The sequence below is a fragment of the Vipera berus genome, assembly GCF_964194415.1.
Source record: "Vipera berus genome assembly, chromosome: 3".
In the NCBI taxonomy this organism is placed as follows: domain Eukaryota; kingdom Metazoa; phylum Chordata; class Lepidosauria; order Squamata; family Viperidae; genus Vipera; species Vipera berus.
In genome coordinates, this window is record NC_138204.1 from 24,322,836 (window position 1) to 24,394,924 (window position 72,089).

At 41.5% G+C, this 72,089-nt stretch overlaps 3 protein-coding genes and 1 long non-coding RNA gene across 4 annotated transcripts in view; 3 read left to right on the forward strand and 1 right to left on the reverse strand.

Moving 5' to 3' along the window:
- The first annotated feature begins 2,904 nt into the window (after positions 1-2,904).
- Positions 2,905-28,314, forward strand: CCN5 (cellular communication network factor 5). The gene is made up of 5 exons (XM_081326048.1): positions 2,905-3,034; positions 16,493-16,709; positions 19,176-19,430; positions 21,379-21,569; positions 24,002-28,314. Exons 1-5 carry the CDS (start codon positions 2,987-2,989, stop codon positions 24,023-24,025), a joined length of 735 nt encoding a protein of 244 aa, XP_081182174.1. The 5' UTR covers positions 2,905-2,986; the 3' UTR covers positions 24,026-28,314.
- A 5,756-nt stretch (positions 28,315-34,070) lies between these two features.
- On the reverse strand, positions 34,071-43,339 carry LOC308664888. Its single transcript, XR_014025776.1, has 3 exons — positions 42,872-43,339; positions 40,856-40,943; positions 34,071-36,570 (listed from the first exon to the last, which is right to left on the reverse strand). It is a non-coding gene; the product is annotated as an uncharacterized lncRNA (long non-coding RNA).
- A 134-nt stretch (positions 43,340-43,473) lies between these two features.
- LOC308665596 (P2Y purinoceptor 1-like) lies at positions 43,474-45,587 on the forward strand. The gene has a single exon (XM_081323660.1). It carries the CDS (start codon positions 44,041-44,043, stop codon positions 45,103-45,105), a length of 1,065 nt encoding a protein of 354 aa, XP_081179786.1. The 5' UTR covers positions 43,474-44,040; the 3' UTR covers positions 45,106-45,587.
- A 26,426-nt stretch (positions 45,588-72,013) lies between these two features.
- KCNK15 (potassium two pore domain channel subfamily K member 15) overlaps positions 72,014-72,089 on the forward strand; it is a 6,279-nt gene continuing 6,203 nt past the window's right edge. The window contains exon 1 of the mRNA XM_081322442.1: positions 72,014-72,089. This exon is cut by the window's right edge and continues 534 nt beyond it. The gene's annotated coding sequence lies outside the window, so the exon portion shown is untranslated.

Here is a 72,089-nt window from a genome sequence, read left to right on the forward strand (position 1 = left end):
CTGACTTTCTTTTGCTTTGTTTATCTTCAAGCCTGATGTAAAATTCTAGAGAGTCTGGAAGCTTGCAAACTGTTGACCGATTTGGGGGATTTATTTTTTTATTAATTGGTTATCATCATAACTAACCCTGTACATTTATCACAGTCTTTCCCAATCAGATGCTCTTCAAATGTGTTAGCATCTGGAAGGCACAAGACTAAAGAAGTCTGATTTAGTCTATTCACATCAGCAGGGATCACTGACTTGTAATGTATTTTCCAACGTGCATTGTGAAACAAGATAAATTAAGCAAGGAAGACTGCAAACCAGTAGGAAGAGCAGGTACCTATGTACAGTATGTTGACCATGTGATGAGTGTAGGAAGACCTAACTTTTACTGAGTTGTTGCAGCTGAGACACCATGACAGAGTATTCTGTCATGACTTAGAGGGTATTTTTTTGTCTGTGTTTTAATACTACCTTACAAAAGTGTTGTTCATGTGTTATTTGTATGTGGAGAAAAAGCAATGAATGAACCATGTGCTTTTCTCTTTGTATCTTGCAAGCACAGACATTTCTGTTTCTCTCAAATAAGTATCCAACAATACATTTCTCTAATGTAACCTCCAAAAGGTTTTTTTTCTCCCCAGCAGGCAGAATTGGAAATCATTTGGAGACAAGCAGATTTTCTCTATGTATTGGGTAAGCAGGAGAATGATTTCCCATCATTGCCTGATACATCAAAAAGATATGGCTTTTTTTCAGCATAGCCTGTTATAACAGACTTTCCTAAACAGAAATTAATGTCCTTCAGAAATTTGGATTTTCATTTGAATGATTTCCCGAACACCATGACCTTGGCTAAGAATTCTTGGAGTGGATGTTTGGGTATCTGGAGAGCACCCAGACTGCAGAGGGAAGTGCAAGATGTACTGTGTTAAGCAGGAAGAAGGTGACACTTTTGGTCCCATTCTCATGTTATTGATGGCATCTATGTACCGGGCACAGTTGTTGGCAAGCAACTGTTCACCTGTAGGGATTTTGCAAGATTGGAATTTCACTCCAGCTAGAAATGCAGGCCATATAAAACCTGTCTTTACAAATAGCAGCTCAAACATTATTTGCAAACAACCACATTGAATGCATAGATGTCAAAGGAGTGCTGTTGGGACTAAGGGTACAAATATGGCCTTCCTTCTCCTATTTTAACATGGCAAGGCCTTTTTGGTATGTGTGTATGCCTTCAAGTAAGTGTTAATTCCTGTTGACTGCCTGGAAAAGTATCTGCAATTTTCTTAGCAAGATTTCAGTGTGGTTTGTCTCTTTCTTAAGCGCTGAGAGAGAGTGATTGGCCCATAGTCACCTAGCTGGCTTTGTAGCTAAGACAGGACTAAAAGTTCTGGTTTTCTGGTTTCTTGCCTGGTGCCATAATCACTACATGAAATTGGCTCTCTGAGAAGACCTTACAGGTAAGTAATATTACAATGCTGAGCCTTTACTCGTAGAGTGAATGTAAGGAATGGGAAGAGGGGAATCCATACTGCTTCTCCTACCCCTGCACTCCCATTTTCTGTTCATTTTAGAAAAGGCCTGCAAAGGTATAGGTGGAACTACATTTAAATAGCTAGCATTTACAGGTATAGCCAGAACTACATTTAAATAGCTAGGATTAAGAATCTTGGTTTCTTTCAGCTTTAGACATATGATATCCATGGGATATTGAAAAGATGGGGCTTCCTGCATTTAGATGATGTGTAAAGGGTAGGAGCTTGTAAAGTTGGGTTGAGGGTAGTAAGCGGTCACAGTTTACAAATGTGAAGGAAGAGGAAGGCTTGACCAAGAAACACAAGCAATGTTTCCAGTAGCACACATGGTGATGATCCAGAAATTGTTATCTCTTTCTGTCTGTTTTTCTGTCTGTCCGTCCATCTTTTATCCTTTTCATCTCCAGTCATGGAGACCACCCATGAATATCCACCCTTTCTACAGCATGACACTGATACAACTGATACATTCTACAGTTTTAGTACATAGAACAGTAGTGGCGAACCTATGGCGCGCTTGCCAGAGGTGGCACTCAGAGCCCTCTCTGTTGGCACATGCACCACCGCCGCCAGCAGCAGGTCCATCAGGCCACCACCATTCCCCGGAGCAGGAGGTCCACCCAGCACAAAGAAGGCGAAGTGGTCAACTAGCAAGCTTGAGCAGAAGTAGTAGAGCAGAGGTCACCAATCATTGTTGATTGATGAACTGGAAGAAAAGGGAGGGGGAAGCATTTTACATGCATGCATGTGCGCACAGGGCTGCGAGCACACACGCACTGCAAATGGGGTGGGGTTAGTGCCTGCGTGATACTAGCCCTGCCCCATTCTTGCATGGTGCAGCGTCTTGTATCTGCACCCTGCAGTGCTGTGGTGGCCGTTTTTACGCCTTGCAGCACGGTGGCCCATTTTTGCGCCCCCAGGTTTTTCATGCCAGGGGTGGCACTCAGAGACATCTCCCTGCCCCCCCCCTTCGGGCACCACAATGCTGATGCAGCCCTGGCACTTTGCGATAAATAAGTAAGTTTTGGATTGCGGTTTGGGCACTTGGTCTCTAAAAGGTTCACCATCACTGACATAGAACATCCTGTGAGTAGAAAAATTTTCTTCTTAGATTACATATTTTATTTATTTGGTATTATTATTTATTGCTTTTACTCAATAAAGGCCTACAGTCATCATACAATAAACTCTCTTCATTGTTTGCTTTCCTGATGAGCTGTATGTTCTCACCTTGAAGTGTGTGGAAGTATTAACTGGAATTTTGGTGGAAGGAAGAGATTGAGAGGGAGAGAGAAACTCCTTGATTCTTGCCCAAACCAACTTGTGTTTATACTGGAGCTTAGGAATGACATCAGAGGAGGGAAGAGTATAAACACTTGCAGGAATTTACTCTCAGGCTCTAAAGACTGCAGACATACTGCTGCCTCCAAACAACTTGAGGAGGGATGTGCTGAAGTGTTAGAATGAAACTCCAGTCTCTCTTGATATTCTTCCTCTGTCTCCTTTCCAAGGTAAGGAAACTGAAAAATGCTAACTTAGGCAATAAGGAATTTTTAAAATAATGTTCATTGTGCATGCTCAGCCTAAATATCATATATAAGCAAAACTTTGGAGAACATGTTGCCTTGAATGAACATGTTGCTTTGAAGTCCAGTTTTGAAAAATTAATAGGACAAAGCAATTCCTTTACAATGACTGTATCCATATTTTGCAATCAGATCTGTGAATTGTTAATTGTGCCTGTATAACATGGGCTCATGTTGGCTGAGAGTCTTGTGTAGAAATCAGTTAAATAGTTTTATCCTTCATAAACAGTTTTTAGTATTGCAACATAGGCAGAAAGCCAACCAGCTGGCACTCCTTTTCTGATTTCTCAATTGTTCAACTTTGGCTCTATAAAATATCTAAAGGTCATGTTCAACCAATGCTTCCTGCAGGAATGTGCAGGAGGAACAACATGGTACAATTAAAACACAATCTCTTTTTCACACACACACCCATATGAGCAAAACATATATGGAAAAACAAACATTTGGTAAATGTCCCAGTAGTTTTGGACTGCTCCTTGAATTTTGGACTTAGTAAAAGAGTTCAGATTACTGTGATTGTCTCTAAGCTTTGCTTTGCAACACACAGACTTCAGGTCTGTGACCATAAGATAACCTAACTACACAATGTTACCTACCTATACAAAAAGCTGCAATAGACCAGACAGAGAAATAAAATTAATTAATTGTTCCAACCTTTCAGCATCTAAGAACAGCAAGTATTGGACAAGAGTAAAACAATTGAAAATACTAGCATGTTGAATATTCTTACCAGCTGTTCATTGAAGGCCATTCTTTCTTAGTGATTGAAATCTTTTATTCATTTTCTGATAAAATGATGGCTCCTAATCTTACTTATGTTATCATAGACAAAATAACTTTCCTTTACTACAAGCTAAGCTTTGATATAAGAAATAATTCACCATTACTCAGTTATTCAAACTTCTTAGTTGAGTGAAACTGGGTTAGTTTTATTCTCAGTTGTAAGACTTTTTGTTAATTAGTTGGATAGATGCAGGAATCAGGAAATAAGGGATTTGGAAGTGGCTGAATTACAAGAGGAAGAGGAACATTGTTGCACAGATGCTCTTGAGCAGGTTATTAAGCTAGTAAAGACTAATTGTTGCCCTTTATCAAATATCAAGTATATGTTTCCTTGCAAGCTTCTTAAACAACATCCAGAAAGGAAGGAACATGTCAAGTGGCACTCAGAGATATTACTTTTTTGCAGAACAGATGTCTTCATTCTCTATTTCCCTTGGAACTTTAATGAATGCATTCCTTCTTCTTTGTACAGGGTGACAGGATTGGTTTTACTGCAAAGTAGCCCTAGCTGTTGTTGAATTATTAGTAGTCACAGGACTATGCTTTCCTCATACTGGATTACACTTCTGCCATTACTGTGATGTTGCTTTCATCTCCTTCCCAGCTGATGAAAGGGAAAGGTTTAAGTCATTCTTAGTTGTAAAGAATATGTTGTCCCCTTATTCTGATATTATTCAAGGGCAGCCTCAAGATATGCAAAGTCTTTTAGGCTTTGCAACTTATTTCCTTGAAGAGGAGAAGGTGTCAGTGGCCTTGAGCAAGCAGCAAGAGCAATGGGGATGGCCTTCCTCTTGCATAAATTTCTGCTCACTTAGACAAGTGGATTGCATTTCAAACTCAGCAGATTGTCAAACTGGTAGGAGCGTCAAATCTCCAGTAATGGAACCTAAATTAAAGCATCCATGTCAGATACTTATCCAGCCTTTGTTTGAACACATCCAGTGAAGGAAAGACCTGCTCCTCTGGGTCATAGTTCTAGTGTTGGACAGCTCTTTCTTACTGCTAGGGCTTTTTCTAACATTCAAAGTTATTTGCCTTCCTGTAATTTGTATCTATTATTCTACATGCTGAATCTCAAATATTAGGGAATAAATATTTCCTTTGTATGATATTCTTTAAAGAGATCATACGACTTTGATATTTGTATCCTATCTTTCCTGTAAAGGATTGAAGATAGCATAAGTTCAGAGAAAGATGAGCTGAGAAGTTGCATGATCAGGTGGAAATATGAAACGTAGGTGTATTTGACACTAGCTGATTCTAACACAGAGAACTACTCCTGTTTACAAAAATAAAACAATTTGTCAAAGTTGAATTGCTAAGATGATTGCTAACCTCTGTAGTTGCTCAACTTGCCATAGAAACAGGGGAGGGGGAGTCTGGGAAAGAAATTGGAGTTTCAGGAAGCCCTCCATGGACTGTGAGAACCAAGGTCTATTAAAGCAGGTGACTGGCAGAGAAGTGGACTGTTCCCATAACAAACAGAAAGAATGTGATTGGCCAACGTGAACGTATGGTGGGTGGGGGTTAGGAAAAGCTATTGGTAACTAACCAGAACTTTGCGCAGTAAACAGAGTTGATTTTATTTCTTCAGTGCCAGGATGTGTATTCAATAAATAATTATCTCTTGTGGCACCTCAAGGCTGTAGAGCAGACATGTCAAACTTGTGATGTCACGTGACATCACACAACATATCAGGACAGTTTTGCCATTGCCGGCAATGGGGTGGGTGCAGCTTCCGTGTGACACGTCCGGGCTGTGGGCCGGCAGTTTAACACCCCTGCTGTAGAGTTTCTTGAGTGTTGAATTCACCAGCTGGAAGGTTGACACAATTGTTCATCCTTTGTTCATCCACATGCAGATCATATATCTGATAATCCAAGTTGGATCCACCTATGACATCAGTGGTATACGAGGTTATGGCATGGCCCAGGATTTCATGATCTCACACAGCCATGGATATTTCCCAAATGATGTCTGACTGTATAATTCAGCAGAATATTTCCTTGATCTAATGTTTTATGTTGGGTGGGATAACAGTGATGTGATATGAAGAAAGTCTTCCTTTTCAGATAATCATGAATAGACTTCTACCAGATATTGGAAGTGTAAAATGACAGAGTGGATGCTAACATATATAACGTGGGCTAGTCCAACTATTGTCCCATTATGATGTATTATCCATATGTTAATATGGTCTGGGAAGGATGATACAATTTGAAGATGTGATTTCAAATTAAATATCAAAAAATTGGACTCTACTATTATATGAGCAACTATGTTTTTTTAAACACAGAGAATAGCAGTAAATATTACTCTTGCAAAGAAAGGCACTGCCCTTATGGAATTACACTCTTTCTGATTATGAATTCATGTTCTGTTGGAAGCCTGATCAAAATTTCTCAGTGTGATCAAGATTTAATTTTATGTTTAAAATCAAAGTGTGTCCTATATATATTATGTAGTTTGTCCCTACTTTTTTCTGTTTTTATTTCCTTTTTGTATCTTTTTTTCTTTCTGTCTGTTTATGAAAACAAATACATGAATGATTTTTTTTTACAAATTGGACAACTTAAAATGAAGGTGTTGTTTTGTTTTTACAAGGAATTCACATTCTTTCACAAAAGAAGGTTTTCTTATCTAGGGGCTGTGTTAGCTCAAGGGTGGGAATAGCATGGCCAAACATTAGTTGACTTGAAAGGGTGGAAGGAAAAAGCTTAAGATTTACTTTCTGGATCTGTCTTATGGAGAAGTAGGGATTGGTTATTTGTCTGTCTGTCATACATACATATGTATTTGTATACCACTGTAATAAAAAAATGATTCCCAGTGGTTCACATAGAAAAATACAATATAAATCCCACACAAAATTAAAATTACTACAATAGAAGAACAGAAAGAAAAAACAATGTGGCAACAACTCAAATCAGGGGAAGTTTCTCTAACAGGTTTCAGTTGTTAGAAGCATGTGGAAAACCAGCAAACAAGTCAGCCTGATCTCCACAGGGAGACTATTCAAAGGTAGTCCTCAACTTATGACCACAATTGGGAGTGGAATATTTGTCATAGGTCACTGCAATCGTAAGTCAATTTGGAAACAATTTTACAACAATTTAATGGCATTAAGTAGATCACTATGATCATTAAGCAACTCCAGCTTCCCCAAAGGCTGTTTTTTGTTGAATATCAGCAGAAAAGCTAGAAGTGGAAGTATAGGTTGTCAGTCACTTTTTTTCCGAGACTGTCATAACTTTGAACCATTATTAAATGAACAGTTGTAAGCTAAGGACTACCTGGACCAAAATGTCCATGCTGCAACGGAAAAGCAGCATCTTCTTACCACAGCCCTCCAAGCCTCCCAAATGTGAGCAGTTTCTCCTTGCTAGATCTAATAGGTTAGGCTGAAGCTGATTGGAGAATGGTTTCTTTTCTGCACAGGCAGATCTTCAGCATATATCTGACTCCATTCTTGAATTTCTAAGCTAGCAGTTCTCAGTGTATTATAATAATAAAAATAGCCAGTTCACTTGAAGTGCTAACTATGAATACTTTGCAGTATTGGCCTCTCTCCTGAATATTAATGCCAATTAACCCTGGAGAAGACCAAGTCAATAGTAAAACAATCAGGGATGCTGATTACCAAAATTATATCACTGATGCCCCTGATTTCTATAACCAAATGTATGACAGATACAAGCTCTCCACTGTATCTATACAATCTAACCTAAACAAATATATATGGTGCTCCCCCTTCCTGGGTGCGACCCGCCTTTCTAGCCGCTTATAATCTCGAGGAAGGGCCCATTTATTGGGACCCTGAGAGATGGCTGGGCACGGGTAGGGGCCTTCGACGTAAACCTAACAAGAGGCCCCTGATTACTTTTTTGTCTAAATTTTTTAGGGGGTTAGGGAGGGGGGAGGGTCCTTTTGGTTGTTTGGACAAGGGGGGCAGTCCAACAACCTCTGTTCAGGCCAGTGCCGAGGTAGATCGCAGGGGGGAGGAGCGGGGGTCGGTTGCCTCTGGGGCCCCAGGGCTGGTCGTGGGATTACCTATTCCCACGACATCAGGGAATGGCAGCAGGTGTAGGAGCAGAGGGCTGTATCGATCTCAGGGAAGGCCTCCCCGCTGCTTACAAGCGGTGAGGCACTCCGACCCTCTGGCTCCGCCCCAAGGTCCCAGGAGTGAGGATGTGCAGCCTCCCGAGCTCCGGCTGGTGTACCTGAATGCCAGGTCTGTCGCTAATAAGGCTCCTCTCGTCCGCGACTTGGTCGAGGGTGAGCAGGCGGACCTGGCTTGCATCACGGAGACTTGGTTGGGCCCAGAGGGCGGGATTCCTCTGACTGACCTTTGCCCACCAGGTTTCCAGGTGCTACACCGGCCTCGGGCTCAGGGTAGGGGTGGGGGTGTGGCTGTTGTTATGAGGGAAACCTTGTGTCCGCGGGAGGCCACCGTCCCCCAGATAGTCGGGTGTGAGTCTCTCTTTTTGAGATGCGGCCCTGGTGCGCAGTTGGGCTTGCTGCTGGTGTATCTTTCGCCTAGTCACGCAGCAGCAGCCCTGCCTGAGCTTCTCGATGTCCTCTCTGGGTTGGTGATTGAGTTTCCGAAACTTATAGTTTTGGGGGACTTCAATCTACCATCGCTGGGAGGATCATCTGAGTTGGCTCGGGAGTTCATGGCTTCCATGATGGCCATGGACCTGACACAAGTAATTTCGGGACCGACTCATGAGGGAGGCCACACCCTTGACCTAGTTTTCTTATCTGGACGGTGGTTAGATGATCTTGGTGGGGGCTCTCCAATTACTATGCCCCTGTCATGGACCGATCATCATCTCCTGCGGCTGGTCTTCCGTTTTGCCACCCCCCGCCGTGGGTGCATGGAACCAACTAAATGGTACCGCCCCAGATGCTTAATGGATCCCGAGAGGTTCCAGACGGCGCTGGGGTCCCCACCTGCCTCCTTTGCTCACAGCTCGGCAGATGCCTTAGTGGAGGCCTGGGAAAGGACAGCCACTGAGGCTCTTGACCGAGTTGTACCCTTGCGGCCCCTGACCCGGTGCAGATCCCATCGAGCTCCATGGTTCTCCACGGAGCTCCGGGAGATGAAGCGTCGGAGACGGGGCCTAGAGAGCAGTTGGAGATCCAGCCAATCCGAATCCGACCGATTGCGACTAAGAGCCTATACTAGGTCTTATCTCGCTGTGATAAGGGAGGCGAGGTCTAACCCCTTCGCCACCCTTATTGCGTCCGCAGATAATCGCCCGGCCGCCCTGTTTAGGGTGACTCGCTCCCTCCTGAATCAGGAGGTGAGGGAGGAACCCTTGCAGGGTCGTGCCGAGGAGTTTAACCAACATCTGTCGGACAAAATCGCTCGGATTCGGACCTGTTTGGACTCTGACTGGGCAGAGTCTGACGATCAGGACATGGGCGGTCTTGTCGATATTACCTGGGAGGAGTTTGATTCTGTGACTCCGGAGGAAGTGGACAGGATTATGGGGAGGCTGAGCTCCACCACATGTTTATTGGACCTGTGCCCTTCCTGGCTGGTTTATGCAGCCCGGGAGAGGACGCGCAGCTGGTTCCAGGCAGTTATATCGGCTTCTTTGAGTGAGGGTAGCTTCCCTGCCATCTTGAAAGAGGCAGTGGTGAGGCCTCTCCTCAAGAAGCCTGCCTTGGACCCAACTGTATTGAACAACTTTCGTCCGGTCTCCAACCTTCGCTTCCTTGCGAAGGTTGTTGAGAGTGTGGTGGCGCATCAGCTCCCTCTGGTCCTGGATGAAGCGGATTATCTAGACCCGTACCAATCGGGTTTCAGGCCTGGGTACAGCACGGAGACGGCATTGGTCGCGCTGGTGAATGATCTCTGGAGGGCTCGGGACAGGGGACATTCCTCTGTTCTAGTCCTATTAGACCTCTCAGCGGCTTTTGATACCATCGACCATGGTATCTTGCTGCGGCGTCTCAGGGGATTGGGAGTGGGAGGCACGGTTTTACAGTGGTTCTCCTCCTATCTCCAGGGACGCTCGCAGTCGGTGTTGACAGGAGGGCAGAGGTCGACCGCGAGGTCTCTCGTTTGTGGAGTTCCTCAGGGGTCGGTCCTCTCGCCTCTCCTGTTCAACATCTATATGAAACCGCTGGGTGAGATCATTCGTGGCTTTGGAGTTGGGTATCATCAGTATGCTGATGATACCCAGCTTTTTCTTTCGACCCCAAACCACCCCAGCGATGCCCTCAACGTGATGTCCCGTTGCCTGGAGGCGGTCCGGGTCTGGATGGGGAGGAACAGACTTCAACTCAACCCCGACAAGACTGAGTGGCTTTGCATACCTTAATCCCGGGTTTATTCAGATATTCCATCTCTTTCTATGGGGGGTGAATTATTACCCCCTGTAGATAGGGCTCGCAACTTGGGAGTCCTCCTAGATTCACGGCTTACCTTGGAAGACCACATAGTGGCTGTGACTAGGGGGGCTTTCGCCCAGGTTCGCCTGGTGCGCCAGTTGCGGCCCGATCTAAGCCGGGATGATTTATGCACGGTCACTCATGCGCTCGTAACCTCTCGTCTGGACTACTGCAACGCTCTCTACATGGGGCTGCCCTTGAAGACCACCCGGAGGCTCCAACTGGTACAGAATGCAGCCGCGAGAGTTGTGTTGGGAGTCTCCCGATACTCCCATGTTACACCTCTGCTCCGTGATCTGCATTGGTTGCCAGTTGTCTTCCGGGTGAGATTCAAGGTACTAGTAATGGTGTTTAAAGCCCTACATGGCAGGGGTCCGGAGTACCTCAGGGAACACCTGCTGCCGGCATCAATCTCCCTGCGCCCTGTGCGTTCCCACAGAGAGGGTCTCCTCAGGGTGCCACCGATCAGAGAATGTCGATTGGTGGCCCCCAGGGGGAGATCCTTCTCTGTGGGCGCTCCGGAACTATGGAATCAGTTACCGGTAGAGCTCCGGATGGCGCCCGATCTTCGCTCCTTTCGCCGCGATCTGAAGACGTTTTTGTTTGTACAAGCCGGCCTAGCCTGATGGGGGATTGGTGGGGTTTTTATTCTTGTATTTTTATTGTTGTATCTTTGGGGTTTTATAATTGTAGCATATTAATTGTTTTAAAATCGGGCACTTATTTAATCTCCTTTTAATATTTGTAACTTTGTATTTTATTCTTGCCCTGTGAACCGCCCTGAGTCCTTCGGGAGAAGGGCGGTATAGAAATATTATTAAATTAAATTAAATTAAATTAAATTAAATTTTTCAGAGCCCACTTTGACACCCTCCCATCAGTTCTACTGGCAGGAAGATTTAATGGGACTTCTTATTTATAGAGACTTTGCCCTTGTGGATCCAGAGCGATAGAAACCCTCACTCATGTTCTCATGTAGTGTCCTTTTTATGATGCCCCAAGACATGCTCTGTTCATCCCAACCATTTTCATATATGAGGGCCAGACTGATCAATTTTATGGTTATTATTTTTAAGGGATGTTAACCCCACACTCACATAACAGGTGGCCAAAAATCTTCACCAAGTTATACAATTGCACAAAACTTTTAATTAGATATGTTGTTTTATTGTCCTATTTGTTTTTCCCCCTTTCCCAATAAGAAATTATTATGAAAAATTATCTCTCTATTTTATTGTAAAGGCTAGACACAGATCATAATAAAGACATTTGATTTGATTTACTGATAGATAATTATGCTTGGCTATTATCCATTGTCTCATAAAGAGTTGGAAGCAACTAAACGATAACAATCCAAGTAGTTCAAATTTCTGAATCTAGGGTTGAGTTTCTGCATGAGTAGAAATATATAGCTGTGCTGGTCCTGGCCTGAAATGTGACAGCAAGATTTTTTTACCCCCATTCCAGGCCTGGGCTCTGGGAACCTGATTTCCTTTAAACCTGTTGACTGTGGATCAAATTGCTACTGCCTTGGTTCAGTATCAGAAATGTGGCCTAGATGATTAACATAAATAATGAACCAACTGGTTCAGCAGGTGTGACAAAATTTGTCCCATCCAATGGCTATAGCACCACTCCAAGCCTTAGACTACCACCATCAGCAGTAGCTACTATAACAGAGCTCTGATGTTAAGTACCTGCCTCCTTGCCTGGCAAGGATAATTGGAACCATGGCAGGTTTCCCTCTTGGTGAAAAATAGATAGATGATAGATTGATATTTCCTTAAGACTGAGTGATTTCTTGCAGGATTTATAATCAGCCTAGTGACAGACGGAGCCATGTTTGAATACTGAAATAATAATAGCCTATGCAGTTGCCCAATGCCAGGGGGTAGTAGAATAGAGGACAAAGAATTGGAAAAGATCACACAATATCAAGAACTGAAAATCAAAACTGAAACATGGCATTAACTAGCTGTGGTGGTCCCAATGGTTATTGGCACACTGGGTGTCATACCAAAAAATCTTGGATAGCATTTAGAAAAACCAAAGATTTACAAAATTTCCATCTGTCAATTGCAGAAAGCCTCACTACTTGGATCTGCATATACACTATACCACGGGTCGGCAACCCGCGGCTCCGGAGCCGCATGCGGCTCTTTGAGCCGCCTCCTGCGGCTCCCAGTCGCCTGGTGCGCGCGCACCTCTCCGAACGGTTGGAGGTGCGCGCGCAGCTTTCCAAACCTTCAAGGCGGCGCTCTGCCCAGAGAAGCGGGAACTGCCCAGAGAAGCCACGATTTCCCCTCCAGAGGAAGAAGGCGCCGGATGCGGTTGGCCCCGCGGGGAAGGGGGAGCGGCGGCGGGGGCGACGGAAAAGCCGCAGAAATGGCAGGAGAGATGCTGACTTGCGGCGGCCTCTGAGGAGGCAGAGGGGGGGAGGGAGGGAAGGGTGACCGGGGGAGGGGGGGTGAGCCAGAAGGAAAAGGGAAACTCATCCCACAGAGCGGTTGCGAAAAGAGGGAGGAGATAAGCCAGCCCGGTACCTGGATCCGCTTCCTGTGTCTCCTCCGCTCCGCCATGATGTCCCCGTTTGGTCTCCTGGTGACGTGGGGCTGAGCCAGAAAAGGGACGGGGAGACCGAGGGAGGGATGGAGGGAGGGAAGGAGGAAGGAAGAGAGAGAGAGAGAGACGGAGCTAGCGCCAGCCAGCCAGCGGGCTCTCGAGGGGCAGCAACCTCGTGAGAGGCCGCGCGCAAGCCATTAGGTAACGCGCGCGAGCCCTTGGGGAGGCGGGGCGGGAGCGCGGTCCGGCCGCCGGGCTTCCTTTCCCACTTGTCCGCATCGCTCCAAGGAACTGCGTTGTTTGGGAATGGCGACGCTGGTCGTTTGCTGCAGTGCTCCCGCTTGGAAGGGAAGATTTGTGAGGGGAAGATGTTGATGACAAGCTTACATTTCTTTTAAAATGCTGTTTCCCGAGGCGCTCGGCTAAGGAGGAACTTTTTTTGTGAGCATGGCTGGGACGGAGGACTTGTCCTGCGCGTCCACAGGCAACGAGGGCAAAACCCCTTGCGACCTGGTTGTGAGAAATGGGGAAAATGAACACACACACACACACACACACACTCGGCCTCCCCGTCGCCTGGATTCTCACTTCCCCTTCAGGCGTGCTCTGAGACTCAGGCGCGCGGCGCTTTTCGTTTGCGGAGCCGGGGGAAAAAAGTTGCCTTTCCCCAAAGTGCCGTGACTCCCTTGAAGCGACTCGTAGCGGGCCCCGTTTTTTCCCCCCCTCCGTGCAACTTCTGGCTATCCCCCATTTGCCAGGTCTGCAACTAGAGGCGAGTGCCTCGCCTTCAGCCGAAGGGCAAAAGCCCGATCTCGTCCCGCTCCCCTGTTCCCTCAGAACGCTGCTTGATGGGCTCTCCACGCGGGTTGAATGGTCGTCTCAGTCCGTTCCCACCCCCCGCCCACCCCCGCCATCGATTCTGTAAGCACACGACACACACACCCCGGGGCAATTGAAGAAAATAGGATGATGAAGGACTGCAAACTAACACGTTACACGTCTCCATCGATTAACCATTATTTCCCTGAATGACAAGCCGGTGGTCAAGTAAGTGAGGGTGACGATTTATTTACACGTGAGACAGGGAGAGACGATTTCTTTATTCCGCCGGCGAGCTCAGCGCCCGGCAAGCTTTGGCGAGTCAAGAGCGCAGCTCTGGGAAGCGCGCTGGCCTTTTCTGCCTGGGTTTTATGAGGGACGAAGTGAGTTGGGCTGGAAAGCTGCGAAACGACCACGCTTCTCCGTTCCGCCTGGCCCTGGGAGGATAAGGACGAATTAGCAGCAGCGCCCGTTAGCAGCAGCGCCAGGAGCGTCCGCCGGGGCAAACGAGGGGAAGGGCGGCTCCCCCAGCCTCGCAGATCCTCGGGAGCGGCAAGGATCGGGTTTCTGCTCGGAGGGAGGGGGGAGCGCAGCTCGCACGGTCCGGCTTCGTCCTCTGGCCTGGCCCAAATGCCGCCTCTCTCGCCCCCTGCGCCGGGGCCAGGGGCCAGGCTGGGCACGCGAGGCGTTGTTCCCCTCCCGCAGGGCAGCCGCGGAGCAGACAAAGAAGGGAGGGACGTGCTCCCTCCTTCTGCCCCCCTCCGGAAAAGCGGGCGGGGGGCGGGCTTGCTGGCCGGGCTTCCTTGGGATGCTGGCGCCTGAACAAAGGGCGGGAGCCGCCCAACGTGGGCTGCAGCAACTCGCTTCTCTGCCCCCCCTTCAGGCAAGCGGGGCTTCGTCCCCCGCCTCTCCGGACCTGCCCGCGGTGCTCCGACCCTCCCACTTTTAAAAGCCGCTGTTCTTAGGAGAAAAGCCCCCGTCGCCCCCTCCCCCCTGCGCGCGCCGGCCTGGCCCCGTTTGACGAACGCGGCAGGTCTCCAAACGGGACGGCGCGCACCTCTACAAAGGGGAGACCCGTTGCCGCGCAGGTGCCTCCCATTTTGCGCATGCGCAAAATGTTTTTTGCGCATGCACGTGAGTGGACGCACGCGCGCGCACTTTTTGCGGCTCCCACTTTTTTGTTTGTGCGACGGAACCGGTTCTGAGTGGCTCCTTTCCTTTTTTCGGTTGCCGACCCCTGCACTATACCAATACATCATAACATCCTAGTTCACAGGTGTCAAATTTGATCATGTCATGTGATGTATTGTGACATATCATGATGTTTTTGCCTTTGCAGAGCTGGGGTGGGTGTGGCCTGAACATGAGGCATCCTGCCCACGGGCCGCCAGTTTGACACCCATGTCCTAGATTTTTGAGAAGAACTTGAAGCATATGAAGGCCACTACCAGCTAATGAATTGACAGCTATGATTTCACATTTGTTGTGTATATAATATGAATAATAGCCTTTGCTGCACTAGGAGTTTGGTTGCTGTTAGGATTAGCTCTAAAGAAACAGTTTTTGCAAATGTATTGGACTTCCTCAGATGTTCAGTTTTTTTAACATGTGAGGACAAGGGTCCATCAATCTGGATCTCCCTCTGTTGATGGGAAACTGAATGTGATTAGTGTTTTGATCAATCAGAATCTTAGATCACTGGCTAGAGTAACCTCAGCCTGTTGCTCTTCAGATAGATTAGACCAAGTTTCTTGAGTCAATTTCACATTTTGAAACCCAGCACATCTGGAAAACAAAAGTTTAGAGACTTCCCTTTTGCTATAACATTCAAATCTGTTTTTCTTCATTAATTGAAAATTTAACCTGAGAATGGCTATTTGAAGAACTGTCTGGAGATTACTGGGCATCCGAGCAGTGGTGGGATTTAGATATGTGAACAACCGGTTCTCTGTGTGGATGCTGCTTCTGGAAGTCCATTCTGGGTCTGGGCAACCAAACATTAGGTACTGATTCTGCCAAACTGGTGTGAACTAGCTGAATACCACCACTGTATCCGGGCCCTGAGCAATCAACTACCCTCACTCTTTCTCAGGACTGTTATGATCCACCATCTTCCATTTATAACTCTCACCATTTTTTATTATTAAACTTCTATGATGCCCATGTTGCTGAGGCGATTCATTATTTATTCTTCCATATTCTCATAACACTTAGAAATTATGGAAAGTTGGAATATTTACACATCTTTAAAAAAATTAGTATTACATATAGTCCTTGACTTAAGGACCATTCAAAGTTACAATGGACCTCCCCAACACTACCCACAATCCATTTTCAGAATTATGACAGCTGCACATACCTTACAGTCACATGATTGGATTTTAGGTACTTGGCAGTTGACTAACCTTTATAGCCATATGCAGCATCTCATGGTCATATGACTGCGATTTGTGATTTATTTATTTTTTTGCCAGTTCCAGGTGTTTACTTCTGTTTTCTGGGGGGGGGAACTTTTGGGGGAAAATTCACTTAACAACCACCATGTATGTTTAATGACCATCGTAAAAATGGTTGTAACTTTGAATCCATTCACATGATGTCTCAAGTTATGACTGCAATGACTTATAATTGTAATTCCAGGCTCAATTCTGGTCTAAGTCGAGGACTACCTGTATCAAGAACCATCTCTATGTAAGAACTGAACTCATTTGATAGGGGGAAGATGTCCTAATGGAAGATTCCTTAAATGTCAGTTTTAACAGATATAAATTGAACTGGGCATTTTGTTATAATGTTATTCTCTCTCTTCCCAGGCAAACTTCCAGCACTGTCAAACTCCATGCTACTGTCCATGGCTCCCTCCCCGTTGTCCACCTGGGTCTCGCTTGGTTCTGGATGGATGCGGCTGTTGCAGCATATGTGCTCGGAGGCTAGGGGAGCCATGCAACCACCTTCTTGTTTGTGATCAGAACCAGGAACTTATCTGTGACTACAGCAATGCTCCCACACGAAGGGCAGGAATCTGCAACTGTGAGCAATCTTTGTTATTCTTAATAGAAATTTTCAAGTATGAGGAGAACATCAGCTTCCTAAAAATAGATGGAGTTATCTGAATTTAATGCATGCCAGAATAACACAGTATGATTAGGTAATTCATTTGACTAAGACCTCAAAAGCTCAGTTCCTAAATCTACAAACTTTCTATATAGGTTCAGGGTCAAATTAGACATGGATATTATTCATGAATGATCACTGCTTCAAAAATGTCAGTAGCAACTAAAAGAAGGGAGAACTGAGAGAGATAATAAGATGAGGGAAAATAAGCCTTTTAACTTTTGCTTTTTACCTCAGTTAAACTATAAGCCTGGATTTGTCCTGAACAGGGAAAAAATTGGAAATTTACTAAGTTAGAAAGAAAAGAATAGGCTCATAGTCCTTGTGGAAACTTTCTTCAACATGCCAGCATTTATTGCTACTTTTCCTATTTTTGTTATCTTATTTATTTCATATTCTGGAGTTCTCACAAACATTGTTGTCTAAAACCTAAATAAAATATAGGAATGTGAGAAATATTAAACATTTGATAGCAATAGCACTTAGAATAATATACTGTTTCATAGTGCTCTATTGCCCTTTCTAAGAGATTTACAGAGTATTAGCCCCAATAATCTGAATCCTCTTTTTACCGACCTCGGAAGGATGGAAGGCTGATTCAACCCTGAGCCGGTCAGGATAGAACTCCTGGCAGTGGAAAGAGTCAGCCTGCAATACTGCATTTTAACCACTGCACCACCAGAGATTCACTGCTAGAGATTCAAGTGGCACATTAGAGCCATGTTTTTGATGTCAAACTTTCCCATCATTCGATAAAGATCTTGCTGAAAAAATAATATTACAGTTGCAATCACATACATCAAGGTCATGATTATAGTCCAGGAAGTAGGCAGGTAATGTTGGTTTGATTTTATGACACTAAACTTCTTTTCTGTTCGCCTCTGATACTCCCATGGTAGCTGAGAGGAATGCAAGCAATGCTTAGCAAATATGCTTCAATTTCCTCTCTCACTTGGAGAGTGCAAGTCAGCTGGCAGAAATGTAAACAAATATCAGTTCCCCACAAAGTAAAATCTAACCAGAAGAAAATCTCTTTCTTTCTTAGCAGATCTTTGAGAGAAAAACAGAACTATGGTCAACACTTGGACATTCATGCTATCTACATCTAAGAAATGCCTTGGTTCTGTTGTATTCCTATCCTATCCTATCCTATCCTATCCTATCCTATCCTATCCTATCCTATCCTATCCTATCCTATCCTACATTGAAGGCTTCTTAAAAACAAATAAGAGACAAATAGCCCAATATTTTCTGTCCTCACTAAAATGATGTATCAAGAGTCTTAAGCAGATATGATTCATATCTTGTCCTTCATTAAAAAATGAGAGAAAGTAGATGGTGACACTAGATTGCTTTTGTAGGCAAATTATTTGATCTAGCAGACATGTGGTCCTTACTAGACAAAGATAAATATTATTATTGCCCTTCCCTGTAACAATGACATAGGTTTTATAATAACAACAAAACCCAAGGTAATTGCTGATCAAATGGTTTGTCAGTCTCTAGGCCTGACTCAGTATACAGTGCCTGTGATATCTTTCATTTTCAACTATGGCTTCCCATCCTAGGCATCTCCTCTCTTCAGTCACATCCCTTCTTCCTGGGTCCCATTGTGATTTCTTCTTCTGCAATGATAGGACTGCCAGTGTCATCCCAGTGATCTTGTCTTCGACCTATAGGTATATGCTGCAGAGTTGGAAGGGCCATTGAGGCCACTGAGTTCCATCACATACATAATGCAAGAATACATATTACACTACTGGAAATAGATAGTTGTCTGTAAATTCAGTGAAGAAGAGTGTACCATTTTTCTGGGAGCTAGTTCTACTATAAAATGTATTCACCTTTGGAAAGCTTTTGCTAACATTCATTTAGAATCTTCCTTCTTGTAGCTTATTTTGTTTGTTTGATTGATTATTTGTCCCACATTTATTATTTGTACAAATAACTGAAGGTGGTGAATATCCAACACACCTTCCTCGTCCTATTTTCCTCACAACAACAATCCTGTGAGGTGAGCTGGGCTGAGAGAGACAGTGATTGGCCCAAAGTAACCCAGCTGGCTTAAGTGGGCCTAGAACTCAAAGTCTCCTGCTTTCTAGCCTGGTGCCTTAACACTAGACCAAACTGGATCTTTATTTATAATTATACCAATTATATGTTACACCCATGGATAATAAAGAACAGATAACTTTCTGTGTGATTCCTTGTGTACTTAAAAGTAGTATCAGATCCCATTTCAGTCTTCCTTACTTAAGGCTACAGGTACCACTTCAGAATGTGAAATAATCATAGTCCAGTGTTAATATTAGGTGTGAACTCTATCCCAGTTCTAAATATTTACATTTGATTTATCTCATTGGTTCCCAATGTTGGGTGCAGATGAAGAAAGTGACCAGGACAGTTGTGAAGTGAATGGAAAGATCTATCAAGATGGAGAAGTATTCCAGCCAAGTTGTAAGCTCCAATGTCGCTGCTCAGGAGGAGGATTTATATGTGTTCCTCTCTGCAGTGAGGATGTTCGTCTCCCCACCCCAGACTGTCCCTATCCAAGGCGTGTGGAAATTCCAGGAAAGTGTTGTCAAGAATGGATTTGTGACAGAGAACCCAGACAGATCTTGCAGGACAACTTGGCAGGTACAATCCACAGATCCCAACACCCCTTTTCAGTGTCTTTTTATTGGCTGACTCACAGTAAACCTTGGTGGTTGGAACCATGTGCTTGGAATTTCATTCAGATGAACAGAGAACCACTGAATATGCCAGTTTTTTCCATCAGGAGTTGCTGAAGATAGGACAGAGCCAATTTCTTTCCTCAGCTATCATCAACTAAATAAATTGTTTTTCATTTTAATTTGAGACTATAAGTTCTAGTCCTTCCTTCGGCATGAAAGCCAGCCCTAGTCATTTGAATGTCTTTTTTTGTACTCTCTCATTTTCAGTTGAACTAACTTGGAGCATCTCATAAGTATTTTCTGCATTTCAAGGTCAATAGAAAGAAAGATACTATGGTTGGTTTTGAACAGAACAATGTTCTGAGACATTAGGGGATAGAAAGTCTGAGGATGTGGATGAATTACATCCATCTACAGGTAGTTCTTGCTTACTAACAGTCTTGTTTAGTAACCAGTCAAAGTTAAGAGTGGCACTGATACAGTAGCTTTACAATTGATCCTTGAATTTGCAGCTGTCATAGTGTGTCCACATTGTGTGATTGCCACTGGCACACATTGGGTGCTTTGCAACTGGCACATATTTACAAGAGTTGCAACGTCCCATGGTCACCTGATCACTATTTGCATGGTTCACAGACAGCTTCTGACAGTGCGAAAACCAGTAGGAAATTGCAAGTCATAGTCACACCATGTCATGCTTAATGACTTACAGTGATTTGCTTAATGGCTGCAACAAAACTACTGCCATACGTCTGGTGTGGTTACATTACCTTTCACTTAACAGTTGCATTGCTTAGTGATGGAGTTCTGGTCCACATTGTGGTCAGTATGTGAGGATTACCTGTATTAGACCATAACTGTATAACCTGTAGAGAGGAAACTGCTGTATTAAGGCATTGCGGTTCTCAAAGGAATACCTGGCATGGTAATCAGTTCTTTGGCAGCCAGTAGAGACGTGCCAATGGTAGTGGTAATGAGTCCTGAAGGCACTACCGGTGCTTTGCAGTATGTGTTTTATTAAAAAAAATTAGTGGGCCACACAAGATTGCTTGGCAGGCTGCATGCGATCTGCGGACCATCTGTAACACAAGCCTACATTACATGGTACATCACAGCATCTTGACATCCTGAAAGTGAAGCAGGGTCAACTGTAGTTAGCACTTGGATAGGGAACCATCTGGGTAGTTAGACCCATAGACTCAACTGGGATGTTGAAAAAAAAACATTCTGAAAGAAGGCAATGTCAAATCATTTGTATAATGCTGTAAAAACTGCATGAATTTGTCATCAGGAGTAATGCTTGATTCAGAGAAGACTTTACTTTTTTTAGAGCTAAAAATGTCACATACATTCAAAATTCAACATTGCTTCTGGTATGCAAGAATGCTATGCCTTGTAAAAGGAAAATCTTTTAGGAGTGGGACAGGCAACCTGTGTCCCATGGGCTTCATATGACTCTCCATACCTTTTTAAGACCTTGTGAGGGCCCCATGGTTCTTAGGCAACTGGTATATATGTTATATTTAATGTCTAGTTCACTAAAAATGAACAGCTGGTCCTACACAATGGTTGTAGTTATAATGTTATTAATTGTAAGGTGAATTTTATTCATAAATTTAAGTTATATAGAATTCAATAGTATGCATATAGTTTGGTATACTGAATCATGAAACTAACGTACTGACTTAACTACTCCTCAGCTAGGTTGAAGTCACAGTTTTGATTCCCCATAAAACTGTACCAGTTAATAAATCTAGTCCTTGAAAACAGATGCCCTGAAGTTTGGCTTGTACTTGGGTTTTATAACTTGCTGTAGTTATAGCCACTGTATGTCTGTGGAAGTTGTTATGACCATTTGTGCCAATTTTCAACACATCCCTTTCCTTCTTTTGTTCCTGGTTTTGTTCTAGAAAGATTATCTGGGGTAGCTTTCCCCTATTTGTGTGAAGACTGGAGCACTGAGTGGTCTGCCTGCTCCACCACCTGTGGCATTGGGATATCCACACGGGTGTCTAACAAGAATCCCTATTGCAGGCTTGAAAGTCAGAAACGCTTCTGCATCCTTGGACCCTGCCCAACTCTCATGGGAATAGGCAACATGGTAAGGAATAGGCTTTCTTAAAATTTGAGACAACTCCAGGACTTTTAAAATTGTGTGAAGAAAACTATGTTGCAAACAAAGTCAATACAATGTTGCAAAGATTGCTAATCCTCTTCCTCCACCAATAATTAAGCTAATCAACCTGATCAAATAATAGTAGTTAGGGGAAATCTTTTCACAATACAGAGTTTCCCTAGGTACACAGAGGTGGCACCCAAAGTCAGCACTTGGGCAGGCATCAAAGAAAAGATCTATAAACTTATTAAACCATGGCAAAGAAAGGCTGTAAGATCAGACATGATTCATTTAACAACCACCTTGGTAAGCAACAGAAAATCTGGTCTCAGTTGTGGCCATAAATCAAATATTACCTGTAAACTAAAAGCCAGAAAAGCTTATGCTTTTTAATAAACTTCCTTCTGATTTTTTGCCGAAGCTCTGATTGGTACTATAATCCATCTCAGTCTCTTTTCTACATACACACACACTGTGGACCACTAAACTGTTTCATAAATGGTAGAGCATGTAAAGAATAGCATCTCCTTATGTCAGGTATAAATTATTCCAACAAAATCAATGCCTGCAATTTGACTGCCAAGAACTGTAAGCAAATGAATCCCAAAATAGCAAAGGCCCTTTCGTGACCCCAAATTTGGCAGCATGATTTATTGATGCAGCTTAAACTACCTGGCTGCATTTGAAGTGGGCTATTTTGTTTAAGGAAGTGGTTTTGTTATTACTTGACCCAAGGAATCTAGCTTTTGCCTAAAATGTGTATACTTCACAGGCTCCCTGTAGAGGAAAAATGTAGATTATAAAGCATTGAAACTAAATTTACTGTGCAAGTACTCAATGTGCCTGTTGTAGCACCCCTGTTGAGAATCAAAATATTCTTACTGCTCTTCAAACATGCTGTTCCCAACGAAACAAGGTAGGACATAGGAGATGAAGGAGCCCTAGTTTGCATTATGAAACTGACAGAACAGAGCATATCAGAACTGGATAGAAAGGGGGCTGGAGAAAAATAGGAGGAAACATACTGGCATCTTGAAGCCATGTTGTGGACTCTAACCTGGCCACATGATATTGACCCATCATGTCTCCCACTCTTGACTTGATTAGTACTGGAAAATAACAGTTTGTGTATGATATTAACTCTGGGGAGGAAGATCTATATATTTCATTAGGACAATAGGAAATTGGCTATCCATATGCCCCTAGAATGTTCACATGTTCATATAAAAGGTAAAGGTAAAGGTTCCCCTGCACATGCGTGCTAGTCGTTTCCAACTCTAGGGGCCGGTGCTCATCACCATTTCAAAGCCAAAGAGCCAGCACTTGTCCGAGGACGTCTCCGTGGTCATGTGGCCGGCATGACTAGACGCCAAAGGCGCACGGAACGCTCTTACCTTCCCACCATAGTGGTCCCTATTTTTCTACTTGCATTTTTACGTGCTTTCGAACTGCTCAGTTGGCAGAAACTGGGACGAGTAACAGGTGCTCACTCTGTTACGCGGCACTCGGGATTCGACCCACCAAACTGCCGACCTTCTGATCGACAAGCTCAGCATCCTAACCCACTGAGCCACCGCGTCCCTTCATGTTCATATACATTTGACTAACTAGCTGTAAACATGGAAACTCAGAATAGCATTCCCATATTTCACAGGACAACATATCACTATGGTAATATGTTTTTCTATTCCAAAGGAAAACATGTCACCACAGTAAGAACTGCGTGATGCTCTAAGTCACTATGTGGAAAGGCTTAAAATGATGGCAAACAGTTGACACAATTTCTAGTTGCTTGTTGAGTGATTTATTCAGGCAGTTTCTGAAGTTTCAAAGAACTTGAGCAGATGTCTCAGCACTACTACATCCTTAGTCATCCTTGCTGGGAATTCTGGATGTTCTAGTTCCAACACATCTGAATGGTATCATTTTGGAGAAAGCTGGTGAATTTGACTAAAATATCTATTTTTCAGATTATATCAGACAAAGGGTAAATATATCACCATCAATTATCTGGAGAAATGTGGAAAAGATGACTGTGAAATCAGAAATGGTGAAGAAGATGCATACAGTCTTTTAATGAGAAGCTATCAATATGACCAGGGTGCAAATCTGTCCAGTCTTTTTTATGTGTCAAATCTCCCTTCTTTCCTTTACAGGGAAGAAAAAATGTGGGGATCTTTTGCCTAGTTGAAACACAAAATGACCAAAGTGGAAGGAATGAAGCAGTCTTCCTGTCCCCATCCCTTCCCCTGCTTTTCTACTCACATTGGCAGCTTTCTCTAGCTCTTTTTCAGTTTAAGATAAATTGGAAGATCAGTTTTCTTCCATGGTAATGTCTAATTTGGCCGTCTGCCTCTTGTTTGGCCACACTTTCCCAGACAGGGTTGGAATTTACACTGAATGTTTTATCTCTCCAGAGTGGAAGAGGAAGCCGCTTATAAACCAGTCCACTCCATTCAAAAGTTGACATGCTGGCTTCAGTCCAGCAACTGGAACACCAGAAGCCCAAGTTGATCTTGTTTCTGTGGTGATGAGAGAACCTCTGAAGAATGGAGAGACAAAGCGACTGTTCTCAATAGAGAAGAGAGATGTAGCAAATGAGTTCCTATGTCTGACAACCATCTTCCTTCTTAGTACCACCCCAATGACACTAGACAACTTTATTGTTGGGTGGAAAAAATTCCAGACCATGTGTTTTAATGTTATTCAGTAGTGATGTCTTTATTGCCAGCTTGAGACTACAATTATACTGTAAATCCATCCAGTTAATGAACTGATGCTTGTAGTTACAGAAATTCAAAGAAACATGTCCTGTTATTCTTTCTTCATTATCCCTTCTCCAAATAATAGTTCTAGGAATCTAACAAGTGAGATCATCATCCATTGTTCAGTATAGTTATCGTTTATGTTCTTCTTAGAAATAAATAAATCATTACAATGCTCAGTTGCCTGAAGCCAGATTGACCAGTTTTAGGGATCACAGGAATATGTAATGTTTGGAGGCAAATATTAGTGACATACAAAGAAAAAAGTAGGCATTGTGTACTATTATTATTCTGTCTGTGTGTATAAAAGAGAATAATGTCTTCATAACAACATTGTTCATGGATGAAGTGTAACTTGACAAATTGAGACGAGTCTTTAATAACTTAGCAGACTTAAAGATCAAAGGTTTCTTTGAAGCTTCTCTCAGTGATATTGTGACTTTTGCCTTTGTTTGCATGGAATAAAAATATGAGAAATCTTTGTAAAAAAAACTTCTACAGATTGAAAACACATGGCAGTGTATATAGTGTTCTGAAGCATAGGTGAAATACTGTAAGTCTGATTGGCTGTATACTCATAACCCAGTGAAGATGGGAAAATCCATTTCTGGTTAGTCACATGAGGAATCTCAACTAACTGGGGACTAAGTCATAAAATCATATAATAGTGCAAGTTTGTACATAGACAATTATGTATAGTTGGAAATCAGATTATAAAGTTTTGCTTTGTTAAGAATAGGGTGAAAAGTTCTATCTCCTTCATTTCCTACTGGAATTTCTTTTCACTAGTATAGAAAGTATTTGTGTGCCAACATACATTTTGGCCTCTGTCAGGGGACTACAAGAGTTGAAATAGATTTTAAAACGGGGCTCTTCAAACGTCGCAACTTTAAGACTTATGGACTTTAACTTCCAGAATTATTCAGCCAGCCATGCTGAGGAAGGAATTCTGGGAGTTGAAGTCCACAAGTCTTGAAGACCCCTGTTTTAAAAGGCATTGAATAAGAATTTAGAATACAGTTTAAATTTGTATTATCTCTTTTTCTCTTGGACATGTGATTGTGACATTGTATAGCATATGTGGCACCCATATGTTTTCATGATTATTACACATTTCAAAATATTGCACCAAACCTGAACAGAACATATTTGCTAGTATGTCCAAGGAAAGACATATCATTGAAAGCTTCATCATCTCATTTCTATGGAAAAGTCCATTGTTTTGGGGTTGACTTTAGAGAACAAAGCAACAAATATCCTGTTATAGGCAGCAGATACCAAAATAAACAGAAAGTGGTCAAGCTGACGTTAAACAAATTTCTTTTTCTCCTGTATCTTTAATCTGACTTTCTCTTAATATCCAATGACAGTTCTTCCCCCAACTGGCAAATTTTCTTTTTTTATGAGATATTTTAAGATGTACTTTAAAGTAATTCCATTTTTATCTGTTATTGTTTTTGATTAAACTATTCCAAAAATACAAGAAGCCTCCACACAAAGATCTCCAAGCAGACAGCGTAGTGGCCAAATAAGCCCAAATATTTTATAGGCTCTGGCCAAAATAAAAGAAACGGTCTACCCTGCTTATCCAAAAAAATTAAAGCTGGGATTTTTTTTTAAAAAAATTGATCTTGTGCTTAATTCTACAAGAGGTTTTCCCACTGAATCATTTAGCTGGACTCAAGAATGAAGTCAACCTGCCCTCTAATGGCCTGTCTCTAGATTGGCAGGAAGCAAATTGTGGAACCTGAATAGCAGTGAAAAATTATCAGTAAACAAAATAAGTAGATCTGTGCTAAAATTAATAATACATTTGTTTTCAATGTTTGTATTAGAATAAAATTAATGCTAATAATATATTGGTGAAAAGATTGGATACAGTCCTACTGTATTATCTCCCTATGCTCCCTATACATAACCACTCTCAGCGTGTTTTTGGGGAAAAAATAGGAGAAGGTTATTGCTTTTATACCTGTCTACAGACTTCCAAGGGTTATTATAGGCATCAGTGGAAACAATACTATAGAATGTGTAGAGCAGCATTTCTCAACCTTGGCAACTTTAAGTGCCAGTTTGATTTAGTGGTTAAGGCACCAGGCTAGAAAGTGGGAGACCATGAGTTCAAATCCGACCTTAGTGATGAAAGCCAGATGGGTGACCTTGAGTCAGTCACTCTCTCTTAGCCCAATTCATCTCACAGGGTGGTGTTTGTGGGGAAAATAGGAGGAAGGAGGTGTGTTGGATACACTTTGTGTAAAAATAATAAAAGCAGGATATACATAGATAGATAAAATCAGGACTTCAACTCCTTGAATTCCCCAGCTAGCATGTGACTGAATTTAAATAGTAGAGGATACTGATCATTTAACAACATATCCTAAGGGATATTTTGAGAGATTTATTTTGTGGTTCATGGTTTGAAGGATGAGAAAATTGAAAGACAGCTTACGAAGGGAAAGAATCAGAGCCAAGAACAATGGAACTGGCATCAGTTATGGGAGTTACACAATCCTTGCATTTAAAGGATTTATATTATGCTAAAAAACCCCAGACTGATTTGATAAACAAAATGCAAAGCCCCGATGAAAGCTTTAGGCCATTTATTCTGATGCATGCTTGTGTATGTTTGTCTGGACAAACTGCTCATCTGATACCTTCAACTGTCATCCCTGGAGTATCTCTGGCAGTGGTCAACAAAACTCAAGATGTTGGCTGCAACATGCCAATACAGCCCCATCCTTTTTTAAAATGTGCAAAACTTTGATGGGATGATTGTGGCTGACATCTTGACATTTTTTATTCTAACTGCAGATGCTCCTGTTAGGGCCTTCTTATATGAAGCTGCTGACACAACTGCTAAAAATTGAGTGTGTGTGGGGGGGGTTCCGCTATTTAGAGGTTGGAAATATTTAAACTGCTAATTCTTAAAAATTGACTTAGCATAGTCTTAAAACAAAACAAAGTTTTCATTGTGGCAGCATGTTTAGTTCCCTTGCATTCACTTTGTGGTACACCCATGTGCTCTTGCACCCTTTTCCACATGTTAAGTGGAATTTCTGGACATTAAAAGTTTTATGGGGTGTACATTCAGTTTCAGTTTTTTGGCATAAAAGGTTCCAGTACCTTTGAGCATGTTTGAAGCTTGGTGGTTAAGACACCAGCTAGAAACCAGGAGACTGTGAGTTCTAGTCTCACCTTAGGCGTGAAAGCTGGCTGGGTGACCTTTTGCCAGTCACACACACACACACACACACACACACACACACACAGAGCCCAACTCATCTCACAGGTTTGTTGTTATGGGGAAAGTAGGAAGAACAAGAATATGTTTGCCTCCTTGAGCTTTTATAAATTAATATGTGTGAGAAGTAAATGAAATGAAATCTAGGGATTTCTCCAATAGCAAATTAATGCCAATCCATGGTCATCTGCACATGAAGGTCTTTATGCATTCTCCCCTCAAAACACTGTGCATAAGGAACAAAAAAATCCCCCAATCATATTGCATCCACCCGGAGCTGCTGCAAGTTATAGAGAGAAAAGGAAAAAAGCAAGATCTCATTTCTGCTTCATAGAAAACAGAAATAATAAATTGCTCATGCATTTATATAGAAGGAGGCAACACAATTTGCATTTCAATGGACAGAGCTTGCTCTGTGACATGACTAAACACATTCATCTCAGACAATGATTTACAAGTCCATCTTTTCTAAAAATGAAAAGATGGACTAGTATGTTTCTATATAGTCTAGATGCTATAATAAGTTTAAGGAATGAATTAACTTTATATTGCTGTCATATGGATCTTTTCTCTAGTGTTTTTTTTTTGCTTTCCCCTCATTTTCAATTTACTTGAATCACTATTAAGCTTTTAGTTTTTTATTGTAGTAGTTTTATACTATATAAACACATTATTTTTGTTTGTTATAATTCATTAATAAAATTATAAAACTTTTTGAAAAGGTACACAGTTTATCATTTGACATAATTGTGACATATTGTGAATATGTATGAAACAGCTTATATGCTCAGCCTAATAAATCCAAAGCCCATTTTATGCTTCTATGTGGCTGAATTTTAAAAAAATCAATTTGTGGAGGGAAGGAGCTGCAACGACATCAAGATACTTTCCCCTTAAAACAACTGCTAAATGAGGCACAGATTCTTGCAAATGGCAATCAAGAGTTCAAGAAGTTATTGTTATTCTTGTTGTTCAAATACACTGAAATTCAACCAGAAATAAATTGGCTCAGGATAGATACACTGACATTGCAAGATTCAGAAATTTGAACCTAATGCTATGTTCCACAGATCTTCTGTGTGCAATTAATTTTAGACAAATATGCACAGAACTGCACCGTCAGCCAGGAAAAATAGTATTCCTTATTAGAGAGCATGATAAAGCCATTAGAATGCAGTGTATCCCATCACTGGATTATTAAAAATAGCTTTTAAAAAGGCAGGAAAAAACTAATAGAGGAAGAATGCTTTGTAATAAAAAAGAGAATAGAGCTAGTATCATATCAGCATAACAGAAACAAATGAAGCCTTTACTGCAAGCTAAGTATGAGTTAGCAGTATCATGAGGCTCCAAAGAAGGCAAATACAATTTTTCTGCATCAACAGAAATATAATTTCCAAATTACCAATGGTAATTATTTTATGTTACTGAGCTTTGGTCACACCCACTTCAATCTGTGCGTTCCCACAGAGAGGGCCTCCTCAGGGTGCCTCCAGTTAGAGAATGTCGACTGGTGGCCCCCAGGGGGAGGGCCTTCTCTGTGGGCGCTCCGGCTTTGTGGAATCAGCTGCCGGTTGAGCTCCGGATGGCACCGGATCTCCGCTCCTTCCGGCGCGGGTTAAAGACCCATTTATTTGAACAAGCTGGCCTGGCCTGATGGGGAATTACTTAGGGTTTTAATATTTATATATATATTTTATTGTTTTTATTGTGGGCAACAATTTAATTCTTTTTTAACTTTTGTACTTTTGTAGTTTTAAGATATGCCCTGTTCACCTCCCTGAGTCCTTCGGGAGAAGGGCGGTATAAAAATTTAATTAAATAAAAAAATAAATAATAAATAAATCATTGTCCAAAGAACTGCCGTATATATGCAAGCCCTATCAAGAAATGGAACAGAAGAGACTATGAGGAACAGAGCCATTACAAAGCTTAATCACTAGGTGGTGTTAGATTTAGCTCTATTGTACTGTACAACATCAGAATGAAGGTCTGTTCTTATCTTGTTTGTGCTGGTCTTTAACTGTAATAAAAGTTTGATTTGATATGGTATTCTTGGGGGAGGGGGGTTGCCTTGTGCAAAAGACATTAAAACAAAATCTGTTTTACTATAAGTTCAGTCTATTAAATTCAAGTCTTTAAAGTCTTAAGTAAGTAAAGATGCTAAGCACATTGATTTGTGCTTCTTAGATTGTAAGCCGCCCTGAGTCTTCGGAGAACGGCGGGATATAAATGGGATTAAAAAAAATGAGTTTTAACATTCAAAATATGGGGAATTTAATAATAATAATAAAGTTGGAAGGGACCTTGGAGGTCATCTAGTTCAACCCCCAGCTCAGACAGGAAACCCTATACCATTTCAGACAAATGGCTGTCCAGTCTCTTCTTAAAAACTTCCAGTGTTGGAACATGCACCGCTTCTGGAGGCAGGTTGTTCCTCTGATTAATTGTTCTGTCAAGAAATTTGAAGGTATTGTTGCATTCAGGAACAATCCAAAATTAGGATTTGGGTTACCTGATGTTCATTTATTTTGGTCTTATAGAATGATATAGCAAAAAAGGGAATCTTCACTACACACCTGGCTGCATAACTTCTAGATCCTTAACTGCCTTTTCTAGGCAGGAATTTGTTTCTCTAGCTAAAGTGCATGAGAAAAGGAAGACATATCAGACATCTGAAAAAGTATGTTACAGAAATAAATTTATTTTAGTCTTTGTTAGCATAAGACTTGTAATTCACACTTAAACCAGGGTTTGTACATTGTACAATGCTGTGGCTTCTTTGGTTGTGATTTATTGAGCAAACCACAGTTGGCTCTGTAAGCAAAGTAAAGAAATTATGCCTTAGTATGATGTATGCATGTGACTCTATTTGACATAGCCAACTCACCTCACAGGATTATTGTTGTGGGAAAAATAGGAAGAGGAAAGAGGATTAGGTAATAATTTAAGGCAGCCTTAAATTATTTATGAAGATAAGGGAGGCAGAATATAAAATATCTTAAATATAGTTATTTAAAGAGACCAGATAGGTAGTGAAGAAAAAGATTTCTGCCTGTTCATCAACTGTAAATCTCAAAACAATAGCTGATCTTCACAGGGTTAGAGAAGCTACAAAATTAGCTAGTTGCTAAGTAATAAGATCTACTTTATTTGTTTTTATTTTACTAGAAGACCAAGGTCCATAAATTGGAACTAGATTGAAAATAATACCTAGAGGCAGGGCTTAGATGGAAAATGATCACTCAGGGACTTCAAATATCTACTATAATCCACATGACAGATACTGGCATGGTGTGGAGGTCAAAGGGGATGGCCTTGAAGGACAGGAGGAAGAACTGCTACCCAGGCAATGGTCAGACAAAAGGGACTTCAGGCCAGGCCAACAAAACCATTTGAGAAAACATCCGGGACAAGCCCCTCCATAGGTCACACAAAGATAAATAGAAGGAGGGAGAAGCACATTTAGATTTGCAAGATTCTGTTACTACAGCTGTTACAATAAAAGTAGTCCTGACCTAGATGGCATTAGTTTCTAAGTCTGGTGTACCTAGTTGGCCTGGTACATGGTTTGTGTAGGTTAATATTACAAGTCCCAGAAGACACTGCACTGAACAAGAAGGAGAAAGACAGAAGAGAACTGGAAAAGAAGGCAGAACAGATATCTGAGAGAGTGTGATGTACCCTTCCACTAAAGTTCAATCATATCTACAAAGTGAAAACTGCCAGAGTGTTTACAATTGTGTAATGAGGCCATGATGAACAGTAAACTTTTTCTTGCTTTCCCTTCAAAGTGAACTTGGAGATAATGTTTCCTAGGAAACAAGCTCATGATCCAGCAAACAATCTGGAAGTGGCTTTGCTGAATTCCAGCAGTTACAACAAACATTGTGGTCTGGCAAGTGTGAAGAGTTAGAGTTATACATATAAGGTCTTACAGATGTAAGGAAGCTGTTCACAGCTATACAGGACCCAGCACAGCCATACACCATGTTCTTCTCCTGCTTAGAAACGTTAAGGCTACATACAATAACAGCAGTTTGGATACCAGTCTCCTTCAGGCCATCCAAAAAGGACACAACTGCATAATTGTCAATGTCCTAACAATCCAAGCACTAACGATGCAACCACAGCCAGATCAAGAATCATAGGGCAGTTCATTTTTCTGATACAACTCTGATTCAGAGGCCAATTATATGGAAATAGGCTCTACTGAAACCCAACCCCATAATGTGTCAAAACCTTAAAGTAGTGTACAACCAAGGAAGCAAGATTCACACACAATCTCATTAATCAGGTTTAATACCAGGAAAAGGAGATTAGATTACAGAATTTTAGAAACTAAAGCCAGATAGCAGGAGAACTCATTTATTGATTCATTTATTCAGTTGTGAAAAGATTCTGGAAATACTGTAGTTCTACCAAGAATTTGTGGATATTTGGCACATAAGACCAGTGTCTCTATCATTAAGGGAGTTGCTGACTAATCATCAAAATCAAAAGTTTGGCTGTTGCAATTAACTTTTCTCACTCTTCTATTCTAGTTTCGCTTTCTCTTGATTTTATCATATAAACAACTGGTATGTGCCCAGTGAACATTTTAAGTGGAAAAGTGTTCATTGGCTCTCTCTTTTCCTTTGATACAATTATACAATTATATGGGAGAGACTAAGACATTCTGAAATGATGTTGACAGAAAAGCCCAGAGAATAAGGATAATAGAATAATAATGTATTAATAATTTGGGGAGTATGCAAGGCAGATTTGGGAGAGAAATTGAAGATCAAGAGAACAAAAAGGTTCTTTGTCACTCTTTTATGAACATACTCTTTTATGGATGAACAAAAAGTACAAGTACTTCATCAACTTGGTACATGCTTTAGAGTCCAGCAGGCAAATTAAAGAGAAATGATTGCCCAAGGCAAGTTTTTAAAAATGGGTTATTAGAGAAGTGTGGGTGGGTGTGAAATCAGTATGAAATCAGTCACACTGATTCCTATTGAGCCTGAAAAAATTAATTATCCATTAAAATATTCCCTTGCAGTGCCATTTAGAATCTGTTATGTTACCACAATTCTCTTGGGATTGCCAAACCTGAGAATAATAAGCTCCTTCTTTGGGGAAAATGCTACTTAATATGAGCTCATAGTGAGGCATCGTTATTCTCAATAAGTGCATTCAAATTGCTGGCAATAACTACTAGAACATCTGGGTATAGTAAATAATTAATTGTTGTCAAGGAGATCTCATAGACTGTCTACAAAGTAGATGGGAGCATTAATAAGCAGAATATTGCAAAGCTGGAATTGGAAAAGAAAGGCTAGCTCTGTGTTTGCAGATTTCTCTAAAATAATCATAGGAATATTGGATTTGGTAGGACCCAAGAGTCTCCTGCTTTTTACACTAGGTAATGGTCTAAGGAATATGTCCAGCTACAAATAAAACATCCATAATTAAAGTTTCTTGGGAAAGGATATAAAGCAGCAATGCAATATAAGAAATTAGTATCTGGGTTTTCACTTTCCAGCCAGCAACATTTCAGGGGAGAATGGAAATTAAATCGTAATCATCAGAGGCTTCAGCTGATGATCTGACTGAACCTTCAGAGAGATAGGAAGCTAAGTAAAGAAGAGGAGACTTTGGAAAGCAGTTGAACAGGCAATCATAATCCCTTTAATCTTGAATTAAAGCAGGTGAAGATGAGACAGGAGTCCTGGGAAGAACCTAGGCCCAGATAGGGACAGCCTCAATTACTACAGAGCTTCAAACTGGCGATAGCTTTAAATAAGGTGATTATATGTGCTTCTGTGGGGATATCCATTTAGGACAGTGAGACAAGGAGAGAGGATCAACAGAATTAGGGGTTTGGTTTCCACAGAGTGAGGTGCCAGAATTTACCAGACACCATTACTGGAGGCTAGAGATTCATCCTTCCAATCAGAAGGCCTGGTCTGGGGCCTGGAATTGCTTAGCTCTCATTCCTTTGTTTTTTTCAGATAATGTTATTGAGTTTCAAAAAAAAACAAACATAAAATCCAAAATAACAGAAAGTGGAAAAATTTGGGAGGGTAAAAATGGGGAGGAATTAAAAAGTAACAGAAAAAAACATAACAAATATATAAAACAAATAACTTCTGAGTTTTTCCAGTAAACACATAAATATACAATATAGTAACCTCTTACTCTAAATTTGTCGAGACATATTAAACCATACAAAAGTAATGCAATTCAAATAACTCATTTTTAATTTAATCAACAGATAAAATATTAAATGAACATAAAATGTGCATATATAATTTTAGAACCATATTTCTCTAATAAAACTGATCTAATTGTCCAATCCCAAAATCAAAATTTTATTTATCTTTTTCAGCCAAAAAAAATCCAAGAATAATTTTCCAATAACAAAGAATACATAAAACAATATTATAAAGAACACCAATAATCAATGTTCAATATAACTACAAATATCCTCTCATTTTAAATTTAAACCAATATATAAAAATTATGATTAAATATAAATGAAACATAATTTTAGTCTTAACATTTCACAATGATTCTTATTCAAACAATATCTCTTGTGCCATCACTTCAGATTTATTACAGGTAGAAAGTAAGGGATCTGCTTACAACTTCCTTGAATAATAAAAGTTGCTCAATTTGGGAGTGTTTCTTTAGCATTGAAGCCCAACCATTAGCAATTCTTCCTTTTGCCAATTCTGCCTGGCAAATTTCCTTTTTTAAATATTTTTTTATTAATTTTCAAATATTACAATTATATCTTTGAAGAACAACATGGTGTCTGGGTTACAATAGTTCCATTTCATACAGATGTGTGTTATTACAAATCTCCAATTTGTTGTAGCCAATATTTCCTCTCTTTTTTCCTTTAATACATATTGTCTCTTATCTAAATTAACATACTTCTTATTCTATCCATCAGCTATTTAGTAGTTTTCTTACATTTGTCAATAATTTTATATATTTTATTTATTTTAACATTCCATCTTTAGACCATCAGTCACCTTATAAATTTTCCCAGCTTTAATTTTACATTAATATTTAAGTTAAACATTTGAAATTTCTCATTTCCAAATTTCTGAGTGACCCCACTTCCCTTTGTCACAATTCTCTCCAAAACCTAATAATCCAGATACACATCTTATCCATCTCATTTCCATATCAACAGATTAGTAGTACAAAATAATATTCTTGTTTTCATTATAATTTCCACATATTATAGATTCAATAACCAAGATTTCTCCCATTTCAGCATTTAATACATCCTCTCTCTCCTCCTTTATATCCACTCTCTCGTGTTTAGGCTTATAATTTTATTCTTATCACTACATCCAAATATATTAATTATGTTACATCACTCTTAACATATATATGTCTTAGTCACCTTCATTTAACCTTTATAAACAACTCAATATTTCAATTTAACTATTGATATTCATACATCTAATTTTAATTAGCCAGCATTTTTTCTATATCTACACATCCTAACAATCATATTCAAAATACAAATCCTGTCTATTTAGATATATTCTGTTTTAGGCCTCTTAGATATGTCCACACTCCATTCTTATTCAATCTTATTCTGGCTTTTTTCCTTTGCCATGTCATTTTCCATGTCCTTGCTTCAGGGTCATCAAAGAGTTCTTGTATTATTGTATCATATTGAGGTGACCCTCCAATCTCCATTTTTGGAGGGTTGAGGGGTCTGACAGAACTACCAAATCTTCTCATTATTTTCTCCTCTTGGCGTAGTTGTCCTGGACTGTCTATTTTTTCTTCCATCTGTTTCTCATTTTGATCTTCAAATTCCTTCTGGTTTATGTAGCAGGCTTTTTCCTCCATCCATTTTGTCAGATTTTTCCCTGAATTTTCTCTTATCTGTACTTGTTGAGTAGTTAAATCTTCTGTCAAAATATTTGGTTGTTCAATTTCTTCTGTTATGTTCTGTACAGATAATTTATTAGTTGTAATCAAAATTTGAGTTTGCTTATCCAAGACGCTTTCAAGTTTTTTTCCAAAAGCTCTTATTTCATCACTGGCTGTAGAAAGAAATTGGTACGTTTGGCAGGTTATTTTCATCATAGCAGAAATTTGTTTTTGCATTTCTTCCATGGTAGACTATCACATCTGGTGCTCAAGGTTACTCTTATCTTGTTTTCTAAAGTATCAGCCAAGTCTCTCTCTTTTTTTAGAGTGACAGATTGCAATTTCAGGTTTAGCCAAACGAAGCCTCCAAGTGCTTAGGAAATTGGTTTCAATTATTTCTTCTGTTTTAGGAGAACAAAGCCAAACTTTCAAATAAGAATAGGAAGTAGAAAGTAGATAATCAAAAGCTTTTAATCCACAAGTTTTTTTAAAAAAAGTTCTAGTTGAGATCCAATTATTTTTTCAACTTTTTTTCTTTTTAGATCTCCCCTGTAAATTCAATTGGCGCTGTTTCTGGAGGGAGGGCTAAAATCCCTCTTCCCTCTCCACAGGGGAAAAGTGCTTAGTAGCTTATTTAGCAGGAAAAAAAAAGTTGGAATATAGGAGAGAGAGATCTCACTCAGTCTCTTCCACACTGGTTTAATGTGGCCTGGTGGTGTGACTTCAGCTGTCTGCAGCCTAGTGGCCAGCCATATTGTTATGGCCCGTCTTTTGTCTGCCAGTTCGAAGGGAATGCAGGCACTAACAGGAGGGTTGCAGCTCCCCCCCACGCTTCTGCAAAAGCCCCTTCTTGCTGGTCACCTCTCTGGGGTGATGTTTCAGCCCTTTTAGGGCCCTCCAGCAATGCAAAACTGGATGTGGAAGACAAGAGCCATCCTCCAAGCGTCCATAGTGGTCACGTTGGCAAACCGGAGGACTCTGCCTGGCAAATTTCCTCTGGCAGCTTCAGATTTCTCCTCCTTTGCTTCCTGTTTGAGAGCTGCCACGCATTTAGACACTGTACCGAATGTAGCCTGCTAGACTGCATCTTAAACTGCAGAAGAAGCAGAAAAATAAGGAACTTAAAGCACTGAAGGAAGACACCCCCCCTCCCCAGATAGAAGAAGAAACCATGAGGCAGGAAAAATTAAATCACAAACAAATAATTAAATCACAATAGTTTAAATCCTTTAAAAAATAAAACACAAGCCTTATCTAACTCATTTACAGAAATTAACAAAACCACAAAGAATGCACTCTGGCACAAGAATGTAACAAAAATGTAGCTGAATGTCACTTGTCTTGGTTTCTTGTCATTAAAGGTTTGTTTCTGGCAGCTCTGCTTCATTATTCAATTATTCTTCAAAGTGCTGATTGTTGTGTCCCGGCTGGAAGAATCCTATCAGGGAGTATGTTCCTCCCCACAATTCTGGCAACCACGAAGGGACTCCCAGCTCACCTAGCTACAGGACCGGGCCTGAAGAACCACTACCCTGCCGGCAACAGATGCTTTGTCTGTGGGAAGAAACCTCTGTGGACCCTTCCTGGTTGGCAACGGGTATTAAAGGGAGTCTTTGAGTCTTGCACTCAACAGCTGCCTGGAAAGAGGGTAAGTACTACCTAAATTACAGTCTTTAGAAATTGGAAAGTGAGAATTGTCGTGTGTGTGTGTGTGTGTGTGTGTGTGTGTGTGGCATCCTCCTCTGGCAACAGCTGGATTCCACTCCCTTTGTGTTCTTCCTAGCCACCCCCCCCCCTGGCCTGCTGCTACCTTCTCAAAGCTGTGACTGGCAGGACCTGGGAAAGCAAGTAGGGAGAACTGAAGCATGGGACCTTCTGCAAATAGAGAGAGAAGCCGAGTGGGCAGCGAAAGTGTCAAAGGGAAAAAGGTTTTACTGGTAGACCAGGACCTCCTGTCAGAAGTTAATAAGCAAAACCCTGCAAAAAGGAAGGGTCCGTACCTCTGGGAAGCAAGCGGAGGTCCTCCTGGACTCTACTGATTCCGAAAACTGAAGTGGGGAAAGGAAAAGACCCAGGAAGGAGGTGCCCGTACTTACTGTGGGGAGCAGTGGAATCCTCCCGGAACCTTTTTGGTCTGTAAACTGACAGCGGAGTTCCCTTGGAGGGAGGGGTCCGTACTCTGTAAAGGGAAGCAGAGTCCTCCCAGACCTTTTTTTTTTTTGGTCTGAAAACTGAGAGGGTTTCACTAGGAAGTCCAAGATTCACTGGGACCCGGCAGAGCCGAATTGAATCCCTACATCAGAAGTAGGGAAACATGGGATGCTCTAGCTTGAGGTTCAGGGTAGCTCCCCATTGGAAGACTTGCTTGATGCCACCTTACTGGTTTTGCTGGGCTGAACTTTCCAGGTCCAGGGGCCTGGATGTAAATAAAACCAAAGAAGAACCTAAAACCCAGATATCCTCAAAAGACTCAGAACCAAAAATTATGGCCCCTTTGCTGAGCAAGCCTGCAGCCAGGCTACAGAGGGGCCAGCTTGATTATGTCTTAACCCATACTCCTTTCTCCCCATCTGACTTGGTTATCTGGAAAAGGGATACTCCCATCTTCCGGTCAGACCCCCAAGCAGTCATAACCACCAACAAATAGATTGTGGAAACCCACAATCCATCCTGGGGAGGCATGAGCCAGCTACTGCATGTATTTTTAACAAAAGATGAACTAATGGAACTTTTTGAAAAAACACAGGAAATAGCCAGGCGATTTGTAATAATGACAAGTAGCCCCTGTTAGAGTCGGCTGGCCCCTCAGTCACCCAGACTGGGGCTATAATAATCCAAACCACTGGGATGAATACACTAGGGCCAAGGACAACCTATTAGAAGCTCTCCAATAGGAAGGAAGCCCCTAAACTGGTTTGAATTTCAACAAACTACCCAAAGGGAAAAAGATGCACCTCCCTTTGCAACACTCAAATCTTCCCAGTCCGAAAACCCAAACTAGATAGCGAAGGAAAACCTATTTACTGTTTTGTACATGATATGACAGCTGTCAATAATCATGTGGTACCAAGACCCCCTGTGGTACCCAACCCAGCCATCATAATTACAGAAGTGCCAGTGTCATCCACCCACTTTACAGTCATGGACCTTTGCGCAGCCTTTTTTAGTATTCCGGTAGACGCTGCATCACAGTACCTCTTCGCTTTTACATGGGATAAACAACAATATAACTGGACTCGGCTGCCTCAAGGCTACACCGAGTCACCCACCCTGTTTTCCCAAATCTTAAAGGTAGACCTTGCTTTTATCTCCCTGCTGCACAACTCCACTCTAATTCAATATGTGGATGATTTATTATTAGCTTCAGAAACAGAGGAAAGCTGCAGGGCTGACACCTACCATCTACTGCAGACATGTCAAACACAAGGCCCGGGGGCCGGATCTGACCCACGAAGTGGTTTCATGTGGCCCACGAAGCCATCCTGGAAACAGTGAGGGAATGGCCCCCACTGCCTTGGCCCTGGCCCAGAGACCCTCCTTTTGCCAGAGACCCTCAGATCTGTCCCACTCCTGCCCAGGCCCCCATAGGCACCCTTGATGCGAACGATGTAGAGCTGGCCACGCCCACCCAGTAGGCCATACGCACTCTAGCCACGCCTACCCAGTAGGCCACGCCCACCCTGGCCATACCCACCCGGCTCCCTGAGGGCAACCGCAATGCTGATGCGGCCCTCAATGAAATTGAGTTTGACACCCCTGATCTACTGGAATGCTTGAGTGAAAGGGGACACAAAGCCTCACCCTTAAAGCTACAGTACCTAAAAAAGGAAGTGATTTACTTAGGATACATTATTGCTCCTGGGGTTTGAAAATTACCACCAGAAAGGGTTAAAACTATTTTAGAAATGAAACACCCACAAACAAAATGCCAAGTTTGAGCCTTATTGGGGATCTTGGGGTTTTGCCGCCCTTGGACCCCCTCTTTTGGGGAAATGGCAAAGCCGCTGACCCAATTAACTGCCAAATATCAGCCAGACCCTTCAAATGGACTAAGTCTTTGACAAACATTTTTCAAAGAATGAAACAAACTCTAACCTCTGCTCCAACCCTAGGTCTCCCTGACTATCAGAAACCTTTTTTTCCCATTCATTCATGAAAATAAGGGTGTGGGCACTGGAGTATTAGCCCAGAAATTTGGTCCTACACCAAGACCTGTGGTTTACTATTCTATTCAGCTGGATCCAGTAGCCAGGGGAGCTGTTCCATGCTTAAGGACCGTGGCTGCAACAGTAGAATTAGTCAAATGATCAAAAGAACTGGTTTTAGGACACTCTCTTACTTTAAGAGTCCCCCATTATGTGTTTGCCATAAGACACAAACTCAGGCATTCACCCTACAGCACCTAGCCCAGTATGAAGCAGAATTATTCACTTCAGAAAACATCACCTTTGATGTCAACTCTGCTGCCTACTAATCTGTCAGATGAAGTATTACATGATTGCTTACATTTAGTCCAAGATGCTGAGCTACCACATCCCGATTTGACAGATACTCCTCTTTCAAACCCAGGCTTAGAATTGTTTACTGATGGTTCCTCCTACCTGCTTAATGGACCCCATGTAACAGGAGCCGCAGTTGTTTCTCTGCACGGAATAGCTTGGGCTTCCCCTTTGCTGCCATACTACAGCGCTCAAGCAGCTGAGCTTATTGCCTTGAGAAAAGCATGAGAAATAGCTAGGGACTGGTTCCAGGTACACTTTTGGAGTCTGTCATGTGACCGGCACCCTGTGGAAGCAGAGGGGCTTCTTAACATCTAATGGCCAACCAATTTCCCATGCTGGCCTCATATCTGACCTATTGAAAGCTATCCAATTGCCTTCATCCCTAGCAGTCATCCATTGTAGAACCCTTTCCTTTTCTTGCAGGCAACATAGAACTACTGCATTAGAATTTTTTTTCTAGCTTCCTATGGTGGTAAGGGGCTTTGATGAGTGATGTGTGCCTACACCTTGAAGGGATATGCTCATACACACACCTTAGCTTAGAGGGAAAATAGTCTGTTTGCAGGACCTTAAGGCAGCTGTGTTATTTGCAGGAATCATGTGACTGTCTTCCAAAACTGCAGTGTGATTTCAGGAAGGGGCACAGCTCTTTTCTTCTATTGCAGACAATGTGCTTTGGGTACATTTTTCACCTGCTCCAAAGCACTTTTTTTTAATTCAAAGTGCAATTCAATTCTAGTGAGAACACAAACTTCCAGAAACTGCTAAAGTGCAATAGTACAAAAATACTATTTCCCCAAAACTACAAGAGTGGCTGTTTGGACATATCAGAACATTTATAAATTGCAGAAGCACCATTAATGAGATGTCATTTACCATCCTCAAAGCTCTTTGCAGATGCACCAGATGGTTAGTTCTATTTAAAATATGAGATTTCCTTCTTCGTGCAGGAAGCAGATGTCATCTGGAAATCAAAGAAATATGTTTCTTCTTTCAGAAATTCTGAAAGATTTATTTTGTGCACGTTTCATGGATGGATAAATCAGATAACAGTCATATACAGTACAAATGATTGCAGATTGAACAGCCTTGTGTGCTTCTTATACATGCAGTAGATCTGGACTAAGGTCTTTTCCACAAATTATTTATGGTGTCATTGGAACAATTTGGTAACCCCAGTGTTACCCCTGTCATAATGATGTTTTCTTCTGGCCAGGCATTCATTTACATAGCTTGGGCCTTCTATTTCTCATCCTGCAGCAATCTTTAAAACACTGCATAAGCCGATCAGATGGTTCACTGTTATATCATTAGCTCTATCACCACAGCAAGGGTAAAGAGCCATTGTCACTTCAAATGCAGGTCCTCGTGGTGTTATATGTGATGTATTATAGTGGGAGCTGAATGTTTTAATCAGTGACATCAGTCAACAAAACCCCTGCAATGCAGATGTCCCCAGGTCACCAATCTTAACAAGTATGATGTTTCTCATCACATCAGGAAATGGGTTTCCCTAGCCTTAAGAATCATAATTAATCATAAAAAGCAGAGATATCACCCTGTCAACAAAAGTGCGTATAGTCAAGGCTATGGTCTTCCCAGTTGCAATGTATGGCAGTGAAAATTGGACCATAAAAAAGGCTGAGCACCAAAGAATTGAGGCCTTTGAACTGTGGTGCTGGAGAAGACTCCTGCGAGTCCCTTGGACTGCAAGGCGATCAAACCAGTCAGTTCTAGAGGAGATCAACCCTGACTGCTCTTTAGAAGGCCAGATCCTGAAGCTAAAACTCAAATACTTTGGCCACCTAATGAGAAGGAAGGACTCACTGGAGAAGAGCCTAATGCTGGGAAAGATTGAGGGCAATAGAAGAAAGGGACAACAGAGAATGAGGTGGCTGGATAGAGTCACTGAAGCAGTAGGCGTGAGCTTAAATGGACTCCAGAAGATGGTAGAGGACAGGAAGGCCTGGAGGAATGTTGTCCATGGGGTCACAATGGGTCAGACACGACTTTGCAGCTAACAACAAATATAAACATTGTATTGATCTCAAGTAACCCTATATTGAAATACGTTTTTGAAGCAAGTCACTAAAGTAAAGCAGATGATAAATGAGCTTAATCAGGAAAAAAAAACCTCCGTGGAAACTTTCCATCTGTAGAATTAATAATACCAATATATATGGAGGGTGCCAGTTCTCTCATCCTTATTAATAACATTGCTTATTTATTAATAACATTGTGTACAGCTGGGAAAGATTGAGGGCAATAGAAGAAGGGGACGACAGAGAATGAGGTGGCTGGATGGAGTCACTGAAGCAGTAGGCGTGAGCTTAAATGGACTCCAGAAGATGGTAGAGGACAGGAAGGCCTGGAGGAACATTGTCCATAGGGTCGCAATGGGTCGGACACGACTTTGCAACTAACAACAACAACAGCTGAGAATTCTGGAATGTGACAATAGTGTTACAATCTTCAAAAAAGGAGTTATAACCATGTCAGCAAACCACAGCCCTGGATTAGCTGGAGATACAGGACTACAAATTAAATTGGGCCTTGTAACGAAAGATTTCCCAATCTCCAAGGGAGTCACAGAGATTCACACCTGCAAATACTTACATTTTCTCACATTCTGCAGTTATGGATTAAATAGAAAAGTCCCGTTTATTTCTTCTTTTTCCCCCATTAGATTTAGAAGCTGCCTGACTTTACAATGGCACCCATAAATGGATAGAGCTTCAATTGCACTATCACATCTTGTCTTTTGTCTTACCTGCTTTGCAGACTCTTAGTGTTCCAGAATAGATGAAAGTACAAGAGATATACAAGAGATAGTAAGTACTTTAATCTCAATTTGTCTTTAAAAGTACAGGAGAATGCTTGACTGTTGCTCACCTCTACTGGCTGAGCGAACCATCTTCACTGGGCTGGTCAAGTACCGCAGACCCGAAGGAAAGTTTCACACGTGTTCTTCCAGTTTAACAGGGAAACCAGTTCATTGCTCCATTATCTCTGAGTTTAAACGAGGTCCAATCCCGCCGGGAAGAAGCTTCATTCTTCTGGCCTGACTTCGCCCGGGAGTCATTCATTCATTCATTCATTCATTCATTCATTCATTCATTCATTCATCCATCCATCCATCCATCCATCCATTCATTCATTCTCAGTTTCAGTAAAATGCAGCGACGTTTTTTCCAGGGGTCCTGGCGACGCGGTCATAGCTTGATTGCTTGGCGGAACCGCCAAGGACATTTTTCCTGAAGATGAAGTCCTGAAGTGCTGATGTCCGGCTAAGTTTTTTGTTTTTTTCCCCTCGGGGGCGCCCTGTCCAAAAGAGAAGCTGCCAAGGCTACCGTAGTCCTATTGCCACACTCCCTCCGCTGCTCCCCGGCTCCGCTCTTTCTCGTTCTCCGCGACTAGTAGCAACGTTTGCTTTCGGTTCCACCTAATCTCTGCCCTTCCCTTTTCGTCTTCCGTCCCGTCCCGTCCGGCCTTCTTCGACCGCAGCTCTTCCCCGAGCGCCGCGAAGCTTCGTTCAGCAGCCACCAGCTTGCCTGACCGCTCAGCGCTGGATCCCGGGGTCGCCGCCATCTCCGGAGAGCAAGACGTCCCGAAGATCCGGGTCGACGGCGGACACGCAGATCAGAATCCCCGACCGTGGAGCTATAGTGCATCTTTCCCTCTCTTGGTTCCACCCTTGCTCCACCGTCGAATGCTTGCAATCTTTCGACGGAGAAAAGGGAATCCCTTCGCAGAGTTTCCAAACTGCCACCAGTCGATCTTCCGAAGCCTCATCACTTACTTTCCGCTGGCAGAATCCTTTCTAAGCCCGCATCCAGTCCCAGGTGTAATTGCCAGGTCTGCACTTCGAAAGTCCCTCCACTCTTGACGTCCCATTTTCCTTTCGTCTTCTTCCAGGTATTCCCCGTCCCGACGGTTTCCTTTGAGAAATTCCTCAATTCCATCCTGCACCCACTCAGGTAAACTGTTCCTCTCTCTGTCTGCCTTGCAGAAGATCCATTCCCCACTTCCTCTCTTCTCCTCCAAGGCTCAATATAGACACGATGAAAGAAGTTGATAATCAAGTCAACACCACTTTTGACATTGATGTTCTGTGTCCAGTTAATATAGATTTCACCGAATGGTTCCTGCCCGCTTTCTATCTCATTCTCTCTTTCTTTGGGCTTTTGGGGAATATACTGGGCTTGTGGACCTTATGCAGAAGTTCATGGAAGAACAACTGGAATCCCTTCAATGTGCTATTGTGTAACTTAGCAATTGCAGACTTGTTTTATGTGATTACACTGCCCTTCTTTGTGTCCTACTACCTTCGTGGACATGTATGGCTCTTTGGCCAAAACTGGTGCAAACTAACTCGACTTTTCTTCCATGTCAACCTTTATGCCAGCATTGGCTTTCTGACCTGTATCAGTGTTCATCGTTATCTGCACATTGTGCATCCAATGAAGATGATAGGAAGATGTCAGACACTTGGCTCTTCTGTCTTTGTGAGTGTTTTGGTCTGGGTCTGGGTCACGATTCAACTTTCTCCTGATTTAACTTTTAGCAAAATGGATCTCAAGCCTGAGAAGTGCCATGACTCAACAGCACACAAAAACCTGGAGCCTTATTTGTTATACTTTCAAATTTTAACAGTGACTGGCTTTGCTATTCCTTTCTTCATTGTCACTGGATGCTATTGTCATGTGGTCATTGTCCTCAGGAGGAACAAAAACATGGATCCTAACCTCAGGCAGAAGAGCATCAAATTGGCAATTATGGTAACAACACTTTTCTGTGTGTGTTTCCTCCCTTATCATATCTTTAGGAACCTTAACTTTTTGTCTCGAAGATGGCAACGTCAGGGATTTTGCAATCAGACTTTAAAGAATATTTATATCTTCTACCAAGTGACTCGAGTCTTGGCTAGCCTGAATAGTGTCCTGAACCCTATGTTATACTTGCTGGCCCGTGAGGATTTAGGGGTGCAGCTGAGGAAATTTGGTAGAAGCATCATACTGAGTCGGAAGACTTCTTTCCAGGACAAAATCCAACAACATTTGGAATTAAGGCAATCAAATATTATGCTTGATAAAGAATGTGAAGAGATACTAACTAGTCAACTCTGAATGATTGTTTTGAAGGAACATGTCATAAATGCCTACTGTCTGAATGCTCCTCCCTCTTTTCCAACATTCTTATCATTTGATGGATGCAGGTATTAATTTTTTTAATAGTTGAAAAATTGAGTTTGGAGCACAAATTAGAAGCACTATGCAAACGTGCAGAAGATGTAGAGTGAGAATGAATAGAACACTGTGGGGTAGGGCTGTGCAAGATAAACAACTAAATTTATGGCCCTGTGGTTTTATTATTTGCCTGAATTAATCTTTAACTCTGATGCATATCCCTGCCCTTATTACTTTATTATATATGTATTTTCTATGGAGGTCCTCTGAAGAGATTGGAATTTTTAAAAGTTGCTGGATTCAAAGCATCATATACATTACGTATAATAGTATTCTTTTTTCTCTGTGTGTGTTTACAGTGGCAGTGGGAGACCAATTTATTCAATTGCCATTAATGTATACTGTATCTATATAGCTATAGCTATTGCTACCTAGCTGGCTAGTTAGCATTTCAAATGAAATGTGAAATGTCTCTTTTTCCTTACTGGGGGCAGGTAGCCAGTGAAAAGTGCATTGGTTTAAGTTTTGCAAAACTTTTAAAAACTTTTAAAAACTCCTTTAGGCTGGGAGTGATGTATTTTGGTATCTGATGGCTTATATAAGATTGTATAAAATGGCTTATACAAAAAAGGTAGAAATGTATGGGTGCATTTTGAAAGGCTACATCATGGTATATTGCACAAAATCATATTGCATAAATATTATCTTTTAATATATACACACTCACAAATCATATATTATATGAATACGTGACTATACTAGCTAGGGTATTTGGAGGAACGAACTTCTATATATATATATAACTTTAGCTCTTTAACCAGAAGTATTTTAGCATACATTACTTTGTTCCATGATTAATAGTTTCTTTTCTTTTAATCCCATTTTGAACTGTGTACCAAGGTGGGGATGGGGGAAAATATAAGGTACAAAGCCAGAACAGAATAGTTTTATGTTATCTTTAGAAAAATTCTAAAACCGATTTGCTTGAGATAAATAGACAGATGATAGAAAGAAAAAATGTGACTATCCTGTCATTCATTTTAATGACTATAACTTTTTGATGTAATTTTTTAGCTGTTTTATCTTTTTTCTTGTTTTGTACATTGCCTAGAGTTGGGCAGCTAGTAACTATAAATACACAGACCCATAAACAAACAAGCAAACAAACAAATAAAGGGTGCTATACCAAAAACTCTTGGACAGCAGTTAGAAAATCTGTGCATTGACAAACATTCCATCTGTCAATTGTAAAAGGCTACACTGCTTCGATCTGCATATGTACTATGCGGATACATTTTGATATTCTAGGTTCTTGGGAAGAACTTGATATGTATAAAGGCCAACAACAGCTAAAGAACTGTCAGCTGCAACTTCACATTGTTATGAATAGATAATAACAACAATTCAAGTTGATGTGACTAGAAGAATTAAATCTGACTTACATTTAACTTTTCACTGGACAAAATAGAAAGGCTGTTCTCTTTTTTTGCTCCTTTAGGAGAGTTGAGAAACCTAGGGATCCAAATTTAAATATGACAGTCAGTTTAGACAAAGAATCATAAAACAGAATTTAGTCATAGAATGAAAGTTTGGAAAATGATTAATGTAATACAAAAAGCAGGTTTTCTATCTAAGTTAGTGTATCTCAACCTTGCCAACTTTTAAGATGTTTGGACTTCAATTCCCAGAATTCTGGGAGCATGAGAGTTGCCAAAGTTGAGAAACACAGATCTAGATTAATGTATATAAATATATAAATAACATGGAAGTTTATAGGATTGGTGGGTAGGAGTATATGATAAAATATGTGTTATGATATCATTGCTCAAATGACACAAATTTCATAATTAACATTATTTTGTGATGATGTCATGATGCATATAATTCATCACCACTTCTACATATTAGGTGAGGGTTTAGACAGAGGGAGCTATAGAAGCATTACAAGACTCCTTTGAGTGCACAGATTGGGGCATGTTTAAGGAAGCAGCTAATGATAACCAACATACAAATGTTGAGGAGTATGCCACCATGGTGTCTGCATATATCCAAAAATGCATAGAAGATGTCTGTGTCCTAAAAAGCGTTGTGAGGGTGAGTGAAAAACCGTGGCTAACTTATGAGGTCCGCAAGATGCTGAAAGCACAGAATGTGGCTTTTAAATCTGGTGACATGCTGGCACTTAGAATAGCCAGAGCAAATCTGAAAACTGCCATAAAAGGTGCAAAGCAAGCCCGTTGCCAGAAAATTCAGAACTTTTTTCAGGACCCAACAAACACCAGACGAATGTGGAAAGGAATCCAAGCCATTATGGATTACAAGGTGACTCCATCAAGATGCAAGGATGACACAGACTTCCTAAACAAATTGAATACATTTTTTGGTAGATTTGAGGCATCAAATAGCAGTCCCACTAGGAAAGCTGTACCCCAACCTGACAAGCAAATGCTAAGCTTTGATGTCACTTCTGTCCAGAAAACACTGCAGAAAGTTAACATTCGGAAAGCAGCAGGCCCAGATAACATCCCTGGACGTGTCCTTAGGGAATACGCAGGTGAGCTGGCTTGTGTTCTTGCAGATATTTTCAATCTCTCATTGCAGCAGGCAGTGGTGCCATCGTGTTTTAAGATGGCCATCATCTTGCCAGTGCCAAAAAAGTCACAATTACAGCCCAAAATGATTACCGTCTGGTTGCACTGACACCCAACATTATGAAATGCTTTGAGAAGCTGATAAAGGACATTATTGTATCTAGCCCCCTGCCAGCATTAGACTGCTTCAGTTTGCCTACCGACCAAATCGCTCTATGGAGGAGGCTATTTCTTCTGTTCTCCATCTGAGCTTGAAGCACTTAGAGGAAAAAAAAACCTCATATGTGTTTGTTGTCTGTCAACTTCAGTTCAGCGTTTAACACAATCATTCCCCAGTATCTAGTAGACAAACTGGGCCTTTTAGGCTTAAACAACCCTTTGTGCAACTGGATTCTGGATTTTCTTACCAACAGGCCCCAGTATGTGCAAATTGGAACAAATACCTCTAATACCATTTTCTTGAACACAGGTTCTCCTCAGGGCTGTGTCCTAAGTCCTCTGCTGTTCACCCTGTTGACCCATGACTGTTGTGCTAGGCTTGCCACCAACCATATTATGAAGTTTGCAGATGATATAACAGTAGTGGGCCTTATTTATGATGACAATGTGGAAGCTTATCACAAGGAGGTTGAGGGGTTGGTGAACTGGTGTAAGGAAAACAGCCTAGTTTTAAATATTGGAAAAACCAAAGAGATCATTGTCGATTTCAGAAAAGGCAGGCACAGCCACACTTCTCTGTGTATTAATGATTCACCTGTGGAGATGGTTACCAGCATCAAATTCCTGGGTGTGCAGCTAACGAGTAGGCTGACTTGATTGCTCAACAGCGAGACACTGGTGAAGCGGGCACAGCAGCACCTGCATTTTCTGTGTTGCATGAGAAAAGCACATCTTCCTTCTCCTATCCTTACCACTTTCTACAGAGGGATGATCGAGAGCATCCTGTCATATAGCATCACAGTCTGGTTTCAGACAGGAAGGCGATGCACAGAGTGGTGAGGATGGCCAAAAAGTTCCCTCCCTCCCATCCAGGACATAGCACAGAAGTGTTGCTTGAGCAGGGTCCGTAAGATTATCTGGGACATTACACATCATCTTCACGACCTGTCTTCCTTTATACCTTCTGGGAGGGGGCTTCGTGGTATCCGTAGCAGAACATCCAGATTCAGCCATAGTTTCATTTCATTCCATAATAGCAATCACCATAGTGACTTTTTTTCGCATCTTGACCTCTAGAACTCTGTATTAGCATTTGATAATTAACACAATTGCCTTTAATTTCTAAATATGAAATATTGAATAAAAGCTGGATTTCAACAACCAAATCTGACAAATTAGATTAACTGTTTCAGAAAAATATTTTTTTAATATTCCATACAACTTTATGGCACTTCAAGTTTCATTGCCCTAAACATGGTTGGGGCTTGTGACATGTTGACTAAGTTGTCATATCACAACAAATCAAAATGAGGGTTGTAGCTTAACTCAGTTTGATCCTGGAAATAACACTCTTTTGTTTTTCAGTGATATTATCGTCCTGAGCCTTATGCCAGCCCACTACATATAACTGTTACCTTTGAGCATCCATGAAGTTATCAGAATTGAACTTGACTGGAAAAAAATATTTTGAGAGGAGAGAAAAATGTATAATAAGATCAGAACTGCTTACAGTAAATAGATGTACTTCAAGACAAACCCCATGCAGAGTTGTGGAGAAACAACATGTGGCATATAAATTTAATCCTGCAGATGATGATGATGATAACGATGACAATGATAATGATTAAGCATGATCTACTTTGCTGATCTAAAAAAACAACCCTAAAAAGGTTGCCCTTGATTACTTATACTGCTCAAAAAAATAAAGGGAACACAAGACAAGACATCCTACTATTAAATACAGTACATTGCGTTGTTTAAGTGTTCCCTTTATTCTTTTGAGCAGTATATAAGAAAACCAAGAATACATGCTAGACTGAGAAATTCAAAAACTGTCATGGCCACATCAGAACCCATTCAGAAGAGGAGGAGTTGCAACTGTGACCGTCTGATAGGAATGGTATGTCTCCCTTGGCATTTTTGGAGAGGCCAGGGGCTGAGGACAGGCCCCTCAGGCACTGGGGGAGGTGCTTGACCAGACAGAAAGCTGCCTGCCTGCACAGACACGGGGGGGGGGATTGGTTGCTAACAGGCAGTGATGCTGATAGGCAGCAGATCCCCTCTGTTGAGGAATAGCTGCCTCCCCTACTTGATCCCAAGGGCATGGGGAGTGGAGCATAGGCAAGCTCAGAGAAGGTCTGTAATGCTACTCAGGAAAAGGTTGCCCCATCCTTCCTCACAAGGAACACTTGGAGTGGAGTGACTTAAGGAGAAGCCGTGGGGAGTTAGTCTTTGCCAGGAACAATTTGTTTGCTTTGGCTTACACTCCTCCGGCTTTGACTTGTGCCTTTTGCCTTGCCTTGTCTTGAAGACTGCTTGTCACCTCTTGCTTTGCCTAGCCATGAGGACTGCCTTCTGCCTTTTGTCTTGAGCCTTGCCCTTGTCTTGTGAACTGTAATATAGAGGCTGTTGTTTGGGGGACCGAGGTGGCTGCTTTCAGGGTAGTGTGGGGTGGAGCCTTACCGGTTGTTGGAGGGCCGTTTGCTGGACCATTTATTGAGAGCAATAAAAGATTCTCTAGAGGCCTGCCTTGCCTTGACCACCTGGGTCATAACAAAAACTATTGCCAAATAAGTAATAGCATAACACTTCCGCACTGTTGTCAGGAAAATGAAAGGTTCATATAGTTGGCAACTTCAGGGTGTGTTTCTTATTTTCATGATATTTGGCACCCACAGGTTCTACCATACACTCCAACCTCCCTTTTCCAGTGACAGAACCAAGTCTGATCTCTGAGAAGTAGAGGCTATGATGCTTCACAGGTGCCATGACAGAACAAGCTCCAGATGGCAATATTTAATAGGGACTTGACATGCCTGTTCGTTCTGATAGGACAGAGGAAAATGTGCATATTGTATTTATATATCATAGATTTAACAAATATATGTTGTATGTACTTAATATCTATAAATAAAAATAAGCATAAAATATAAGAAAGCAATCATCATCATCATTTTAGCCATTGACTATCTGCCACAGGATGAAGGCCTCTTCTGCATGTTTCCAACTAATACAGTCCTGAACTTTCTTTTGCCAATTGGGCCTGCAATATTTGCTGATGACGTCAATCCATCTTGTTTTAAAACTATCTTAGATAAAGCAATATAATAATACAAATAATAGTGGTGTTCACCCAGTACAATAGTACAATTTAAAGTACAATTAGTACAAGATTACTATTAGTGTAATAGAACAAAGAAAGGATATATCAGAGGTATATATAGATATATAGGTCAGATAGAAGAAGTGAAATATAAGCTTTGGATTCTGTGCCAGGATATTCAGAATGAGACAGATAAATGTGCAGGACAACTGGAACTTTGTCTAATTTTCATTAACTTAATAAGTAATTAGAGGCTTTTGTAAACTACTGTAGCTAGCTAGATTAGTTGTTTCTTTGAGTGCAAGAAGTAACATTTCTTTTAACACCTGCCAGGGAGAGCTAGAGAGGTTGACAACAAATACTGCGTAGGATGGACACAAATCTGTTTCACAAACTAACTGACAGGATGTGGTTTTAATACTTGGGTAAGATACATTGTGAATTGCTACTGGAATTAAGAGAGGTGGCAAGCGTTAAGAGAAGTGGCAGGATATTTAGCTAATAGTGGTTAGGTGTATACACAGATAAGAATCTGGTGATGAACAAAATGTATCATCATCATATAAAAACAGTGGTAGTCAGTTTATATGGAAAATGAAGTAAGAGTAAAAAGTTAATAGAGTATTATGGGATGGCTTTGCCTTATGCGCAGGTGTGACTATCATGTAACAGATAAAAAAAATCTTACTGTTGTTTCCTGTGGTAAATTATACAAAAATTGTACAAAAATAACTTGGTCTGGTATCTGTCACGCTCCCTGGGTGTGAAATTCAGAGGCGTCCTCATCTGCTTCTGTACAGAAATAAGAGTTTTGTCTTTTCTTGATCTTGTGTGGAAATTGATTTCTTTATACTGGGTTCCTTTTCCTAACCAATCTTCTGATGATAATATTGATATTGATATTGATATTGATATTGATATTATTATTATTATTATTATTATTATTATTATTATCAACAACAACAACAACAACAACAACAACAATAATAGAGTTGGAATGTACCTTTGAGGTCTTCAACCCCCTGCTCAGGCAGGAAACCCTATACCATTTCAGACAAATGGCTGTCCAATCTCTTAAAAACTTCCAGTGTTGGAGCATTTACAACTTCTGCATGCAGGTTGTTCCACTGATTAATTGTTCTAACCATTAGGAAATTTCTCCTTAGTTCTAGGTTGCTTCTCTCTTTGTTTAGTTTCCATCCATTGCTTCTTGTCCTGCCTTCAGGTGGTTTAATCCTTGTCAACCAAGACAATCCTTGTCAACCAAGATTCCCTGTGAAGACAAAATGGAGGAGCATATGGCTCAGGGACTCCATGTTCCCATAGGGGCTTAAATGCCAATGTACAGGGGAAAATTATATAATAAATGATCAAGTAAAACATTGATCTTCTTCTCCAAAGTCTCATTCCTTGTCACTTTATCTTTCATCATCCATCCCAGTGATGAGAACCATGCTACAAATATTCAGTAACAGTGACCTCAGAGCGAGGGTGTTTAGGGACTTCATAAAGCCACAGGACATCAACTGCCTTCTCCATATCATCGTGATAGGAAAAGTAAGATCCATAACTTTATAAAAATGTCTGGAAAGAGAGAAAGAAAAAGATAAAAGAGAGACATTCAGCAGACACTGAAGCCAATGATGAATGTTTGATTTTCCCTATAAGTTTCCTTCTACAGTTGGCTTAGAACATCAGGAGAAATTTACTACACCAAAAATACTTACCAAACTACCCCCCCCCACACACACAAAGATTTGGAAACTGGATGAAGATCCATCATATCAAGCTGTCATTGTGTGAACTAATAGATCTTCCTTGGGCCTCTAGGAAAGAAATCAGATCTTCTATTCATATCAGAGAATGGTGGTAACCAAATAAATATTTACTGTTTAGGGAGTGACATGACTTGACCTGACTTGCTTCAAAGGCACATGAATACAAGCCAACTGGTCTGGGTTTCTATAAAGCATCACAAGGTCCTGCTCACAGAGAAACAAGGGGAAGAAATGGACATTTTTGGTCACTTGGCTAACAAACAAGAACACAAATGCTCTGGTCAGTGGATCAGACTAAGCATTCATCTTGTCTAAAATTCTCTTTTCCCCAACTGAAGCTCCACAACACATCTTTTTTTAAAAAAAAATAAAAAAAAATCCAGACAGATCTTGCACAGATCATAGCTGCAGTCTTGATGTGGTGACAAATAAATGAACAAGTACAAAGCATTTATAACCTTATTTCAGCTTTTCTTTGCTTTATAGATGTGTGAAGATTGTAAATGAGGATTGGTCACAAAGTTACATTTTAAAACCCCTGTTGCAACTGAGAACAGTTGCTGGCCAAGTCAGTTGCTAAACATGGAATACTTGCAAAATCAGGTTAGTAGCCATTAAAGGAAAAAAAATTGCTCCAGGAACAAAAAAACTAGTTTGAAAACACTTGACAAACCATGGTAGTTATTGCTCTGTTGAAAAAATGTTTCCTTGTAATGTACCCTATGAACTTCGTCTAGGCTTAACCTGTAATGAAGTAATGTATACCAGCCGAAATGGACTTGTGTTCAAGGTAACATAAGAGAGAGAAGATGACTGTAAAACCACAGCAGGAAAATATGCCCAGAGCTTTTATTTACAACTGGAGGGTGTGAGTATAGAGCAACATCCATTCCTGTCATCTCAGTCTGGCTGCTGACATACTCAGACAACACGGCAACCAGGGGTGCTCATAAGACATAAGATTTGTCTATGCTTGGTAGGAAATCCCAGGCCTTTGCAATTTCATATTACAGCGGATACTGCCATTGCATACTCTTAATATTAGGGAAATGAGCAAGACAAATAAATCATGTTCTATATCCTTTCACAGCCCAGAAGAACATGAGTCCATAAGAACAAGCCAGAAAAGTAGGGGGAAAAGTAGATTTCTTAAAAAAACAGCCATAAATTTAAAAATAAATCTATAAATTCTGAAGATAGGCAATAACCAAATATATATTATACACCCTAATCCCCCCCAAATTAATACATGGTTAATATTATACAAACCAGAGAAGAATAAAATAAAATTTAATGAAGGAAGTTTTTTTGTAAGGCCAATTTAATGATAGGAAAAATGGGGAGGAGCAGGGAGGGGAAGAGAAAATGAGGAACAGAGTAAAATTGTGGTAAAAAAAATACTGAAGACTATAAACTTTTTCAAGGTCATATAGATATAAAACCACGTGTAATTGAGAATCAGATTTTTTTAAAAAAAAGTCTGCCTCAATAAAAGCAAACGGAATTTTTAAAATAAATTACATTTTAAATGTTCATCTTTCAACATAAGCTTAAGAAGTGATGCACTTTTCAGCTTCCATGATTTCTAAATACCATTTGATAGATGACAAGTACCTGCTGAAATACTGAAGATTCTCCCTTGAGTGGTATTTCTTCTATTATGAAGCGTATTTCTGCAAGAGACTTTTGGTATCTTCTTTCAATTATACCAACAAAGAGGACATTCCTTAAGATTTCATTCCTTGAAGAATGCCTAAGGAACCAAATGGCTGAACTTATCAGCTGTGTAAAAAGGGGAACCTAGAATATGAGGTCTAATCCCCAGAGAGAACAAAAATCTCCCAAATCAAGATCAGCTTTGTTGGTGGCCTTTCTTAGTTCCATCCAGAGAGGTGCTGCCTTGCCTGACAAGACTGAGATTCTGGAGATGTGATTTTGACCTGAAGAACCGTAAAATCCTTTGGTTAAATTAGTCATATGTATCCATTGTCTTCCCAAGGTCTTCTAGAATCTAGATATCCCCTTCATTTTCCTCTATCATCTAAGCAGATCATTCTATCAAAAAAATTCAGGTGACTTTGGCACAACTTATTTTTGAGGTGGCTGGATGGAGTCACTGAAGCAGTAGGCATGAGCTTAAAAGGACTCCAGAAGATGGTAGAGGACAGGAAGGCCTGGAGGAACGTTGTCCATAGGGTTGTGATGGGTTGGACACGACTTCGCAGCTAACAACAAATTTTTGAGGGATTCATGCTATCTGCTTCTAAACATTGCCTAGTTTTCTAGATGCTCATAGACCAACTGTTCATCTGTTGGTGAAATTCTCTGTTTTGGAGTCTTAGCCAGGATGAATTGGAATGCACAGCTTGTGATTTTCAGCATTCCTAGCTTAGTTTTGTGTCCCACCAAGTTTTTAACCATCCATGGATGCACCTAAAACAAATAAGGAATTGACCAAATAAGCAATACTTTGTCTGCAAGACAGACTCTTTAACAAGTCATGGTTAAAATAATCATGGTGATATGAATACATCCAGTAGAGTCCGAATACACCCAGTCTTTAAATGGGATTGTTCAACATGTTAAGCTCAAGTGTAGTTTACCTGTTTGTAATTTAGTGTGCTGTGTGATCACACAAGACCTACTAACCACATGAAGCCCTTATAAACAGAACACTGACACTGACATGCCCTAAACTGTGCTGAAGATGTTACCTAGTCTGGTAATGAAATGTTCGGAAACCAGCCCACAAGCTCGAAGAGCGAACCTCCAACCTCATAGATTTTCCTCCATGTTTTTCTATCCCTAACTGGTCTTTCAGGTCATCCAAGAATACATGAAATACTCCCTGTCAATCCAGTTATTTTATATTTTATTTAATGTTCCAACACATTTTGAATCACTGCACCATTTTCTAAGAACACTTTTCTCCCCAGTCCTTCCAGCCCATTTTTTAGATTTCAGATCTTGATTTTAAAAAATTCTGGTCTGGATTCAATTTCATGTTTTTCCATGAATTCATTTCAGTTGCACTGAGTATACTGGATATAATCTCACTTTCCCATCAGTAAAATTGGATCAAAGCAAGATGGGAAGAGTTTTTTAGAATACATCAATCATCTCATCCCCATTGCTCTAAAATATATTTAAGTATACACATATCCTCCTGTGCTCCAAGTTCATTTAAACTAGTATCTGTATCGTATCATACCCCATAATGATGTCCATGTTAATGTTGGGTTTTGAATATATTCCTCCCATCTTGTTGAGCCATCTGTTTAAGTAGGCTAAACAGGCTGCTTTTGACCTACACTTTTCTTTAAAAAAAATTAGCAATGCAAGAGGATGAGTTAATGTTACAGTAACTATAACAACAGGAATTAAATGAACATTAACCACAGTGACATATCACCCACGTTAGTAGAACTAGGAATTAATAACAGGGTAGCTGTGTATAGAAACAATACAAAATAGAAGGCTTCAAGTGTTACAATAGTTTATAGATTTGTGCAGAAGGTTTGGGGCACGAACAATGATTGCAGATTAGATGAAGAGCATGCAGAATTAACAGCTGAGAATTAGACAATGTGATGTATGGATGGTTTACTGGAAATTATTAGAATGGAACTTTCATCCTGTCTGGATAACCAAACCTTGTTTGGACTACTTTTAATAACAATTCTTCAGGCTCTCAAGCAGAGTCTTTTCTGTCATCTCCTACCTGACCATCCTAAGCAGAATTCAGAGTTTAAACTGGCCTTCCTAAACTGATATTCTGCAAAAGATTTGGAATTGCAACAGATTAGGTGGACATCAGGTAGAAAAGAGTAGCAGAAACCTTGGAATTGACAAATCCTTTTCCAGCTCTCAGAATTTTTGTTTCGAATTAATACTGTGGATTAGAATTCAAGAGTTCTCGCTGGAAATGAAAAAAAAATCCTTATGTTAAGCCCTTGCTTCTTATTTTGCCAATTCCCCACAATCTGATGCCACCTTGACAATACTGTTGTTGTGATCAGGGTCAGCCTGTGGGTTCGGCAGTTGGGTCGGACGATTCAGAGGAGGAGGAGGGGGGTGTTGGAGAGCCTGCAGAGGACAGCCTTGAGGCTTTGCAGAGTCCTCAGCCAGGCCCCTCTCATCTGGTCACTACGCAGACCCAGCTTAACAGAGTGAAGGGTGCTTCCCTGCCGCCTTGAAAGAGGCAGTGGTAAGGCCCTTCCTCAAGAAACCTGCCTTGGATCCAGCTATTTTAAATAACTTTCGTCCTGTCTCCAACTTTCGCTTTCTTGCGAAGGTTGTTGAGAGCGTGGTGGCACGGCAGCTCCCTTTGGTCCTGGAGGAAACTGAGTATCTGGATCTGTACCAATCGGGTTTCAGGCCCGGGTACAGCACGGAGACGGCATTGGTCGCGCTGGTGGATGATCTCTGGTGGGCTCGAGATAGGGGTTATTCCTCTGTCCTGGTCCTATTAGATCTCTCAGCAGCTTTTGATACCATCAACCATGGTATCTTGCTGCGACGTCTTGAGGGGTTGGGAGTGGGAGGCACCGTTTTACGGTGGTTCTCCTACCTCTCGGGCCATTCGCAGAGGGTGTTGGCAGGGGGGGCAGAGGTCAGCCCCTAGGCCCCTTAGTTATGGGGTGCCTCAGGGGTCGGTACTCTCGCCCCTCCTGTTCAACATCTATATGAAGCAGCTGGGTGAGATCGTCTGTGGTTTCGGGGTGAGGTATCATCAATATGCTGATGATACCCAGCTTTTCATCTCCACCCCGAACCAACCCAGTGATGCCCTCAACGTGATGTCCCGTTGCCTGGAAGCGGTACGGATTTGGATGGGGAAGAACAGGCTCTGGCTCAACCCGGCTGTTGTGATTCAGGGTCAGCCTGTGGGTTCGGCAGTTGGGTCGGACGATTCAGAGGAGGAGGAGGGGGGTGTTGGAGAGCTTGCTGAGGATAGTATTGAGGCTCCACACAGCCCTCAGCCAGGCCCCTCCCATCTGGTTACGAGGCAGAACCAGCTGTGTGAGCCTGACAGCGTGGATGAAGATGACCCACAGCTGGCCCTGTTCAAGGACGCCCGACGCAGGAGGCAGTCAATCAGGAGTAAACAGAGGAAGGCAATGGGGCACCTCGGAAGGAGGCAGAGAGAAGCCACGCCTTGAATTGTTTAAAAGGGGAATGTGTGGGAGGGCTGGTTTGCTGAAGGCAACCATTTGAATAGCTCCTGTTTCATGGTTCGTGTTTTGGTTTTGCTCTGTTTGCTCTGTTTTGTGTCAATAAATTTGGAAGGCTTAGTTCTAGCCTCTTGCCTTTTTGTAAAGGGGTTGTCCCTGCCTTTTCTGCAGGGCCGGTAGTAGGCTGGTACAGAACAACTGTTGAGGATCTTAAAATTGTAATTTAGCACAAGTAAAATATGAGTTTGCAATGTGATGTGAGAGCACAAAATCAAACACATGTTTAGCCTGCAAATCATGAGAATCGTACCCTTCAGGTTTGCATTGGTTACATCACATTTTGGATTTTGACTTAAGACCACCACAGTTTAAGAATAATTCAGAAAAATGGGAAATTTCTAAAGAATGCCAACAATAGTTGAAGATTTGAAAATTAATTCCCAAGTAAAGCTTGAGTAAGTTTTATTTTGAGAAAGCTGTGAAGGTGTGGTAGAGACAAGGTGTAGGTGGAGAGGCAATCTTACCTAAAGCATCTTGCCCCACCCTGTAATTTTAAACCTCGATGGAATTGGTGGTCTTTGAAGGTATGAATCATGTATTCCTTTGCTGAACTATAAACCCTATCCTTTGGGCAGATGATACAGTACATCCTTGTTTATTATTGTAGAGAGAACAATTACTGTGATCAAAATTTGGCAGAACAACTGAGAAATTCTCTTCCAAGCTAGAGGATAAATGACCTTATGACTGTAATGAAACATAAATAAGTGCATGGGGCCTAAACCTGTCAATCCAAAGTTCTAAAACAAGAAATTTATTGTAAGATGTTAATGTACAAAAGTATCAAAACTTAAGTTGTACTGCAGTTTATAATGTTTGCAACTTAATAAAGGTGTTTAATAACAGCAGTGGGACCTCTTAAGAGCTGTTGAGTCTGAACACTACTTCATAATAAATGTAATAGATTAAGATGAAGTTGTTCACTACACTTTTAGTGCATCTTATTATTATTATTATTGGGACTTATATGCTGCCCTATCTCCCGAAGGACTCAGGGCGGCTAACAACAATAAAATACAATGATACAAAAGGTAAAAAAGAAATTAAATTAATAGCCCCAATAGAATAAGTTAAAATTAAAGTTAAAAATTAAAAAACATTTTAAAATCCCTGTCAGTCCAGGTCAGCCTGATGGAAAAGAAGTGTTTTGAGGCCGCGGCAAAAGGACCAGAGATCCGGGGCCATCTGGAGCTCAAGGGGAAGTTGGTTCCATAAGGCTGGCGCTCCCACAGAGAAGGCCCTCCCCCTGGGGGTTGCCAGCTGACATTGTCTAGCCGACAGCACCCTGATGAGGCCCTTTCTGTGTGAGCGTACTGGGCGATGGGAGATCGTTCCCAGCAGCAGACGGTCCTGCAAGTAGCCTAAGCCATGTAGGGCTTTAAAGGTAAGTACCAGCACCTTAAATCTCACCCGGAGGACAACCGGCAACCAATGCAGCTCACGCAGGAGGGGTGTAATATGGGAGTATCGGGATGCTCCCATCACTACCTGCGCAGCTGCATTCTGCACCAGCTGAAGCCTCCGGGTGGTCTTCAAGGGCAACCCCATGTAGAGAGCATTGCAGTAATCTATACGGGAGGTAACGAGTGCATGAGTGACTGTACATAGGGCATCTCGGTCCAGATAGGGGCGCAACTGGCGCACCAGGCGAACCTGGCTAAATGCCCCCCCTGGCCACGACTCCAATATGATCTTCAAAACTGAGTCGTGAATCCAGGAGGACGCCTAAATTGCGTGCCCTATCAACGGGAGGTAACACCTCTCCTCCCATAACCAAAGATGGAACCTCTTGGACTAAACGAGATGCCAGTACGTAAAGCCACTCAGTCTTGGCTGGTGTTCTGTACCAGCCTACTACCGGCCCTGCAGATAAGGCAGGGACAACCCCTTTACAAGAAGGCAAGAGGCTGGAACTAAGCCTGCCAAATTTATGGACACAAAAGCAAACAGAGCAAAACAAGACACGAACCATGAAACAGGAGCTATTCAAACAGTTGCCTTCAGCAAACCAGCCCTCCCACACATTCCCCTTTTAAACAGTTCAGGGCGTGGCTTCTCTCTGCCTCCTTCCGAGGTGCCCCATTGCCTTCCTCTGTTTACTCCTGCTTAACTGCCTCCTGCGTCGGGCATCCTTGAACAGGGCCAGCTGTGGGTCGTCTTCATCCACGCTGTCAGGCTCACACAGCTGGTTCTGCGTCGTAACCAGATGGGAGGGGCCTGGCTGAGGGCTGTGTGGAGCCTCAATACTATCCTCAGCAAGCTCTCCAACACCCCCCTCCTCCTCCTCTGAATCGTCTGACCCAACTGCCGAACCCACAGGCTGACCCTGAATCACAACAGCCGGGTTGAGCCAGAGCCTGTTCTTCCCCATCCAAATCCGTACCGCTTCCAGGCAATGGGACATCACGTTGAAGGCATCACTGGGTTGGTTTGGGGTGGAGATGAAAAGCTGGGTATCATCAGCATATTGATGATACCTCACCCCGAAACCACAGATGATCTCACCCAGCGGCTTCATATAGATGTTGAACAGGAGGGGCGAGAATACCGACCCCTGAGGCACCCCACAACTAAGGGGCCTAGGGGCTGACCTCTGCCCCCCCTGCCAACACCGTCTGCGAATGGCCCGAGAGGTAGGAGAACCACCGTAAAACGGTGCCTCCCACTCCCAACCCCTCAAGACGTCGCAGCAAGATACCATGGTTGATGGTATCAAAAGCTGCTGAGAGATCTAATAGGACCAGGACAGAGGAATAACCCCTATCTCGAGCCCACCAGAGATCATCCACCAGCGCGACCAATGCCGTCTCCGTGCTGTACCCGGGCCTGAAACCCGATTGGTACAGATCCAGATACTCAGTTTCCTCCAGGACCAAAGGGAGCTGCCGTGCCACCACGCTCTCAACAACCTTCGCAAGAAAGCGAAGGTTGGAGACAGGACGAAAGTTATTTAAAATAGCTGGATCCAAGGCAGGTTTCTTGAGGAAGGGCCTTACCACTGCCTCTTTCAAGGCGGCAGGGAAGCACCCTTCACTCTGGGAAGCATTGATAACCGTTAGGATCCAGCCTCGTGTAACCTCCCGAGCCGCATAAACCAGCCAGGAGGGACACGGGTCCAACAAACACGTGGCGGCACTTAATTTCCCCATGATCCTGTCTACTTCATCCAGAGTCACAGGGTCAAACTCTTCCCAAATGTTCTCGGCCAAACCCATCGCTTCCCCCTCGTCAGATACTGCCCAGTCAGAGTCCAGACCAGCCCGAATCTGAGCAATTTTATCCACCAGATACTCACTAAATTCCTCGGCCCATCCCCGCAAGGGGTCCTGTCCTGTCCCTTGATCTTATCTATGCTTCCCCTGCAGAAGAGTTTGTGAGGGAGCAAAGGAGAGGAACGGTTTTTGTTATTAGCTTGGAAAGGGAAATTACATTTAAATCCTCAATGTGGAACAGTTTCTTGAAATATGGAACAGGTAGTGAAGTTTACTAAGTCCTTTATTTTGCTGATGCAGTTGGAAAGAATTCTGGCCTTTTCTCATAACTGAAATCACGCAGGGACTGAATGGAGATTGGACGAATCATAGCTGCTGCTTATACCTTGGCTGAGAAAGCAGAGAGATGAAATATTGCTGATCTCCAGATTGCAAAATGGTGATTCCAGGAGAAAAAAAAGCAAACTCATCAATAGGAGATCCAATAGCTCAAAATAACAGTTTTGTCTATTCCGCTATTTTTCAATTAAACCCTGAACCTGGAACAATATTTAAATTTAGTGTGGCTCAGCAATGGCATTAGGGTAAAAACTAGCAAAACTTTTAGAGCAATTGGTCCTTTGAAACTTTAGTGGATCTTATCTATGCTTATAATAATAAGCAATAATTATCCTCTCTAAGCTGCTTTCCTCCCTGTATGAACAGAGAGAAATTCCCTACTAGCCTTTTTGACATAAAGTATAGTCTCCTTCAAGTTGAGTTCAGCTTGTAGTGATTTCATCTATTGAACCTTGTGGTTTTTCTTGGCAGAATTAGGGATTTGCTGTTTTCTTCCAGAATATCCTCTGAACTATTCGGTCCAGTCTACAAACCTTAATATCTGGAAGCCTCCCATCCAAATTTTAAATCCATCTTAATTTCTAAGCCCAAACAAGGTCAGTCAGGTGCTTCTGCCTGCTCCCAAATTGTTAATATTCAGAGTGTTCAATCGCACACATACAAGGCTATGTGCTATGATTGCATTCATATCTGGTACACATACTCTTGTATTTCTTATTTTTAGCACATACTGTGCTAAGCCACAATGTGGCTTGTTTCTTCTTGGCTTAGTGTATTGTGAGAATCCAGCCATTTTGGTTTGTAAATGAAACTTAATGGCTTAGCATGATGCGTGATCCCAATCAATTTTGGCTTACTTAACACACCGTGATATAGCATCACGTATGAATTCAGTCAGAATGTCTAATGTGACACATCTGTGCATACAGAATGAGCAAGCAAACATTTTAAGACCCCTCTAAAGGGTACCTCTTATTCTTTCCAGCATCAGAGACGATAAAAATTGTTAATGGCCTTGAAGAACCAGTCTATTCAAGCATGAGAGAAAACTTACAGTTCAGCCTTTCTCCCTAAAAAACATAACGAGTCCTTTTGGTATGCTTTTCACTGAAATGGTGGTAATTCTGTTGCCACTGTATTTACTAAGTATAAATAGAAGGAACAAGAGCACGCTGCTTGCTTGCTTCACTGGGTTTCTGGTTCCATTTCATTAACTCAGGAGCAGGGTAAGGTTTGATGTCAATGTATCATTGCATCTAATTCCACTAATAGCAGCAATAGATCAGTTTCTGAAAGACAGTGTGCTGGGGGGGGGAGGGGAAACCTGAGTGAGTCCTTTTTTATTACTATTATTTGCTTACCACTTTGCTGGTAGCGCACTGTGACCTGGTTGGAGCAGATGGCTGCTACTGCAAGGGGGGAGGAATTTCCTCTCCCCACCTCTTACAGGAAAAGAATAAATTGATGCAAGGAAATTCAAACTGACAAGAACATGCAAGCTTGCGTAGCTTGTTTGAAAATTGTCACTGCAGCTAAGGAAAAAAAATAGTTTTGTGTGTCAGCCAGATGATTTCGCATGGGAACAAATGCCATCAAAAGGAAATCCATTTACCCAGATCTTCGTGCACTTGGTTCTAAGGATGCTTCCACCAACCCCACAGCAGCAGTCCTTTGAGTGGCTTCATACATTGTGCAATTTATTTAACCACTGATTATTTGAAAGCACAATGGTTGGATTTACACAATACACTAATAATCCACAGCTAACAAATTGCAACCCTTAATGTACTAAAGCTGGGTTCATACCACACACTAAACTTGTTTGTGGCTTAGTGTCTTGTTTGTGGGAACCCAGCCCCTGTGTTTTCTCTGATTTAATATGATGAATAAATCACATCAATTGTAATCCATTCAATATATAATCATGAAGTAAGGCATAATTTAGCTCAAAGAATGATGGAAGCCCAGCCAATTGATAAAACCTATAGCAAAATACATAATAGCAACACTGGACTCAGGCAGAGAAGATCTGGGATCAAGAGCTCACAGGGTGATTTTAAATACACAAATGTTTATCTAAATTCTTTACAGATTGGCAACATTTGGAACAAATAATCTGTTTAGGGCAATACATTCATTTAATGATTGCAATTGTTCCTAACCATATTCCTCTACCTTTTGAGATCTCTTTTGATTTCTTGCCATAAATGAACAGAATTACTTTATTTCCTAATTATTACCTGTCAAATGCAGATCAAGCTACTCTCTGAGTGGCCTATCTGACAGTCAGATTTTTTTCCTGCAAAAAAAAATAACTTCTTACACTTGTAATTATTTTTGGGTTTGGGATGTTAAATCTGTATCCAGAGAATTCTCCAAAACTATGAATTGTTTTCATTAATAAAATAATGAAATTCATTAATTCACCTTCAATATTATTCAGCATAATTCAATATTAATTCAATATTCAACAATGAATAAAATTATTGACTTTTGTGGTATTGGGTTAGTTAATATTACAATATATCACCTGTCTAATATTTGAGATTATATTCTACCTCCATGGATTTTGAGAATTGGTATTTGTTTATCACTTGAAGCCTTTTTTGCCAATATTACTACAGAAATGATAAATAGTAAAAGTGGACATCCTTGCCTTGGACATTTGCTGACTTTAAAATCTGCAGAGATTGCTACATACAAATCTTTGCTATTTGCCATTGGTACATGATTCTGACCTAAACCTGCAACCCTTCTCCAGGATTTCTCACCTGGTACAGTAATGAAGGCTCCTAAACTCAATGCCAACCTGTACACAGTACCTGTCAGTGAAATACTCTTGCCAAGGTCAGAGGTGAAAAGTGAAAGCTCTTTAAAAAAATGCTACATATTCTCTTGGGGTATGAGAGAAGAAAATAAGGTTGCATGCACTAATGTTTCCCTAAGTAAAAGAGGAGACAATGCACAAGGCTAGAGCAGTATTGTTAGTAAAGAAAGATGACTTTATTGCTATGGTATGAGTCATAATTTTTGACTGGCAGGTAAGCCTTTTAGGCAGGGAAGGTTAGATAATCTCCAAATGTTGAACTAAAGTTCTCAGTATTTCTCCCTGGCTATTCTGCCTAAGTTCAGGCACATCTGGAAGCCAAAAATTTATTTGAATAACAAAAATATAGTACCTTCCATGATTTAATTTGGAATTGTCATCTTTTGTTTACTTGAATGGAAGATTCTGAATTTGGAGTGCAACCACCCCAGGTCTATCATATATAGGCTACAAAAACTGGATGGCCATTAATTAGCAGCAAAGTGTTAATATTTTTTGCATCCTTTTACTGCTGTCTAATGTTGTCTGGATTTTTTTTAGCTAAGATATTGTAGGCACAACTTGTTGCTATCCAGTCCTTTCTAGATTTTTTTTTACACCAGAACAACGAGTTGATCTAAAATGTTGGGTGCAGCATTATCCTAGACATTAAGCTGTACAACACATTGATTTTACAATGTTCTTGCTACAGTGCACATTTTGGATGACCTGCAGTTGGGATCAGCAGCTGGGCAGAGGCCTCATAGAAGCAATTTCATTCAGAGATCAATCAGGTACAAAACACAACTGTCTGCCAGATTGTCAGGAAATACTCAAATGTCCTTTAAAAACTTGTGGATCCATAAAATGCCTGTGAAATTTATGCTCAGAATGAACCACTTTTGGTTTTAGGTAGCTGCCCAAATCTGGACACTGTATTTCCCAAAATGACGTCTGCAAAACGGCCAAGGTGTTTGATGACCAACTCTGGAAAAATCAACTGATTCAAGTCTAGCAAAACTGGATAGTTGTGGTTGTTGGGACTGCCTAAGTCTGGGGGACTTCTATTTTAATTTTTGGATAGAGTTATACTTCCCTTCAAGAGTAGTGTGCAATCTGGGGTTCCTCTTACACTCACAGCTTAAGAGCAGATAGCAACTTGGCCAAGAGGGTCTTCATACAGCTTCATCTGGTGCGCCAGTTGCACTTCTTCCTTGACTGTGCACCTCTTCTGAGTGACTCTTCAGACAGTCACCCATATCATCATTACCTCATGTCTTGATTAATTCAAAAGGCTGTAAGTGGGGCTGCCCTTGAAGACTAATCAGAAACTTCAACTGGTCTGGAATGCCACCACAGGTCATGGTGGATGTCAGCCCCACCAGATATTACTTACTTACCAGTGTGCTTTCAGATGCAATTCAGGTTGTTGGTTAACATTTATAAAGCCCTATGTGAGATAGAGCCTAGTTATTTGAGGGATGCCTAGGTCTGATTTCTGCCAGCTGAATATGAGCTGACAGATTGGCAAAACTCTCAGGTCCATCCAATCAAATTTTCACCTTTATAGACACAGGAATTTGCCTTCTCTTTGGGGGTACCTCCCCTCTGAAATGAGATCCCCTATTCATGATTTCCACCCTGATGGCATTCCAAAAGGTCTTAAAGACATGGCTGAAGTTTGGTGAATGTCTCTACGTTACATATGTCTAGGTATTGGTATCCAGATTTGCTCTTGTTCTAGCTTTATCTTATCATATTTTATCCTGTTTTACTTATATTGTGAACCATCCATATTTGATTTGAAGTTTGGCAGTGTTGAAGTCAAATCAAATCATAATTTCTCCCAGTAGTTTCATTTAGCTCTCACAAAGGACAGGGAAGAGAACCAAATCCAGAGAAATCTCATAATGAAGTTTCCAGAGTTGACCTCTCCTTTCCTGAGGACCATACAATTTCAATCCCATGCCCAGGCCTGAATCTTGACTGCCATGCAACTAGACAATTGATTTCTTCCAGTTACAGGATTTCTTCCTCTGTAGCTTATACCCCATGACTTTCCTCACATGCTTCATCATTAGATAAAGGTAGACATAGGATGATAGTCATCGATCATCAAATATAAGCAGGTCCAAGGCAGGCTTCTTGTAGAAGGGCAGCCCAGAGCCTTTTTCAAGCCTGCTAAATCCCTCTTTTCTCTTCTTGACTTTTTTTTAACTAGCCAAAAAGGGCAGGAGTCAAGGCTGCAAGTGGCAGGACAAGGATTGAAGAGACTCCCAAGTATCAAAGGCTAAACATCTGGCAAAGCTGCATGACACTATTTTTACCATCTCAACAGAGCCTATCAATTACCCAGTATTCAATTTAAATAAAATAAGGAAAACTGAAAGCCTATATGGCATTGTCTGTAGAGGTCAAATGATTTGAATCTGTGTATACATTCTGTGTCACAAGGGACAGAAAGCAGGCTGTTAATTGACCACTTTTCCTTTCAGTAGCAGACTAAGAAAGTCAGGGCCTCAATGGAAGAGTTGCCCTTTCAGTTTTAAATGTCCTGATTTTTAGGGTTTAACTGCAAAAACCTGAGTGACTACCAGGGCTTTTTTTTCCTCATAGAACGCTCAGAACGGAGTTCCGGCACCTTTTTTGGATGGAACCTTGTAGGGTAGGCAAGGTGGGTTGTATGACGTGTGTGAGTTCCGGCACCTTTTTCTTTTACAAAAAAAACACTGGTGACTACTAAATGGCAGGTACCAAAGAGATTCAGATAACCAACTCTGTTATAATCTAGTGGTTGTACACTGAACTTAAGTTTTGCAACTAGGATATGATAGCCTTATGTTTTTAATACCAAACTAGTTGCTGGTAAAACTTCCATTATCAAACATTAATTCCTGAATAATGTTCAAACCTGGCACAAGAAGCTACTGACCAAGCATGACCCCTGGATTTAGTTTCTCTTAGCTCTGTCTGCTGAGTAGCTAGGGCTGAAGGACAGGTGGGTGATATGAATCTTCTCTGCAAGAATTCCATCTTGCTGATCATTAGTTCCATTTTAGTTTTCCAATTTTTAAACGTTTACTACTTTATGTGAGTGGCTCAAAAGATACAGTTGGTGTACTGTCCTTCCACTGCATCTTGTTTTCTCTTCTTGACCTGTTCTGCATGATCTTTGATGACAGAATGGACAATATCTCTCTTATCCTGGAGGACTTCAATATCCACCCTAACATTGCCTGCTTAGGAGCAGCTTAGGATTTTATGCCTGCCATGATGATCACAGACCTAGCCTGACTGGTATCTGCAGTAGGGCACAAACTGGATTTGGCATTTAATTTCAATTCAATTTGGATTCAATGGGACCCAGTGATCTGAAAATAGAAAATTTCTTTGTAGTTCCGTTGTCATGGGCAGCTCATCCTCTGGTCACTTTCAGAGAGTAATCTGCTGTGAACCTCTGTGGTGCCTGATGAATGCACTGCAGATGTTCTCAGTCTGCTGACACAGTTGTTGTAATCCTGATCACTTTACAGAACACGGGAGAGGCCTAAGCAACTGACACAATTTCTCCTGAGTATCCCTCTGAACAACTTAACTGTTTTACACAATAGGTGAAAACAATGAGGTACATAGGTGATAGAATAGAATGCAAGTAGAGAAACACTTGGGATGAATTAGAGTGCAGTCTAGAGTGGACTCTTTTTAAGGTTCACCTGAAACCTTATTGATTTATGGTTGCAGGATGTTAAGGCTTTGCCTAAATTTTACTATGGCTGATGATCCTTGTATTGCACTGAATTTTGAGAGTTTTTCTTATTGTCAGACTATAATATATGAAAAAATTGTGGGTTAATTTATTTAAACAATTTATGGAGCCATCAATTCCATAGTGACTTTGAATGGTGTACAAAGACTTAAATCTATCACAAAAGTAGAAATTCATGATCCCCAATTAAACAATAACCCCAACAAAGTACTTGCTTAACTGCCTGGCCTAAAAACCTTAAGGGAGCAGCCAGGTCTTCAGAGTCTTACAAAAAGCAATCGCGTTGGGGTATCTGGATCGTGTTTTTGTGTGTATGTGTAAGAGAGAGAGAGAGAAAGAGAGAGAGAGAGAGAGAGAGAGAGAGAGAGAGAGAGAGAGAGAGAGAGAGAGAGAGAAATGCCACTTCACATGGCAAGTGTAGCCAAAAAGAAGGCAATATTCCAGGTACAAACGAATGGCGTTGTTTGAAGGAATCCAGAGCATGCTCTCCCAGATAGACCCGGAAGAGGTGGTAGAAACAATGGGGAATGAATGCTCCCAAACATAGCTTGGTCCTATGCTGTGAGGGCTTTATAGGCAGTAATCAACACTCTGAATTGGTTTTATAAGCCTACTGGGAATCACTGCAGCAGAATGGGAGATGCCAAAAATTACCTGCATTGTCATTCTGGACCAGCTGCAGTTTCCAAATACTTTTGAAGAACAAGCCCATATAGAGCATATTTCAGTAATCCAGGTGGGGGTGCCTAAGGTATGAATCACCATGAAAAGGCCTCCCAATCCAGGTCAGGGGTGCAATTGATGCACAAGATGCATCTGTTCAAAGGCCCTTATCCATGGCTGTCACCTGCTCTTTGAAACCAAAAGAACCCCCCCCCATGGCATCCCTGCTCTGACTAAGATGGCAAAGAAGTAAGCAGAATAGAATACATTAGACTTTGAGAGACTGCCAGCCACCCAGCAACAGCTTTCTCTTCATTAGCAACTGCAAAGAGTGACAGATTCTAACTAATTGTAAATCAGGAGAAGTTGGCAACCTTTTAGTGTCTCAGGGCCATAATTTTTGAAGCACATTAGAAGGACTGTGGGCAGGGCACATTGACCCTACAATTTAATGAGCTGCAGTTTCCAGCTCCAGAAATTCTCTTATTACAAATAGGTACTAATAAAATTGCTATAATGTTTTAAATTTCATTTTTTAACAGTGTCTTACCAAAAAAGCAATTGTGGCTTACAATCTAAAAAAAAGCTAAGCAATAAAAAATCAAATATACCACCTTATGGCTTAATATGTGTGAATTCAGCAAAAAAAAGTCTTTGATATCCAACTGAATTAATGCTACTGGGTTGGTGTTTTTTTTTGTTTTGGTAGGGAAAAAAGGTTTCAGTGAATGTTACTTATAAAATTATAGCTGATTATAAAGATAGTATTAAATGTACTTCCCTTGATCCATCTATATATGTATACGTATGCCTACATGGTGCTTAAGACTTGAACTTGTAGGATCTTAGACTTCTCTGGTATGTCTGGCCCCCACTGCAGCATCTATACTTTGATAAATATATATAATACTTGCAGGGGGAATCTTTAGACAATGTAACCTACTGGTTCTCCAGGAGATCAAATGCTTCACAATTGGGTACCTACATGTGCTGAAGCCTTCTTGTAGCAATCACTATGCATAAGCATTTTCTATTCAGATATCAAGTTAGTACGCATATGTAAATGTTGGGGGTACTTGCATGACTTAGGATCCTGTTGTATGAGACTTCATCCCTTTGACTTATGCAGCAGTCTTCCTGCTTTTATTGTCTGAAGGCGTGTTAATGCAACACAAATATTCTGAATGATGTAGAATTAGGTTATCAAATTTTATTCTGAATATATAATGGTATGTGGAAATAACTTTGGGCCATGGGGTGAAGAGATGGTGTTTAGGAAACAGATAAGAGACAGCATATTCCACATCTGGATAGTGGCTGGGGCAAGAGGCTCAGAAAAGACCCTCCCTAATTTTGGGGAATACAAAGGTGATGGGGAGAATTGTACTTTCAGGCTTTGAAGATTCTGATAATGTAGTCTTACAGTAGAGTGGAATTAGCTCACCTGGTCATCTTTTCTGTTAGGTCCACCTGGTAAGGCTGACAGAATATGATCTTGTTTTTCATATATGAACTTGTTTTCAGCAAGCTTACCATCTGCTTGGTCTAATTATGATTTTAAAAAATTACAACAGGAACTAAAAGAGAAACAGAACGAGCATGTGACTTGTTATGTACTGGGCTCATTAGTAATACCACGTGGGTTGCTGGAGCAGCTAACGGCTCTCTAGCAACCCAGACTACAAGTCTCCAGCGCTATAATTGGCTATACTTAGGTGGCAATGGTTGCTTCAAACCTATTGGCTGCCGCCTAGGGGCTAGACTATATATTGTGGCTAGTTGCAGCCATTTGCCAGTACAGATTCTGCACAAAATAAAATATGAGTTTCCCCGTACCCAGTTACCTTGTCTTCATTCCTGCGCCAAAGAACCCGCTATTTAACATGACTTATCTACCCTGCTGTGCTGGAGGGCTCTTCAAATCTCCTAGCAGTGGGTGGGAGGCAGTATAATGTCTATCACAAGAATTGCTGAGAGCTAAATTTATACTGACACCATTTTGGCTTTGATCTCAATGAATAAAATTCAGTGTTTAAACATACTTCACATCAAATAATTTTTCTAAATTTGTTTTAAGCACCTATTTTTTCATAGATTGTTCATCAGTTTGATACATTAATAAAATGCTGACATTAAATTTACCACACTTTGGCAACAACTATGGAAGACAGCTTTGGTTGCAAACAGAAACATTATCAAGTAGATAAGAGCCTTGGTGGAGCAGTGGGCTAATGCCTCCTTAAGTAACACCAGCTGCCTGCAATTAGTGCAGGTTCGCATCCCACCAGGCTCAAGGTTGACTCAGCCTTCCATCCTTCCGAGGTAGGTAAAATGAGGACCCAGATTGTTGGGGGCAATTAAGCTGACTTTGTAATAATGCCGCTTGGGGGTGTGTGAAAGCCCTAACAAGCAGGCATATACATAGAATGAAGGCTACTGCTAAGCTTGTAAGCCGCCCTGAGTCTTCGGAGAAGGGCGGGATATAAATGTAATAAAAATAAATAAATAAATAAATAAAATAAATAATGGGAATCTTTTCTTTTTAGTGCATAAGTTACGCTTTTACTACCTGGTTTCTTTTCCTGGCCAAGCAGCATTAAGCAAAAGGCTGTATATGAAATCAGAGGTGCTTCAAAGCCTCAGTTTTACAGCTTTTGAAAACCTCCAAAACATTGCCAGTGAAGAGGGGGAGATATGCTATAATTGCAATACAGATGACAAATGCAAATAAGAGCCACTTTAATTTTTGTCCTGGTAGACGGGCTCACTCTCAAAATGTAAGAGAGCCAGGACAAAAACTGGGCCTAATGACGTCATTCAAAGAACAAGTAAGCTGTGCAGTTTGCAATGGATAAAAAAAAATAAAATGCCTACTTGGAAATAAATCCTACTGTGTACCATAGGGCTACGTGTGCCCGTGACCGCCTTGCTCAGAAACCGATGGGATTTGCTTCCAGGACGGCTAAGGTTCCGGAACGCAGTTAGGGGGTAACCTAAAGGCGATTCATGGTCCCGGGTCAAGGCGCTCAGGGTTCCAGCTAGGACAGCGCGAGTGCACAGCAAAGCTCCTTCGGCTCGCCGGGGTGCGGCCTCCGGTGGCGCAAGAGCTCCCGGCCCCGCCCGTCCGCCCCTCTTCCCACACCCGCAGCTGGAAAGGGGAGGCGTGGTGCCTCCTGTCTAAGCCTGGAGCGCTCGGTTCTGGCTGCAAGACGCCGGGGATCGCCGCAGGTACGAGCCGAACCACGGCGGAAGGCAGAACCGACCTCCTGGCTG

Bases quoted from the DNA above. Each gene is read 5' to 3' on its own strand.
- LOC308665596 (XM_081323660.1), top strand. From the start codon at position 44,041: ATGAAAGAAGTTGATAATCAAGTCAACACCACTTTTGACATTGATGTT.
- CCN5 (XM_081326048.1), top strand. From the start codon at position 2,987: ATGAAACTCCAGTCTCTCTTGATATTCTTCCTCTGTCTCCTTTCCAAG. The intron at 19,431-21,378 runs GTACAATCCACA...GTTTTGTTCTAG, and splicing joins CTTGCAGGACAACTTGGCAG to AAAGATTATCTGGGGTAGCT. The intron at 21,570-24,001 runs GTAAGGAATAGG...TTATCTCTCCAG, and splicing joins TCATGGGAATAGGCAACATG to AGTGGAAGAGGAAGCCGCTT.